The sequence below is a fragment of the Zingiber officinale genome, chromosome 2A (genome assembly GCF_018446385.1).
Source record: "Zingiber officinale cultivar Zhangliang chromosome 2A, Zo_v1.1, whole genome shotgun sequence".
In the NCBI taxonomy this organism is placed as follows: domain Eukaryota; kingdom Viridiplantae; phylum Streptophyta; class Magnoliopsida; order Zingiberales; family Zingiberaceae; genus Zingiber; species Zingiber officinale.
The window spans coordinates 147,920,951-147,993,039 of record NC_055988.1 but is presented as its reverse complement, the minus strand read 5'-3'; the positions used below and the strand labels follow the sequence as shown (position 1 = coordinate 147,993,039).

General features: G+C 39.1%; 2 protein-coding genes, 1 long non-coding RNA gene and 1 pseudogene across 3 annotated transcripts; 3 read left to right on the top strand and 1 right to left on the bottom strand.

Moving 5' to 3' along the window:
- The first annotated feature begins 8,235 nt into the window (after positions 1-8,235).
- Positions 8,236-9,153, top strand: LOC122042589 (histone H2A.6-like). Its single transcript, XM_042602767.1, has 2 exons — positions 8,236-8,491; positions 8,671-9,153. Exons 1-2 carry the CDS (start codon positions 8,303-8,305, stop codon positions 8,881-8,883), a joined length of 402 nt encoding a protein of 133 aa, XP_042458701.1. The 5' UTR covers positions 8,236-8,302; the 3' UTR covers positions 8,884-9,153.
- Positions 9,154-9,760: 607 nt separating this feature from the next.
- Positions 9,761-10,521, bottom strand: LOC122042590. Its single transcript, XM_042602768.1, has 2 exons — positions 10,244-10,521; positions 9,761-9,939 (listed from the first exon to the last, which is right to left on the bottom strand). The coding sequence occupies exons 1-2, from the start codon at positions 10,507-10,509 to the stop codon at positions 9,882-9,884; spliced, it is 324 nt and encodes a 107-aa protein (XP_042458702.1). The 5' UTR covers positions 10,510-10,521; the 3' UTR covers positions 9,761-9,881.
- A 36,971-nt stretch (positions 10,522-47,492) lies between these two features.
- LOC122044105 lies at positions 47,493-50,097 on the top strand (annotated as a pseudogene).
- A 7,888-nt stretch (positions 50,098-57,985) lies between these two features.
- Positions 57,986-59,265, top strand: LOC122042588. Its single transcript, XR_006129312.1, has 3 exons — positions 57,986-58,097; positions 58,230-59,063; positions 59,156-59,265. It is a non-coding gene; the product is annotated as an uncharacterized LOC122042588 (long non-coding RNA).
- Positions 59,266-72,089: the final 12,824 nt, after the last annotated feature.

Genomic DNA, 72,089 nt, shown 5'->3' with positions numbered 1-72,089 from the left:
TTTTAATGAAATCAATTTAAAATTTATTTGAAAAATCTTTCAAAATCATTTTTAAAATCTTTTCAAAATTATTTTAAAACTCTTTTTTCAAAATCATTTTCAAAATCTGTTCAAAATTATTTTAAAAAATCTTTTAAACTTAATTTCAAAATCATTTTCAAAATCTTTTCAAAATTAATTTCAAAATTATTTAACAATCATTTCAAAATCTTTTAAACTTAATTTCAAAATCATTTTCAAAATCTTTTCAAAATTATTTAACAATCATTTTCAAAGTCTTTTCAAAATTATTTAAAAATCTTTTCAAAATCACTTCAAAATCTTTAAAACTTAATTTCAAAATTCTTTTAAAATTTATTTGAAAATTCTTTTAAAAATCATTTCAAAATCCTTTAAAATTTATTTGTAAAATTCTTTTAAAATTATTTCAAAATCATTTTAAAATCTATTTCAAAAATCTTTCAAAATCATTTCAAAATCATTTTAAAATTATTTCAAAATCTTTTAAAATCTATTTCAAAAATCTTTCAAAATTATTTCAAAATCTTTTAAAATCTATTTCAAAAATCTTTCAAAATTATTTCAAAATCTTTCAAAATCTATTTCAAAAATCTTTCAAAATTATTTTAAAATCTTTCAAAATTATTTCAAAAATCTTTCAAAATTATTTCAAAAATCTTTCAAAATCTATTTCAAAAATCCTGAAATTACACTTAAGAGACTTAGGAAAAATAATATGTACTCAATTAATCTACCCACATCCCCAATAAAGTGTTTAATAACACAAGAAGAGGAGACTGACTTGTGGCACAGAAGACTGGGTCACACTCACACTAGACTCATTTCAAGAATGAGTCATAACGGTCTAGTTAGAGGTCTGCCCAAACTAAAATTCATTGAAACCTCAATCTGTAATGCTTGTCAACAAGGAAAACAAACTAAGTCAATACACAAACCAACAAATCTAGAAAGAACCAACTCATTACTTGAGCTCCTTCACCTTGACCTATTTGATTCACATGGAGCCAAGTCATTAAGCAAAAACCAGTATTGCTTAGTAATAATTGATGACTATTCTAGGTTTACATGGGTAAGATTCCTAAAAACAAAAGATGAAACCTATGAAACATTTAGTAATTTTTGCAAATTAATAGAAAATGAAAAAGATACTAAAATTAAAAGAATAAGAAGTGATCACGGGGGAGAATTTGAAAATCATAGATTTACTCAATTTTGTAAAATAAATGGATATCTACATGAATTTTCATGTCCTAGAACCCCTCAGCAAAATGGCCTGGTGGAACGTAAAAATAGAACACTACAAGAAGCCGCCAGAACTATGATTTACTCTGACCAGCAAGGTTATCAGCCGAGACAAGCTGACTGAGTCGCTACCCGACGATGTTTTAGATTGTCTTGAGTGATCCTGTTCGTGCGAGTTTTTCTTTATTCTGTACTTCCCTTGTTGAGTTTTGTAATTTTTAAAGTATCAATGAATTATCTTTAGTCTAGCGAACCTTTCTTGTTTGTTCGTCCCCTTCCTATCGTTCAACCTTTTCAGTTCGACTCGCATATAGCTCACGCGTTGTCGTGCAAACTCAAGTGAAATCACGAGTTGCTTATACACTCAAGTGTGGCTTTGTGACCTTTTGATTGACAACTGGCTATCCATTTCCATAGTTGATCGATCAATTCTGGGTTTAAAATCGCCGCTTTACGATTGATGACGACAGGAGTTTTAAGGTCGTCGTTTGGTGAAGACTGGGGTTTATTGTTGTCGCTCGACAGTTGATGAAGACACGGGTTTAAGTTCATTGCTCGACCATTGATGAAGACTAGGGTTTAAGGTCATCGCTTGACTGCTGATGGCAATATGAGTTTAAGGTCGTCGCTCGACCGTTGATGGCGACAAGGGTTTAAGGTCGCCACTCAACCACTGATGGCGACAAGGGTTTAAGGTCGCTGCTCGACCGTTGGTAAAGACTGGGGTTTAAGGTCGCCACTCGACCACTGATGACGACAAGGGTTTAAGGTCGCTGCTTGATCATTGGTGAAGACTGGGCTTTAAGGTCGCCGCTCGACCACTGATGACAACAATGGTTTAAGGTCGTTGCTCGATCATTGGTGAAGACTGGGATTTAAGGTCGTCGCTCAACCACTGATGACGACAAGAGTTTAAGGTCGTCACTCGACTTTTAACTTGACTAATCAGCTCAAGAGTTTAGAAAACTTTCATTGTTTCATGTCTGCCCTGCATCTCAAAGGCATATACACAAGTACATTTATATTTGCTCATGCACCTCTCACCCGACCCTGTAGGGTTGGAGATGATTCATGCTCCATGGCCACTCGAGCCATCTTCTGTCTTTGTCCTCCAAATACTAGGCCCCCGAACGGAGTTTCTGCATGATTTTATAGGGTCCTCCCCATGGTGCCTCGAGTTTGGTAATGTCGTCGACTGACTTAATTTTCTTCTATACCAGATCTCTGATCTGGAAAACCTCGGGATCACCCTTTGGTTGTAGCTCTGCCTTATCCATTGTCGGTATGCCATTAGCTAGACGGCGACTTTATCCCGCGATTCATCCACCAAGTCGAGCTCCATTAACCTCTGCTCGACATTTCTCTCGTTGTAGAGTTGCACTCGGTCGGACTCTACTCGATCCCCCACGATGACCACCGCTTCTCCTCCATACACCAGCTAGAATGGTGTTACGCCAGTCACCTCCTTTAGAGTCGTGTGAAGTGCCCATAAGACACTCAGGAGCTTGTTGACCCAACTGCCCCCAGCGTGGTCGAGACGAGCTCGTAAGCCTTTGAGGATCTCCCGGTTTATGACTTTCGCTTGGTCGTTGCTCTGGGGGGTAGGCCACTGAGGTGAAGACATGCTGGATGTCATAGCCTTCTTACCACTCCCTGAGCCACCGACCCGCGAACTGCCTCCTGTTATCTGAGACGAGACAGTGGGGGATGCTGAACCGACACAAGATATTCTACTAGATAAATTTGATGATCATCTGCTCACTTATCCTTGCCAATGGCTCGACATCCATCCACTTTGAGAAGTAATCCACCGTGACGAGCAGGAACCTTCGCTGACCAGTCGCCATGGGAAGCGGTCCTACAATGTCCATGCCCCATTGGTCGAACGGCAAGACACCGTGGATGCTTTCATCTCCTCAGGACAGACATATGGCTACTATCCGAGCGACATCCTCTTGGAGAGTTGACCAAAAATAGCCGGCTAGGAGAATCTTTCAAGCCAACGAACGGTCCGGGTGACTTCCACAAGAGCCAAGATGTACTTCTCGGAGTATATACTTTGTATCCTCTGGGCCCACACATTTGAGCAGCAGTCTTGAGAAAGATCTCTTATAAAGCTAGTCCTCGATCAGATTGAATCATCCGACCTTCTTCTTTAATAGTCATGCTGCCTCCTGGTCGACCGGAGTGCTACCTGATCGGAGGAATTCAATCAGCGGTGTTCTCCAGTCACTCAAGAAGACCACTCCCTCCATCTGATCGATGTGTACCACCAATGAAACCTGTTTGATCGGCTGGCTGGTCATGACTGGCGATAATGAACTAGCTAACTTAGCCAGTTCGTCCACTGCTTGATTGTCCGATAGAGGGATCTTCTGTACATTGACCTCTTGAAAATTTGTCTTCAGTTTCTCGAAAGCTTCTGCATATAACTTGAGTCGGGAGCTGTTAATCTCGAACGTCCCTGATAGCTATTGGGTAGCCAACTGAGAGTCCGAGTAAATGAGGACTTTTTATGGCTCTGACATGTCGCGCTGCCTATAAGCCGACTATCAAGGTTTGATACTCAGCTTCGTTATTGGTGGCCCTATAATCCAACCGGACGGAAAGTTGCATTCGGTCTTCCTGTTGTGAAATGAGCAGAATGACAATCTCACTGCCTTGTTGGGTGGACGAACTGTCAACATATATCCTCTAAGTTACTTCTGGCTTGGCGTTCTGGACTTTCGTGATGAAATCAGCCAAGGCCTGAGCATTGATCATCGCTCGGGGTTAATATTAAATATCAAATTCTCTTAGTTTGATTGCCCATTTGATCAGTTGCTCGGACGCCTCTGGATTGAGGAGGACTCTTCCCAGGGCGCTGTTGGTCATCACGATGATCGGGGGAGCCAAGAAGTATGGGCGAAGTTTCTGAGCGGCTAACACCAGTGCATAAGCCAACTTTTCAAGACAGGTATAGCGAGACTCTACATCTTTCAATATAAGGCTCAGAAAATATACGGGATGCTGTTTAGGGTCGTTCTGCTTTACTAATACCGAACCAACCACATACTCAGTGGTCGACAAATAGATCCAGAGTGGCTCTCCAGTGCTCGACTTAGCTACTACAGGCAATGAGTTTAGGTACTTTTTGAGCTCTTCTAATACCCGGTCGTACTCCGCATCCCATTGAAACTTTGTAGCTCGGCACAGACCTTGAAGAATGGATGACTTCGGTCGGATGACTTAGAGATGAACCCGGATAATGTCGTGATCTGTTCGGTCAGCCGTTGGACCTACTTCAAGTTGCAGGGCGGGGGTATGTCTTGTAGCGCCTTCAGTTTACTCGGATTCTCCTTCTTACCCTGTTCGGTGACGATATATCTGAGGAAACACCCTCTCTTAGTGTCGAACAGACACTTGCTCGGGTTGAGCTTCATCTAGTATGCCCTCAAGGTTCGATATGTTTCTTCGATATCTGCGCACAGATCAGCAGCTCAGATTGACTGTATTAATATGTTGTCGACGTATACTTCCAAATTGTGGCTAATCTGCTTCTGAAACACCTTGTTCATGAGCCTATGTAGGTGGTGCCGACGCTCTTCAATCCGAACGGTATGACATTGTAGTAGAACGTTCCGTCAGCCGTGATAAAACTAACATTTTCCTAATCTTCTTTGGCGAGCGGCACTTGGTGGTAACCTTGATATGCATCGAGCATGCAGATCAACTCGCAGCCTGCTGTAGAGTCCACCATCTGGTCTATCTGGGGCAGCGAATAGAAATCCTTCGGGCACGCCTTATTCAAGTCGCGAAAGTCGATGCACACTTGCCATTTGTTGCCCGGCTTGGAGACCAGCACAATATTAGCAAGCCAGCTCAGGAATTGGACTTCTTGGATGTGGTCGGCCTCCAGTAGTTTCTCTATTTCTACCTGGATGATCAAGTTTTGTTCTACGCTGAAGTCCCTTTTTCACTGCTTCATGGGTCGGGCATATGGTCGGATATGAAGTTCATGCTGGGCGACGTTCGATGAGATTCTGGGGAGCTCGTGGGTTGACCAGGAGAACACGTCATGGTTCCGCCTAAGGCAGGCAGACAACTCTGCCTTTTTCTCATCCTCTAGATCGGTGGCAATGAAGGTGATTGCTTCTAACTGACTTTGGTGGATCTGGACCTCCTCCTTTTATTCATAAACCAGTGTAAGAGGATTCTCAATAATAGCGTTCACCTCCAGGCGGGAATTTTTCCTAGCGGTCCTCGCTTCTGATCTGACCATTTCGACGTAGCATCGTCGAGTGGACAATTCACCTTTGGCTTCTCCCATCTTGTCATCCACTGGGAACTTAATCTTCTGACAGTAGGTGGGCACTATCACTCAGAATTCGTTGAGGGTCGGTCGGCCTAAGATAACGTCATAGGCTGACGGTGCATCTACCATAATAAAGTTTATGGTCCTTGTTTTCTTTAGGGGCTCCTCGCCGAGTGAGATGGACAGCTTAGTCTACCCGATTGGTAACACTTTATTGCCCGTGAAATCGTAGAGCAGGGTCGTCATGGGTAGTAGCTCACTCCGGTCGATTTGTAACTGATCAAACACCTTTTTGAATGTGATGTTAACCGAGCCCCCTGTATCAACAAAAGTTTAATGGATTGTATAATTGACGATTATCGCTCGGATAATCAATGCATCGTCATGAGGAGTTTCCACTCCCTCTAAATCTCTTGGGACGAAACTGATTTCGAGTCCTTTAGCTATCTCCTTGCTGCAGCCAATAACGTGGATCTCAAGTCACCGAGCATGCGACTTCTTTTCTCGGTTAGAATCTCCTCCGATCATTCCTATTTCTCCCCGAGCGACATTACTTCGGTTCTCTTCCTCCCGTGTCGACAATTTGTTCCGCTCGGCAGAGACTCGGGTGGGACTTCGATTGCTCCCATGCTGAGGTCGATGGTGGCATGGTTCGATTATTGTCCTTTCTTCTTCCCTTCGGATGGTTGATTGGTGCCTTTATCGCCGATCGGGTGATGAGGATCGACGATGATATCTCTACAAGGTCGGCCTGCTAGCTGCCAGGTCGTGGCAGTCCCGGGTGTTGTGCGTCGCTGACTGGTGAAAGGAGCAGAACATAGGCGTCCACATCTTACCTTTTGCAGCCTTTGGATGAGGGGCGGTCACATGCTGCACGACATGTGTCTTGGGCTCGTGTGGTGGGGCTCCTCCTGAGCGAGGCCCCTCAAGCGATTGATGACTGCTCGGCTGCCGCCGTTCAGACACTCCTGCAAGCTTGGTGGGTGTCTTCTTCTTCCTTGCTACCTGAGCTTCTTCCACGTTGATGTATTCATTAACCTTCTTTTGTAGGTGTCCAAAGTCCCTCGGTGGCCTCTGAATGAGCGACTGAAAGAATTCTTCTTCGGTGAGCCCTTGGGTGAAGGCGTTCATCAATACGTCCGAGGAGACTGCCAGGATGTCCATTGCTACTTGATTGAAGCACTAAATATAAGCCCTTAATACCTCTTGGGGCCCCTGCTTCAGTGAGAATAGATTTACACTCGTCTTTTGATGGCGACGACTGCTGGCGAAGTGATGCAGGGAAGCCGTTTGGAAGTCTTTGAAGTCGTGGATCGAGTTGCTCGGCAACCGCTTGAACTAACGTTGCGTCGATCCAGATAACCTGGTGAGGAAGACTTAGCATTTCACCCAATCCGTGTACTGGTGAAGTGTAACCACATTATCAAACTTGGTCAAGTGGTCGTTGGGGGGCAGCTGCTCCATTATATTCCCCGATCGTTAGTGAGGTGTAATTCTTCGGCAGAGGGTCAATTAGAATCCCCTCCGAAAATTATTGATTGACTCGCTCGGGCGAATCATCCTCTCTGGGTGCCTTTCTTTTCCTTATGTCTCGAGCGGGTGCCTCATCCGAGGAAGATCGCCGGTCTCTGTCTGCTTGGGCCCCTTGCTCATCCTGGCGACCTGCCATGGAGGCTGCAGGCTCCTGAGCTTGACATTCAACCAGTGCCTGTTAGCGCTCGGCCAACACCTGTTATTACTATTGTTCCACTATCTTCACAACTCGGGCATGTATCAGCGTGTCGAGCTCCTCTTGCGTCAGTGTCACTATTGTGAATCGTCCAACGTATTCCATCTTCTCGTCCGGATACAGGTTACGCTCCCACAGACAACGCTAAAATGATCCTGTCCGGAAGCGTGAAGCTGGAAAATCAAGGATGTGACGGTTCTGCTGACTAGATAAAGACCTTGCTCCTTTCTGTAAAACAAACCAAACTAGGAAAGGGGTATCTGGCGTTGACCCTTCGACACTCAAGTTAGTAATAGAAGTAGAGAAAGCAAAAATAATAGGGACAGAGATTAATATTACCTTTCTTCATACCTAACATGTTCTTTTATACCTTTCTCAGTGACCTTCAATTTTCTCCTGTTTAATTATATTAATTATCGATAGAAGAAATCTTTGTCTTGGTTTATTCGCATTTAATGATAGATAAAGTGTTCTCTTTTGTTTTATCTTCCCCTTATTAAATATCTTAATATTTTTCTCTTTTATTATTATTCTATCAATTTATTATTAATATGTACGATGCCAATACTACACCCGAGCCTGACGGGTGGTCCGCTCATCCCACTCTCCTGTCAACCAGACTAATCAGACACTGATTCATCTAGATGGTCGACTGGATAGTGATTCCTCCGATCAATCATGTAGCCACTTATCGTTGGGATCATGTAGATGAACCTTATTTAAATTGGTGTTAATCGTCTTGACTTTGATTTATGACTTGATAGATAGATAGATAGGCTCCTCTTTTATTGCAGCATCAGCCCATCCATCGTTTGATCCTGCCTGTCCATCGCCGAACCCATCTCACGGTCGTCACTGCCGATCCGTGTGTTCGTGATTCATTGGTTCCACTAGTTCATCAGCTGCGCTATTTAAACTGCTTCGACGTGTGTTTGTTCTACTTCTGCTGACCAGCACGCACTTTTGCCGGCTCGTCCGTCGCCATTTCCTTCTTTTTCTCTTTTGCTTGTTTGGCAATGGCGGGAAGAGGGAAGACGCTAGCATCAGGGGCCGCGAAGAAGGGGACTTCGCGGAGTAGTAAGGCCGGGCTCGAGTTCCCTGTCGGCCGGATCGCGCGGTTCTTAAAGACCGGCAAGTACGCCGAGCGAGTCGGCGCAGGCGCCCCCGTTTACCTCGCCTCCGTACTCGAGTACCTGGCAGCTGAGGTTTGCTCTTCTAGGTTTACCTTTTTGGGATGTCTGATTTTGTTCGGTTGCCTTGACGCTTTAGTTTAGGGTTCAAGAGGGGATTTTTTTTTTTTGAGTGATTTTGAATCGATTTAATGCTTCGAATCTCCGGTCAGCATTTTTAATCCCATCATTTCTCTTGTTGATGTTCTCTTCAGGTTCTGGAGTTGGCGGGCAATGCTGCGCGGGACAACAAGAAGACTCGCATCGTGCCGAGGCACATCCAGTTGGCGGTGAGGAACGACGACGAGCTAACGAAGCTGCTCGGATCCGTGACCATTGCCAGCGGCGGCGTGATGCCCAACATCCACAACCTTCTCCTCCCTAAGAAGCTGTCCAAGCCTTCTGGTGCCGGCGACGACGAAAGTTGAAACCTCAACAGCCATAAATACCCTTCCTTCAACTCATCAGTTCAACCAAGATGACGACGTGCTCTCTCTGATCAGGTGTCTTAGCCTCGTTGAAATTGTTGGTAGTTTGTTGAGTGGATGATCTTCTGTTGATACAGTTGTTGTACAAACTGATGCTTTAGGTTGCTCTATTATTATTATTATTATTATTTTACTTTTTATGGAAAATTATGTGGTTTTGTATATTGTAGAATGATCTATGGCAGGAAAAAGACACCGTTTTTTTTTTTTGGACAGAAACTTGTACAGCGTTTTGCCATGTGCTTAGGTATCTGCTTCTGGGAAAATTTTTAAAATAGATATAAACAGTAAAGTTATTACAAAAATAGATAAAATTAAAATTTTTTACAAATATAGGTGAGAGGTGGTCATATTCGGGATTTAAATCCCGGTTCTTTTTTTTTTAAATTTATTTTATTAAATTTCGGGATTTAAATCCCGGATATGATGAATATCTGGGATTTAAATCCCGGATATGATGAATTACTGGGATTTAAATCTTGGTAATTTTTTTTTAATATCATTTGCTTAAATTTTTTTACAAAATAAAACTTAAGCATGAAAAAAGTAATATGTTCAAAAAATTTTAAAAAAATTACCGGGATTTAAATTTTTTTTACAAAATAAAATTTAAACATGAAAAAAATAATATGTTCAAAAAATTAAAAAAAATTTACCGGGATTTAAATCCCGGATATGAGCACCTCTCACTTATATTTGTAAAAAGTTTTAATTTTACCTATTTTTTAATAACTTTTATACTTATTTTAAAAATTTTCCCTCTGCTTCTTGAATGCAATGTTCAATCAGTGATTATCAGATGATTGATCCAAACACATCAAGAACTACTTCCATGTTTCTAAACTGCAGATTTATGTACACAGCATAATCCAAACAGGAAAAAAAGGAGATACAAATCAGCTTCGTTGTTCATCTGGCTCCCATTGCATAAATAAGCTTTAGAATATGAAGGCGGCTGGAGCAAACGTGGGCACAACTTTAGCGACTCCATAGAGCCTGAAATCCATCAAATTGTGGCTTTATCATAAACAAAGTTGTATAACAAAATAATAATAAACGACACGGCAATAATTGCTTTGTGGCCTCATGCATGCCAACAATTCTTCCACTTAAAAAACGTATTTTAAAGAACAGACTTTTTTTTATTGCACGTCGTTAATATTATTGTTCTTATCAGGCTGCAATTATTGTCCACAGCGATCCCTTAACTAGGAGATCCAATCTACGAACGTCTAACAAAATCTACGACTAGATTGATTGTGCTTGAGAAAAATTTTTAGAAATGGAAAGAGAGACAGACCCGTAATCTTCCTTGAGGGAGCGCGGAACGACTCTGCTCGTGGATTTGGCCCTCGACTTGCGCGGCCCGTCGCCGCCGCCCCTTGCGGCCTTGGCGGCGCCATCCCCGGCGAACAGAGCGACGTCCTCCGAGATCGCGACCAGTGACGGCCGCCACGGAGCGGCCCTTCTCCGGCTCCTAGTCGACGCGGTTGGTCCTGACGCCCGATCCATCGTCGGCGACGGCGCGGCCTCCCGCCGGGCACAGGGGAACTCCAGCACCGTCATCTCTGCTTGGCAGACACAAATTGGCCCGTCTGTCACATTTTATATAGAGCGCGAGTGATGCATGTAAATGACCAAATTACCCTTCATGCGTGGATTTGGATAGCGTCGATCAGCTTTATCGCTTTGTGGGCTTTGCAGTCGTGATCAACGGATGGTATCGGTTTGTCGGCAGAATCACAGAATCTCCACCGTTTGATTACAATGGAACCTTGGAATGAGACGATAAATATTGGAATATATATATATATATATATATATATATATATATATATATATATATATATATATATATATATATATATATATATATATATATATAAATAAAAGTTCTCCATATGATAGAATTTTATAAAATCAGATATCAAATAATATAGAAATAAAATCTAGAATTTTGTAATTGCAATAAATGTAAATTTATATAAATAAGTTAGTAAATATAAAATCCATGATGAATTCATTGAACCTTGAAAGGTTCATCTTGTGCCTTTTTTCCCTTCACATTTCATTGTCCATTAAGAACACATTTATGTTGGTCGAAGCATGCAATATATGCAAATCGATCAACTTGCCGTTGCTATGCATGTCATATTCACAATCCATGTCAAGAAAAAAAATCCTAATAAGAATGAGAGATTCATAATTATTAAAGCCACACATCATTGCAATCAACATAAAGTTAATTGTGGTTCAAGATTCACTTAGTGCCCCATATCTTTGCCTTTTTTAGCACTCCACAAAAGCTAAATGAAAGAAAACTATAGTGACAAATATAATCCAACCACCGTAATATTAAAATGACACCCTATATTTTAAAAAATATCTTGTTTTGATATTCTAATTAGAGAACATTTAGCCAAAGCTATCTATTATAATAATATTGGATAAGGGTATTGTTGAAATATAATTGCACATGTTCCTTTGTCCAAACTTTATATGAAAAAAATGATTTGGGTTTATCAATAGCCTAATTAAAACTTAATCCTAAAAATCAATAACCAAATTAGTAAATTTAAAGACCTTTATGTTGTACATTTAGTTATTAAGGTGGCTGATGCAGTGGTAAAGGGGGACCCGTCCAATTTATATCAAAAGTAGGATTAGCTGTCAACGTAGAAGTCAATGTCAAGGTGATCAATGCCAAGGAGTCAACGGGCTCACCCCTGGTGGTCGAGCAGAGGGTGACTGCAATTGCCGACCGGGGGTTGGCAATGCTCGATCGACAAACGACTTGTCTGAGTAGAACGCTCGGCTGGCTAGGAGCACTACAGCAAGATTGTCAGACGCTAAATGCGGATCGACGAAACATTAAGCAGACCGGATCACTTGTTTGGTCGGGAGGAGACAAACCACTGTACCTAGTTATCGCAAGGAAGAGCAGTCGATGCCAACTGAGCAGAGGAGTCCCTAGCCGAGCGGCTATCCCGCTTGGCCGAGCAGTGAGATCATTGACATATCTCTCAAATATCCTTTTGGAAAATAGTGCCATCGACAGAAGATATGATTAACAGGTGGATCGTACGGCAGAATCTTCCACTGTTTTATCACAGATTTGCATGCATTGTTAAGGTATGATGTCAGAGACACTTTTCTCACATGTCCTTTCATATGATGGTTGGGGAAGTGTGCCCTCGTCTTAGGGAGCATACACGTCGCCCACCAGGGCACTATATAAATGGGGTCCATGCACCAACGGAGGTACGCGTTATTCATTATTCATGCTCGTGCTTACTGTTGCTCCATTTTCTTCCTTCTTTCCGATAACCGACTTGAGCGTCGGAGGACCAATGCTAGGGGCCCCTTCCTTGGCTTGGCATTGACATTTCTGTTAGTGCAATCGACCTCTAGGGTTTCGATGTTTGACAATATACCTAAGTTTGGTCAATTTGACCAAGGTTTGATCCAAACAGGACTTGATGGTTGGAAGAGAGAAGTCTAGTCAAAACTAGATAACTAGCAAAGGTAAATCCTACCAAAAGGATAGACAGATGAGAAGTCTACTGAGTGACTAGTCCTAACTAGAAGTTAGGCAAAGTGGAAGTCCTGGTGAGTGAAGTCCGACCCTAGTGAGTGAAGCTAGGTGGTGGAAGTCCTGGTAAGTGAAGCCAGACCCTAGTGAGTAAATCTAGGTGGTGGAATTCTTGGTGAGTGAAGCCAGGCCCTAGTGAGTGAAGCTAGGTAATGGAGAAGTCGGGCCCTAGTTGTTGGGATCGATGGTCCTCGGCTAGAGAGGGGGGTGTGAATAGCCGCCCCAAATCGTTCGCGTTTCTTTCTACAAACTAGGGTTAGCGCAGCGGAAATAAGAATAAGAAACGAAAACAAGAAGATCAAACCTCATAGCGTCGATGTAACGAGGTTCGGAGATAAACTCCTACTCCTCGGCGTGTCCGTAAGGTGGACGAGCCCTATCAATCCGTCGGTGGATGAGTCCCCGGAGAACCGGCTAATAATCACTCCTTCTGGGTGGAGAAATCTCGCCACAAAGTTTTGCAAAAGCAATACAAGAAGGAGTATACAGCAAGAAGCAAAATACAATACAACTGTAAAACCTTCACTTACTTGCCTTCTCTTATTGGATGAAGCCAAGCGACGCCTACAAATCGAGAAGCTCACGGCTTGAGAACTCAACAAAGCTCAAGAGCACAACTGTAGAAAGAAGAGGAAGAAGTTATCGCGCAGCAGCACCCTTTATACCTGCGAAGAAGACAATGAAGAAACTAGCCGTTGCGTCGCAACGAACCCCGATCGGTCTACGGACCGATCAGTTCAGGCCGATCGGGTCCCGAACCATCGGTTAGTGCACGTAACCTTCGCGTACTCGATCGATCCGTGGACCGATCAGCACCGATCGGTCCACGCACCGATCCCAACTCTGGCCGTGCTTCCGCGACATCGTCTCTGATCGGTCCCGCACCGATCAGACATGGTCTGATCGATGCCGTGGACCGATCACCGCTTCTTTCGCCTCTGTTTGGCGATCGGTCACCGATCGATAACAGAGAGTTTGACCGTATCGATCGGTCACCGCACCGATCGAGCAAACAGGATCACCGATCGGTCCGTGACCGATCCGAGCTATTTTGCCCAAACCAAGTCCCAAGACTTCAAACCAATATCCGGTCAACCTTGACCTATTGGTACTTCATCCCTAGCATCTGATCACTCCCTTGACTGCTAGAACTCGCCAAGTGTCCGGTCAATCCTTTGACCTACTTGGACTTTCCAACACCAGAAGTCCGATCATCCCTGATCCATCTGGATTTTCCCTTGCCCGGCTTTACTCACCAGGACTTTCCACCTGGCTTCACTCACCAGGATTTCCACACTGCCTAACATCCCAGTTAGGACTTTCCCACTACCTGGCTTCACTCACCAGGACTTTCCAACTGCCTAATATCCCAGTTAGGACTTTCCCACTGCCTGGCTTCACTCACCAGGACTTTCCCCGTGCCAAGTCTCCATACTTGGACTTTTCCAGTGCCAAGTCTCCATACTTGGACTTTTCCAGTGCCAAGTCTCCATACTTGGACTTTTCGTGTGCCAAGTCTCCATACTTGGACTTTTCCCGAATCAGGTCAACCAGGTCAACCCTGACCTACGGTTGCACCAATAATCTTCCAAACATCTATTCTTGTCCCACATCAAGAATAGAACTCTCTCACGAGTGTCAAACATCAACATGCAACACAACTAGGTCAACCTTGACCTAAGGTTGCACCGACAATCTCCCCAAGTCAAACATCAAAATACAACTCGAGTCACGTCAACTCGAGTCGGGTCAACCAGGTCAACCTTGACCTAAGGTTGCACCAACAATCTCCCCATTTTTGATGTTTGACAAAACAATAATCAAGTTAGGTTAACCCGATAACCTAACTTAGGTTTTCAATCATCTTCCAATGTCCAATGTTCTTTCCTTGAACATTCTCTGGACATTCTCCCCTTAGGTTAACCCAATAACCTAACTTGGGCTCTCCAATAATTCTCCCACTTTTTGACACACATCAAAAAGAATTCCAATGTTCTTCCTTGAACATTCCTTGACATTCTTTCCCTAGCTTAGGTTAACTCGATAACCTAACTTGGGTTCTCCAATAATTCTCCAATGAATACTCTCCCCTTTTTGACACACATCAAAAAGACAAAGGAGAGTATCAAGGTCAAGAGTTTCTTCCTAATGAAAGTCTCATACCTTTCATTGAAACTCTTAATTTCCCCCCTTGATACTAAACTCAACAATCAACTTAGTGATAATCCCATATCACTAATCCTCAAGAGTCTTAAGGAGTACAAACTCCCCCTAAAAGTCAACTCCTCTTGACAATTAGGTAAGACTCCCCCTAGAGGTCAACTCCCCCTTGACCATTGCACCAACAATGTCTTTGAGAGTTTCAAACCTTAGAAATCCACAAAACCCAACTTCCAGGTGAAATTTCAGACCAACAGCTGAAAAATCAGAAACTGGCACGCACTGATCGGTCCCCAGACCGATCAGAATCCCCCTGGATCGGTCCCCAGACCGATCCACGCTTCACTGATCGCACTGGATCGTCACTGATCGGTCACCAGACCGATCAGAACTTCCCTGGATCGGTCCGGTGACCGATCCACACTCTGAAATCAGAGATTTCTGATTTCCCTTCCCGGAAATTCAGAAACTCCTAAAAAATTCCAGAAAATTCGAAAAAATGTGAAATTTTGAGGATACATTCCTCATAACATATACTATCATGGAAAAATAGTTTTCTATGAGAATAACTTCCATTTTCAAATCTTGATACAAAATTCAAAAACTTTGAAATAATTCAAAGTTAAGTCAACTTTGTATCACAATGTTCAATGATGAATGCTATCACTAGGAAAGCTTCATCAAGGTTTTTCAAAACAATTTTGAAATGATTTCAAACCCTTTAATTTGGGACCACAATCTTAGGGCTATATGTACATGACTTGTACACAAGCTTTCCCTATGATCCTCCTTTTCTTGAATTAGGCTCATCTAGGTACAAAAACTATGCACCTTGATCCTAACTCATGATCCTAATATCTCACACACATCTAAGGTGTATCAAACCACATTCAAGTCAATTTGATGTGAGATATGGGTTAAGGTCAACTTAGGCTAAGTTCTCATGCATTTTCTAAACTACACTTTGATCTCAATATCAAAATGTGTTTTTATCCTTAAATCAATTTCATTGATTCTTAATGCAAGAGATGATGACATGACATAAATTAATAACATAAATGAAAACATGTGCCAATGTCATGATGTCATGGCATAAAGTTTGAAACGAAACTAACACATGACATATAGATAACCTAAGCATTATCATGACAGTTCAAATGATAATAAAATAAGTATGATGTCATGGCATGGCATATGGTAACCAATCATGGGAAGTTAGCACACATAAAATGCCTAAATTCCCTATCTAAGTATCCTTAGCCTTAGCTAACTTAGAATCTAACCCTAGATTGCCCATATATCCCTTAGAGAAAACCAAAATCCCAATTATGGTATTTCTCTAGGTTTTCTTAAATTGTGCCAAATAAGATTGAAATCGATATTTTTCAAATATGGCACAATTTACTCTTTAAGGAGTAAATAATAATTCTTTTTCATTTTCAAAGGTTATCAAAACCTTGAAAATGCTCCTTGAGTGTCAATTTCCTCAAAGTTGGGTTAACTACCCTTCTTATTGGAGTTGACACTCTCTAACCCATCTATGGGGTAGAGAAAATGCTCCTAGGAACCCAATACCTACTTGAGCTCATTGGGTTCACTAAATATTCACTAGGGATAACTTCCCTAGCAACCCTCCTAATGACCCTCTTAGGCTTTAAAGCCTTGGCCATTTGGGACTCATCAAGATCAACTCTAGGGGTGACTCCCCTTGTGACCTTGGTGTTGGTCTTCCTAGCCCTAGGTTTTGTTCCATAATCGAATGGAACACTATGATAAGTGGGCTTGACCACTTGGGACTTAGGTTTGTGACCCAAACCTTTCTTGTCCTTGGACATTGGTTTTTGACCCCTAGACTCTAGAGTCAAATCCTCAAGAGCCTTTTCTAAGGAGTCAAGTCTTGACCTCAAGACTTGATTCTCCTTTTCTAATACCTCAATTTTTGATTTATCACTCTTCCTTGAGGTATTCCTAGGCATATGTCTAGTTGATTTAGGGTTTCTACCTAGGTTTTCTTAACCTTAGAAGTGTTAATCCTAGGGTTAGCATTCCTAGTAGTACCCCTATCTAGGCTAACATGTTTAGCTCCTAAGCACATGTATTGGTTCCTAAAGTTAACATGCTTATCATTATTAACAATTGCAACAAAACTACTAGCATGAGTTTTATTAGAATTGCAATAATGAACCTTAGAGGTTACCTTAGGGTTTGCCTTAGCTCCCCCTATCGATGTGCATCCCTTGTCCTTGTGAGGTTTCCTCCTCTTCGGACATTGGCTCCTATAGTGTCCCCGTTGCTTGCATTGAAAGCACACCATGTGCTTCTTGCCTTTGCGTGTTGGGACTTTGGCTTCCTTGACCTTTGGTGCCGGTGGAGTCTTCCTAACTCTCTTTGGACATTTGCTCTTGTAATGTCCACACTCCCTACACTCAAAGCATATTATATGTAACTTATTTGAAATTGAGATGCTTGAGTTACCTAGGTTTGGGGATGGGTGTGAGCTTTCTTCTTCAACCCTTCCGGAGGTGGAAACTTCTTCTTCTTGCTCCGAACTTGAACAAGAGGAACTCTCCTCCTCTTCTTCCTTGGATATTGAGTATCCCTCAACTTCCAATTCGCTCCCTCCATGATATGAGCTACTTGGCTCACTAGGCTCCTCTTCATGGCTTGAGGTGGAGCTCTCCTCATGGTACTTGGCCAAGTTGTTCCACAACTCCTTGGCATTGTTGTATCCTATCTTACACAAAATGTTAGTAGGCAATGAAAGTTCAATTATTCTCGTTACCTCTTCGTTGATTTCGGATTTGTGAATTTGTTCTCTTGTCCACTCCTTCTTCTCAAGTGGTTTTCCTTCTTCATCCATCGGAGGAGTAAAACCTTCTTGTACACAAAACCAATTCATTATGTTAGTCATAAGAAAATACTTCATCCTTACCTTCCAATACGCGAAGTCGCCGCATTCGTAGAAAGGTGGAATGGTGACATCTTCTCCATAGAGATCCATTCTCTAGCTTTGCTCCCACGGGTGTTGATCCGTCGAAGAGCGGCCTCGCTCTGATACCACTTATTGGGATCGATGGTCCTCGGCTAGAGAGGGGGGTGTGAATAGCCGCCCCAAATCGTTCGCGTTTCTTTCTACAAACTAGGGTTAGCGCAGCGGAAATAAGAACAAGAAACGAAAACAAGAAGATCAAACCTCAACGCGTCGATGTAACGAGGTTCGGAGATAAACTCCTACTCCTCGGCGTGTCCGTAAGGTGGACGAGCCCTATCAATCCGTCGGTGGATGAGTCCCGGAGAACCGGCTAATAATCACTCCTTCTGGGTGGAGAAACCTCGCCACAAAGTTTTGCAAAAGCAATACAAGAAGGAGTATACAGCAAGAAGCAAAATACAATACAACTGTAAAACCTTCACTTACTTGCCTTCTCTTCGACTGGATGAAGCAGCAGCTTCAAGCGACGCCTACAACAGCAGGAAACCAGTCGTAGAAGCTCACACGAAGCTTCGGAACTCAACAAAGCTCAAGAGCACAACAGCAGCTCAGAGAAAGAAGAGGAAGAAGTTATCGCGCAGCAGCACCCCTTGAAGAAGGCGTGAAGAAACTAGCCGTTGCGTCGCAGCTGGAAACCTGATCGGTCTACGGACCGATCAGGCTTCCTGATCGGTCCCCGGACCGATCGGAGGTTCATAGAACCTGATATGATGCGCTCCGTGGACCGATCCTGGATCGGTCCACGGACCGATCCCAACTGTTGCTTTCCGCGACATCGTCTCTGATCGGTCCCGGACCGATCGGGATGATCGATGCGTGGACCGATCGGCACCGCCTTCTTTCGCCTCTGTTTGCGATCGGTCACGGGCCGTCGATCAACAGAAGTTTGATATCCGATCGGTCACCGCACCGATCGAGCAAAGTTCCGATCGGTCGTGACCGATCCAGAGCTTGGTTTTTGCCCAAACCAAGTCCCAAGACTTCCAAACCAATATCCGGTCAACCTTGACCTATTGGTACTTCATCCCTAGCATCTGGTCACTCCCTTGACCTGCTAGAACTCCCTGCCAAGTGTCCGGTCAATCCCTTTGACCTACTTGGACTTTCCAACACCAGAAGTCCGATCATCCCTGATCCATCTGGATTTTCCCTTGCCCGGCTTTACTCACCAGGACTTTCCACCTGGCTTCACTCACCAGGATTTCCACACTGCCTAACATCCCAGTTAGGACTTTCCCACTACCTGGCTTCACTCACCAGGACTTTCCAACTGCCTAATATCCCAGTTAGGACTTTCCCACTGCCTGGCTTCACTCACCAGGACTTTCCCCGTGCCAAGTCTCCATACTTGGACTTTTCCAGTGCCAAGTCTCCATACTTGGACTTTTCGCGTGCCAAGTCTCCATACTTGGACTTTTCCAGTGCCAAGTCTCCATACTTGGACTTTTCGCGTGCCAAGTCTCCATACTTGGACTTTTCCCGAATCAGGTCAACCAGGTCAACCCTGACCTACGGTTGCACCAATAATCTCCCAAACATCTATTCTTGTCCCACATCAAGAATAGAACTCTCTCACGAGTGTCAAACATCAACATGCAACACAACTAGGTCAACCTTGACCTAAGGTTGCACCGACAATCTCCCCAAGTCAAACATCAAAATACAACTCGAGTCACGTCAACTCGAGTCGGGTCAACCAGGTCAACCTTGACCTAAGGTTGCACCAACACTAGTGAGTGAAGCATGGTGGTGGAAGTCCTGATGAGTGAAGCCAGATAATGGAAGTTCTAGTGAGTGAAGCTAGACAGCCCTAGAGGAGGTAACCCTAGGTTATGTATGACCGACTGGTTTTCGGTTGATCGCGCGCAGTCAACGGGACCAGTGAATCTTGAAATCTGTTAAATGTTGGGACTGAAAAGTAGCTAGAAGGGGGGGGGTGAATAGCTCGTCGCGTGCTCGTGTGCTTCGTTGCTTGTTTCTTCAGAGATGTGCAGCGGAAATACAAAGAAACAACTACAACAATACTAACAAATGAATTTTACTTGGTATTCACCTCACAAGAGATGACTAATCCAAGGATCCACGCACACACACACACCTCCACTATGTAAACACTTCTTTTCGGTAACTACCGAAGGCGGAGAAGCCCTACAAGACTCTCAATACAGAAGGAAAGGAAAGGGAACAAAAGTATAAGCAAAGCTTACAATGGATGCAGTGAAAACCCTAACCCTAACTTCTTGTTGTAGATTTTGATCCACCTCTTGACTTGGAAGAGTCTCCAAGAATCTTCAAGAACTGGCGATCTGGAGCTTGGAGAGAGCTGTGGAGTTGCTGTCGAGGATCTGGAGTGAATCGTATGAGTTTTGCGAGCTCTCTGCCGAAGGAATCGAGCGCCTGCAGCTTAATATGACGCCAACGGTCGGATCCCGATCGATTGGATTGCTCCCAATCGATCGGGGAGGCTTTGGATCGATCCACTGATCGATCCAAAGCGCCTTTGTGCTCTCGAAAAATGCCTAGATCGATTAACGGATCGATCCAGGGCTTATCGCGACAAGTCGCAGCTTCCCAATCGATCCACTGATCGATTGGGACCTCTGGATCAATCGATTGATCGATCCAGCAGGCTACTGTGCGCTCGTGATTGCCTCCCAATCGATCCACTGATCGATCCAGCAGGCTACTGTGCGCTCGCGATTGCCTCCCAATCGATCCACTGATCGATCAGGACGAAAGCTTCTCGCGGGGACACCCCAATCAATCGGCCGATCGATTGGGCTCCAGCCAATCGATCAGCTGATTGATCCAGCTGCTGGTTTTTGTCCAAAACCAAGTCCCAAGCCCCCAAACCAACATCCGGTCAACCTTGACCTGTTGGTTCATCATGCCTAGCATCCGGTCACCCTTGACCTGCTAGGACTCCCTCACCAAGTGTTCGGTCAATTCCTTTGACCCACTTGGACTTTTCCTCATCATGCCAAGTATCCGGTCACTCCCTTAACCTACTTGGACTTTCACCAGATGTCTGGTCAACCTTGACCCATCTGGACTTTCCCCGTGCCTGGCTTTACTCACCAGGACTTCTCATCTACCTGGCTTCACTCACCAGGACTTCTAACTGCCTAGCTTCACTCACTAGGACTTTCACCTGGCTTCACTCACCAGGATTTTCTTCTGCCTGGCTTCACTCACTAGGACTTTCACCTAGCTTCACTCACTAGGATTTTCTTCCGCCTGTCTTCACTCACCAGGACTTTCACCTAGCTTCACTCACTAGGATTTTCTTCTGCCTGGCTTCACTCACCAGGACTTTCACCTAGCTTCACTCACTAGAATTTTCTCTCTGCCTAGCTTCACTCACTAGGTCTTTCACCTGACTTCACTCACCAGGATTTTCCTTCTGCCTGGCTTCACTCACCAGGACTTTCAACTGCCTAGCTTCACTCACTAGGACTTCCAAACTGCCTAACTTCACTCACTAGGTCTTTCACTTGGCTTCACTCACCAGGATTTCCACCTGTCTAACATCCCAGTTAGGACTTCCCAGTCAAGTATCTGGTTAACCTTGACCTACTTGACTCTTCTCCAACCAAACTGATCAGACCCTGATCAGAGGGGAATTGCACCAAACAATCTCCCCAAATGAACAACTGCACCTGCACTTGTCCATATCATCGAAGTCTTGTATTGTCAAACATCGAAACCCAAACCAAGACTCAAGCTTGGTCAACCATGTCAACCTTAACCTGAGGGATATTGCACCAACAATCTCCCCCTTTTTGATGTTTGACAATACCACATTTAAGTTAAGCTAATCTCATAGCCTCAACCTCCTTCATGCCACTAGATAATGAAGGCATAAGTTAAACCCTTCATTCTCCTCCTAAGAGGGCAAACTCCCTCTAGGTAATGAAGTCCTAACTTAACCCTTCATTCTTTCCCTATTGACACACATCAATAAATGCCCCATCTTTGGGCACACATCAACAAATATACTTGTTGAAAACTCTCCCCTTTGAGACTCTCCCCCTGAAGAGTTGCTCATCGTTGTTCACAACTTCACTCGTTGTGATCAACACGATAATGAAAATCCCATACCCTTCATTATCCTTAACCCTACATTCTCCCATTAATGTAGTCAAATGCCCATCCTTGAGCATTTTTAACTTAAACCACTTGAACAATGAGGATATCCACTCCCCATTAAAGTTCAAACGCTCAACCTTGAGCATGTTCTGAAAAGAAGGTTAACCACCTTCCAAGGTTCATGAAAAAATAGTTTTCATGTCTTTAAAGAGTCCCTCCCCCTAAAGACATGGTGGTAACTTCTGTCATTGCACCAACAATGACTTGGAATCCCTAAACTTTTAAGAAACCCAAATTTAGAAGTTTTGAGATTCAAATATTCAATATTTGAAGCAAACCTCAACCTAAACTTCTACTTAGTATCCCTTAACCAATCCATCCTTGTTTTCAACATGAAAATACCCTTTTTATGTATACAAATGTATTTTAAGACTTTGGAATGGTTACTTAGACTAACCATGGTTCAAAAATGCTGAAATCAGGCTTTACCAGCCAAAATCAGCAACTTCGATCGATTGGAGTTGGGTCCCAATCAATCGAACCATGTTGAATCAATCCACTGATCGATTTAGGAGGGCTGGATCGATCAGTGGATCGATCCAGACGGCTTCTGTTCACGAGAAGCCTATTCTCAATCGATCGCCCGATCGATTGAGACCCTTCAATCGATCGAGTGATCGATTGAGGTCTGATAGTTGCTGAAATTTCATTTCAGCCAACTTCAGAAACTCCTAGAAAATTCTACAAAATTCTAAAAATCATAAAAATTCGTGTAGACATTATTTAGGGTATATATTTTCAAGGAAAAGTAGTTTTCTAAGAAAATACATCATATTTTCAAAGATTGACACAAACTTGAAAACTTACAGAAACTTTAGTGTTTTCTTCAAGTTTGTGTATAACTATTCAATGGTGATTACTATCAAAAGATAACCTTCACCAAGGTTTCCCAAAAGTATTTTAAAATAATTTTTAAAAACCAATATCCCACCATGTTCTTTGGGCTTAATGCACATGACTTGTACATTAGCTTTCCCAATGATGGGAAAACACATAACTATGTGTTTTGATGAACTTAAAACTCAAAAGAATGTACTAAATCAACATCTTGAGCTTTGTCCATCATCCTAACATCTCACTTGTATCTAATGTGCACTAAAACACATACAAGTCACCTTATGGGTCTTTGTGAGATGTAAAATTTGGTTTTGCCATAATCTAGGGATCATGCATATTTATCTAGGCATTTTGTGGATATAAACATCCACCTGGGATGTCACTTGTTGATACACTTATACCACTTGTTACCACTTGTTGGTACTTGTTGATAAATGTCATTTGTCCTTAATTTCAAGGAAATAAACACAATGCATGATAATGTTATGTCATACATCAGAAAGAAATAATTTTCAAAAGAAAATTTCCTATAACTGCATGATGTATGTATGTCATGACATGGTATTTTTATGTTTTTCATAGTAAGTCATGAATGCAAAAATAATTATGATGTCATGGCATATAATGGGCAAGCAAATCATGGTAAGTTAGCATTAATAAACTACCTAGATTACCTATCTAAGTATCCTTAATCTTAGCTAACTTAAAATCTAACCTAGATTGCCCTCTAAACGTGTCAAGTAAATGTCAAAACCTAAATTGACATTTCTAATTCTCTTGATTAATTTATGCCAATTTAAATTAAACTTATTCCTCAAATGTTGACATATTTCATTTCTCCACAAGAGTAGCACTAAGAAAATACCAAAATCCCAACTTGGTATTTCCTTATGTTTTCCCAATATGTGTCATTTTAAAATAAGATCAATACTTCTCAAATTTGGCACATATTACTCTTTCAAAGAGTAACTCAAAAAATCTATTTCATTTTCAAAAGTTAATAATAACCTTGAAAATGCTTCTTGAGTGTCAATTTCTTCAAAGTTGGGTTAACTACCATTCTTCTTAGAGTTGACACTCTCTAACCCATCTATGGGGTAGAGAAAATGCTCCTAGGAACCCAAAACCTATTGGTGCTCCTTGGATGGTCTAGGTATTCACTAGGGATAACTGTAAGGGATCGGTGGCCGGCTAGAAGGGGGGTTGGATAGCTAGGTCACCCCCAACTTCTTTTCTTCTCTACAAAAGATTAGTGCACACACGGAAATACAACTAACTAATGAAAACAATAAAGAAAGAATACCAAATCGCTAACAAGTTCGATGTAATGTGGTTCGGAGATTGCTTGCTCCTACTCCACGGTGTGTCCTTGAGGTGGACGAGCCCTTGATCCTTCGATGGATCAATCCCCGGCAATCTCCGGCTAGAGCTTTCTCCTTCTCGGTGGAGCAAACCTCTCACAAAGGATCTCTTCCTCTTTACAATGATGAACTTAGGTTTAGGAGGAAGAGAGTAGGCTTGGAAGCTTTGGGCAATGACAAGGAGTTATTCAACAAGTATGAGTAACCTCCTTCAAGTCCCAAAGCTTCCTTTAAATAAGAGGAGAGAGTTGATCATCATATCAACTCATCTCGGCACCAGTTGACTGGCAAAACCATCAGTCGACTGGTGTTACCGTTAGAGGTAGCCAACGGCTACTTTCCACCACCAACGGTCATTTACCAGTCGACTGCTAAAACTAGCAGTCGACTGGTGCAATCGACTGCAAAAACTTGCAGTCGACTGATCCACACCGACCGAACGAACAGAATCATTCTGTTCGTGACCAGTCGACTGTGCAGTCGACTGCACAGTCGACTGCATGTTTTAGCAGTCGACTGCTACAGTACTGCTACAGTAAATCCTAAAACTTATGCTTTTGCTCCGAGTACAATCTCTCGTGCACTCGTACCCTCACCCTTACGACTCTTTTGATGCTTCCTTTGCAGCTTTAACAGAATCTTCAAGTATATTTTCTTTGGCTCTCGTCCCTCGGATGCATTCAAGCCTGCGGCTCGTCCCCAATGTCATCCTTCGCGTATGCCTCGAAATTGCTTCCCTCGGCCCTTGTCCTCGCTGCCTTGTCCACGGTCCCTCGGATGCTTCATCCTTCACCGGACCCGAAGCCATCAACCTGAATCGCATGTGTATCCTGCGAACCTACACAACTCAAATACACATATCAGATACAAGGGTGAACCTAACTTAAACTCTTTGACACACACATCAAAACTATGATCGTACCGATCAAAACCTAGGTCGATTGCACCAACAATCTCCCCCTTTTTGATGTGTGACAATATGTTTAAGTTAGACATAAATATCAACATGAAAATTAGAAGCAATATGTAAACATGAAGCATAATACCCAAGCTCCCCCTTAACATATGCTCTTAACCATAATTTTCAAGTTTTGCACATAGTTAGGTTTTTAACTTAAACCTTTGCATTTCTCGCCCTTTGACACCATCAAAAATTGTACCAAACATGTATACATACTATGGTATCAATATGGACTTAAAAATACCCAAAACCAGCTCTTGAAGGTGCTGGAAAACAGCTACCAGTCGACTGATATCTGTTGCAGTCGACTGGCACAAACCAACCCGAATTTCAGCATTTTACAGCCAACTTCAGAAATGCATAGAAAATTCTAGAAAATTCAAAAAATCATGAAATTTTGAACACATATTTCTTATAATGTTCTTTAACAAGGAAAAATATGTTTCCATGAAAATTCATCATATTTTTGATGTTTTAATAAAAACTCAAACACCTTGAAAAATACTCAAGTTTGTATCAACTTAAACCCTAGTTTTGAATTCATTTGTTTCAAAATAAGTATCCACTGTAAATAGAACATAGAATTGTTTTTCAAAACATTTGAAATGTCCAACTATGATCTATAGGCAAGATGTCCATTAATTAAACATTTGCTTTCCCCATAGTTGGCCTATGATCACTAAAAATTGATACATCTCATAACTCATCAAGATGCTATAAGCATAAGTGAATTATTTGTATCATCCTATCATCTCACATTTAAGGTTAGAAAATAATGCAAATCATTGTGAGATGAAGATAACTCCTACTTAGCCCCCTTGATCATGAATTTCTATCAAGACTAAGTGCTCCCCCTTAAGGTCTCAAGTCAACCATTTTTCAAGGATTTGAACTATGATTTTAATGGTTGACTAACCTAAAATCCTCTAACCCTTGAGGATTGATTTTGGCACCCAATAGAAATTCTTTCTAATTGGGTTAACCAAATATTCCTTGGGGATCCATTTTCTATCTATAGTCTTGGTTTTTGATTGGCCCCTAGCAAGTAGACAATGGTAAGTCTTTTCATTGTTGGGTTCCTTGTATACTAACCCATTTTTCTTAAAACTTGCCCTTTGGCTCCCAATAATCATGTTTAGGGTTTTAGAGCCAATTTCAAATTTTCTACGGGCATTGGTAAGATATTCTACCTTTTTCCTTAATTTCCTATTTTCCTCTTCTAAACATGAATCATATGAACTTGTAGAAGAAGCATGCATATCATCATCCCTAATAGACATGGATTCTAATTTTTCTTTAAGCATGCAAATGTCATTTTTCAAGGTTTTATTTTTCCTTTTTGCCTTGAACAAATCATCATTTGTACTTTTAATGATCTTAATTAAAACATGAGGAGGAAGATTGTATACCTCACTTACCGAGACGTCCGAATCCGATGTTTGACCTCCCCCTTCACTTGAGCTCCCTTCTTCATCTTCACTTGAGCTCTTTCCCTCTTCATTTTCGGATGAGGTGGAGGCTACATGATTAATTCCCATTAGAGCAAAATTGACTACATGGTGCTCCTCTTCCTCCGATGATGATGATGGATCATCCCATGTTGCTTTTAGGTTTTGAGCCTTCTTCCCTTTTTCTTTTGTCTTCTTCTCCTCCTTCTTCTTCCCTTCCTTCTTCTTCAAGAGAGGACAATCATCTCTTATGTGTCCTTCTCCTTGACAATTATAGCAAATGATCTTCCTTGTCCTACTTTTGCTTCTAGAACTTTTCCTAGCACGAGATTTGTTAGAAGAAAAAGATTTAAATGCCTTTCTCATCTTCCTTACCATATATGCCTCTTGATCGCTATCCATTGAGGCACTTGATTCTTCGGAGTCGGAAGATGGTGGTGATGAAGATTTCTTCTTCTTTCCCTTTCCCTTGTTTGCCACAAGGGCTACTCCTCTTGATCTATGAGCTTCTCCATCTAATCCTTCAACTCTTGTTTCGTGAAGCTCCATTGTTGAGAAGAGTTCATCTAGAGAGGATTTCTCTAGATCCTTTGATATGTAGTATGAATCTACAATGGAGCTCCAAGTTGTGGTTCTTGGGAAAGCATTTAGGGCTTTCATCATCATGTCTCGATTTGAAAGTGTCTCACCTACACTTGTTAGCCCATTAATAATTTCCTTAATTCTAGAATGTAACATTGATACCTTTTCTCCTTTCTTAAGCTTGATATTGTTGAGTTGAGTTCGAAGGAGGTCTCTTTTTGCTAATTTTGCTTCCGATGTCCCTTCATGAAGCTCCACTAGCTTTTCCCACAAGTCTTTGGCACTTGTATAGTTTCCAATTCTTGTTACTTCTTGTTGTGGAAGAACATGTAGTAGGTGATGCATTGCCTTGGAATTTGCTAGATGCTCTTCTTTTTGCCTTTTGGTCAATCTTGTTATGTCGATTGTCTCATTGCGTTCATCCTTGGGTTCTTCAAAATCACTTCTCATGATTAGCATAATGTTAAAATCGGTATTGAAAAATACCTCCATTTTCTTCTTCCACCATGAGAAGTCCCCTTCGAATTTCGGTGGATGAATGTTTGAGCCGGCCATTTTGATGAAGTGCTCTTCTCGGCGATTAGTCCGTTGAAGGGCAACCTGACTCTGATACCACTTGTCAGGGATCGGTGGCCGGCTAGAAGGGGGGTTGGATAGCTAGGTCACCCCCAACTTCTTTTCTTCTCTACAAAAGATTAGTGCACACACGGAAATACAACTAACTAATGAAAACAATAAAGAAAGAATACCAAATCGCTAACAAGCTCGATGTAACGTGGTTCGGAGATTGCTTGCTCCTACTCCACGGCATGCCCTTGAGGTGGACGAGCCCTTGATCCTTCGGTGGATCAATCCCCGACAATCTCCGGCTAGAGCTTTCTCCTTCTCGGTGGAGCAAACCTCTCACAAAGGATCTCTTCCTCTTTACAATGATGAACTTAAGTTTGGGAGGAAGAGAGTAGGCTTGGAAGCTTTGGGCAATGACAAGGAGTTATTCAACAAGTATGAGTAACCTCCTTCAAGCCCCAAAACTTTCTTTAAATAAGAGGAGAGAGTTGATCATCATATCAACTCATCTCGGCACCAGTCGACTGGCAAAACCATCAGTCGACTGGTGTTACCGTTAGAGGTAGCCAACGGCTACTTTCCACCACCAACGGTCATTTACCAGTCGACTGCTAAAACTAGCAGTCGACTGGTGCAGTCGACTGTAAAAACTTGCAGTCGACTGATCCACACCGACCGAACGAACAGAACCATTCTGTTTGCGACCAGTCGACTGCATGTTTTAGCAGTCGACTGCTACAGTGACTCTACAGTAAACCCTAAAACTTATGCTTTTGCTCCGAGTACAATCTCTCATGCACTCGTACCCTCACCCTTACGACTCTTTTGATGCTTCCTTTGCAGCTTTAACAGAACCTTCAAGTATACTTTCTTTGGCTCTCGTCCCTTGGATGCATTCAAGCCTGCGGCTTGTCCCCAATGCCATCCTTCGCGTATGCCTCAAAATTGCTTCCCTCGACCCTTGTCCTCGCTGCCTTGTCCATGGTCCCTCGAATGCTTCATCCTTCACCGGACCTGAAGCCATCAACCTGAGTCGCATGTGTATCCTGCAAACCTGCACAACTCAAATACACATATCAGATACAAGGGTGAACCTAACTTAAACTCTTTGACACACACATCAAAACTATGATCGTACCGATCAAAACCTAGGTCGATTGCACCAACAATAACTTCCCTAGATACCTTCCTAGTGACCTTGTTTGGCTTCTTAGAAGCCTTGGTCATATTTTCTAGGTCAACCCTAGGGATTGCTTCCCTTGTGACCTTCTTTGTGATTTTCTTGGACTTCTTAGAAGTCTTAGTCACATTTGTTGCAAAAATACTCTTAGGGATGACTTCCCTAGTATTTTTGTCTTGCCCACTAGGCCTAGGGTTGGTTCCATAGCTATATGGAACTCTATGGTAAGAAATTACATCCTTCTTGATTTTAGATTTGTATCCCAAACCCTTATGACCATTGGATGACTTTGATACTTCTAGACCTAGGTTTTGACTCTTGGACCCTTGTGTCATATTTGTGATTTTTCTAAGAGTCCTCTCTAATTTATCGAGTCTTGACCTCAAGACTTGATTTTCCTTCCATAATTCTTCAACCTTAGGTTTTTCACTAAAACCTTGACTTTTCTTCTTCTTAGGCATATACCTAAAATCCTTAGGGTTCTTGCCTAAGTCCCTATCTACCTTTCTAAACCTAGGTTGAGAGGTCTTAGCATGATAAGCTACATGATTTTCTTTAATTTTATCATGCCTCCTATTTTCATGGTAAATAGCATTAAAATGATATAAATTAGAGCTAGCATGCTTTTTACCATTATTCAAAGGAGTGAGCTCAATAAAAGTTACCTTTTTTTTTTACCTTGGAGGCTCCCCCTTGAATTGAGCTTCCTCCTTGAGCCTTGACCACCTTCTTCCCCTTAGGGCATTGACTTTGGTAATGCCCCTTTTGGTTGCACAAGAAGTACACAATGTGCTCCTTGCTCTTTTTTGTTCCGGGGAGGGTCTCCTTGCCCTTGGGTGCCACTTGGCCCTTCTTCTTGGCCAATTTAGGGCATTTACTTTTGTAATACCCTTTTCCCCTACATTCAAATCATATAATATGATTTTTATTATTAATTAAAATTGTTATTGTTGGGGTTGCAAGGTTACAAACATAGTCCCATATTGGAAACACCTGGGAAAGATCATGGGTTTATAAGAGAAAAGATATCTCCATTGGAATGAGGCCTTTTGGGGAGAGCCCAAGAGCAAAACCATGAGGGTCTAGGCCCAAAGTGGACAATATCATGCTATTGTGGAGATATCTAAATTCTTTTGGATCCTACAATTGGTATCAGAGCCCTGACTGCCAGAAGGTTTAACCGCCGACTGTGCACAAGAGCTATGGTCTGATTGAACCATGTGGGTACAATATTGACCTCAAACAAAGAAAGTGGAGGCTCCTATGTTCGGATCAAGAGGACCAGACACCAGGCAGGTCCTAGTAGGTCGGGTGGACCGAGGGGCAGGAAGACCTGGTGGGTCGAGGATCAGACGTGGGAAGCCTATGGTCCTTTGTTTGAGGGGGGGATTGTTGGGGTTGCAAGGTTGCAAACATAGTCCCATATTGGAAACACATGGGAAAGATCATGGGTTTATAAGAGAAAAGATATCTCCATTGGCGTGAGGCCTTTTGGGTAGAGCCCAAGAGCAAAACCATGAGGGCTTAGGCCTAAAGTGGACAATATCATGCTATTGTGGAGATATCTAAATTCTTTTGGATCCTACAGTTATACCTTTTTGTGTAGGGATGACATTTTCTCCTTTGGATTCGGAGGTAGAGGCTTCCTCTTGATCCGATAATGATGATACTCCTCCATTTGATTTAGCTTGACTTGTGGAGTTGGAAGCTTCTTCCTCCACTTCTTCTTTTGACCCGGATGTAGAAGATTCTTCTTGCTCTTGATCCGGTGTCAATGAAGATTTCTTCCCCTCAATCCTAGAGGTGGAGGCTTCTTCATCTTCATCTTGTACATGGAACAAGGAGTATGCTCCTTCCTTGCCCTCTTCATTGCATTCCGTTGAAGATGAGGCTTCTTGGACTTCTTCTTCGGAAGTTGAGCATCTCTCAACCTCGGAGTCCTCTTTCTCTTGATCTTGCTCCAATGAGTCGCCCTCTTTGGATTCCTCTTGATTTGGTACAGTGGAGGGTTCTTCATGGATTGTTGCCAATTTGCTCCAAAGCTCCTTGGCATCGTTGAATTCTCTGATTTGAGCCAAAATGTGGCTAGGCAATAAGTTGACCAAAAGCTTGGTCACTTTATCATTTGCCTCACATCTTTGGACTTGTTCTTGGCTCCATTTGCTTTTCTTGAGGACTTTGCCCTTGGAATTTGTTGGAGCCTCGAAACCTTCCATGAGAGCAAACTATTGCTCTATCTCCACCATTAGGAAATTCTCGATCCTTGATTTCCAAAGATCGAAGCTTGTTGAAGCATATGGTGGAGCCACCCTTGTGTCAAATCCAAGTCCATCTTGGAATTGCATCTTGAAGTTGAGCTTCTTGAAATCTTTGACTTTTGATGACTTTGCTCCAACTTCTTCACCCTCTAGCTTTGCTTGTTTTATTTGCCCCTTCCGGCGATGATTCCGGTGAAGAGCGACCTCGCTCTGATACCACTTGTTGGGATCGAAAAGTAGCTAGAGGGGGGGGGGGGGGGGGGAATAGCTCGTCGCGTGCTCGTGTGCTTCGTTTCTTGTTTCTTCAGAGATGTGCAACGAAAATACAAAGAAATAACTACAACAATGCTAACAAATGGATTTTACTTGGTATTCACCTCACAAGAGGTGACTAATCCTAGGATCCACGCACACACACACACATCTCCACTATGTAAACACTCCTTTTCGGTAACTACCGAAGGTGGAGAAGCTCTACAAGACTCTCAATACAGAAGGAAAGGAAAGGGAACAAAAGTATAAGCAAAGCTTACAATGGATGCAGTGAAAACCCTAACCCTAACTTCTTGTTGTAGCTTTTGATCCGCCTCTTGACTTGGAAGAGCCTCCAAGAATCTTCAAGAACTGGCGATCTGGAGCTTGGAGAGAGCTGTGGAGTTGCTGTCGAGGATCTGGAGTGAATCGTATGAGTTTTGCGAGCTCTCTGCCGAAGGAATCGAGCGCCTGCAGCTTAATATGACGCCAACGGTCGGATCCCGATCGATTGGATTGCTCCCAATCGATCGGGGAGGCTTTGGATCGATCCAGAGCGCCTTTGTGCTCTCGAAAAATGCCTGGATCGATTAACGGATCGATCCAGGGCTTATCGCGACAAGTCGCAGCTTCCCAATCGATCCACTGATCGATTGGGACCTCTGGATCGATCGACTGATCGATCCAGCAGGCTACTGTGCGCTCGCGATTGCCTCCCAATCGATCCACTGATCGATCCAGCAGGCTACTGTGCACTCGCGATTGCCTCCCAATCGATCCACTGATCGATCAGGACGAAAGCTTCTCGCGGGGACACCCCAATCAATCGGCCGATCGATTGGGCTCCAGCCAATCGATCAGCTGATTGATCCAGCTGCTGGTTTTTGTCCAAAACCAAGTCCCAAGCCCCCAAACCAACATCCGGTCAACCTTGACCTGTTGGTTCATCATGCCTAGCATCCGGTCACCCTTGACCTGCTAGGACTCCCTCACCAAGTGTTCGGTCAATTCCTTTGACCCACTTGGACTTTTCCTCATCATGCCAAGTATCCGGTCACTCCCTTGACCTACTTGGACTTTCACCAGATGTCTGGTCAACCTTGACCCATCTGGACTTTCCTCGTGCCTGGATTTACTCACCAGGACTTCTCATCTGCTTGGCTTCACTCACCAGGACTTTCACCTGGCTTCACTCACCAGGATTTTCTTCTGTCTGGCTTCACTCACCAGGACTTTCACCTAGCTTCACTCACTAGGATTTTCTTCTGCCTGTCTTCACTCACCAGGACTTTCACCTAGCTTTACTCACTAGGATTTTCTCTCTGCCTAGCTTCACTCACTAGGTCTTTCACCTGGCTTTACTCACCAGAATTTTCCTTCTGTCTGGCTTCACTCACCAGGACTTTCAATTGCCTAGCTTCACTCACTAGGACTTCCAAACTGTCTAGCTTCACTCACTAGGTCTTTCACCTGGCTTCACTCACCAGGATTTCCACCTGCCTAACATCCCAGTTAGGACTTCCCAGTCAAGTATCTGGTCAACCTTGACCTACTTGACTCTTCTCCAACCAAACTGATCAGACCCTAATCAGAGGGGAATTGTACCAAACAATCTTTCCAAATGAACAACTGCACCTGCACTTGTCCATATCATCAAAGTCTTGTATTGTCAAACATCAAAACCCAAACAAAGACTCAAGCTTGGTTAACCAGGTCAGCCTTGACTTGAGGGATATTGCACCAACATTAAACAACCTTACTTTACTGTTTTATCTATTGTGCTAACTCAGTATTGCAGGGAAATCTAGAGAGGTCGATGGGCAAACCAGATGTTTGGCAAAGCGGTAAGTTAAGGTAAGTCATTGGAAGGGAGTGACTTGGTGAGGGCGCATTTCCTGTTTGAGAGAATAGTAGGCGTCGATTCAACTTAGATCCATTTCGGAAATCTAAGTTGAGATCTTGACTAGATTTTGTTCTCGAGGAGACAAAATCTAATTACTACTTTGTTTTTATAATTGTGGTAACTTTTGTTTTGCAGGGTAGTATAATGTTTATTATCTTCGACTAATTTTTTTCTTGTAGGAAAAAACTTTGATGGAAAAAGTGGTCCGGGCGCTCGAAAAGGATCCGGGCGCCCGAAGCTGGTCCAGGCACCCTGAACGGGTTTGGGCGCCTGGAATGCAAAACTCTATCTTGTCGCAAACGTGGAGCGCGTTGATTGGCTGGGTCGACGTCACAGTCCGGGCGCTCGGAAGGGATCTAGGCGCTCGGAACTGCTTATATAAGCAATCTTCCACCAAGAGCCAAAGATAACTTCTTCTACGATTGCTCTCTTGCGCGTTGCTCCAAAGACACTCTTGCAATACTACGAAGCTCCTCCGACAACCTACGACTCAATTTTATTTTTCTTGTTGTCAGTATTTTTTATAATTCTTGTATTAAAATTGTGTAATATTTTTGTGAATTATTAGTGATTGCCCAACAAAAGTACTCTCACATACGGGCTTTGGAGTAGGAGTCGACGAAGGCTCCAAACCAAGTAAAATTGGTTTATTAGCGTTGCTTCAATTTTTCTGTTTCCGCTGCTTACTCGATTAAGTTTTAACGATCGCTATAAACCCCCTCTCTAGCGAACTTTACGATCCAACAATTTCTTGTGTTACAGAGCGGAGCGAGGTTTACATCCGGTCAATACAGCAGCCACATCCCTAGCTAACCATCTTCTTGATTTTCGGACAGGAACAGTGGCGTTTGGTTTAGGGGTTTAGGAATAAGGAAATAGATTTATTCCTAAACTTTGTGTTTAATTGATGGGAATGAAATTAAAATTTTGGAATGAAATTTAAAAATTTGGGTAATAATGAAACCTACTTCCTCCCTTGGGCTTCGATAGGAATGAGAATGAGAATTATGTTTTGAACAAAAATATCCTTAATATATTTTAAAATTTTCTTTCATATTACTTTCTCTTTCCTTATTCTCTCATCATATTTTCTTTCTCTTCATTCTATCATCACTCTTTTTCTCTTATCATATTTTATCTCTCCTCATTTTCCCCATCATACACTCTTTCTTCTCATTTTCTTTCATCACACTTTCTCTCTCTTTATTTTCTTCCATCACACTTTCTCTCTTCTTATCCTCTTTTTGTTGGGGCAATTTTCCTAGGTCAAGTTTGATCAGTTTGACTAAGTTTGAGTTGAGTCAAACTTGAGTCGGGATTTGAGTTTTGATGTTTGAAAATATAAGGAGATTACTAGAGCAATTGTCCGGTTATGGAGATGGTGAAAGGGTTGACTAGGTTGATAAGAATACAAGTCAAGTAGGTCAAGATTGACAGGAGACTTGACTGGGAAAGTCCTAACTGGAGGTTTGGCAAATTGGAAAGTCCAAGTGTGATCTTGGCAAAGGAGAAAGTCCTGGTGAGGAGCCAGACATTTGGGAAGTCCTGGTGAGGAGCCAGGCAACTGAAAGTCCAAGTGTGATCTTGGCAAAGGAGAAAGTCCTTGTGAGGAGCTAGGCAATTGGGAAGTCCTGGTGAGGAGCCAGGCAACAGAAAGTCCAAGTGTGATCTTGGCAAAGGTTGTAAGTCCAAGCTTGTGGTCTTAGCAAGGTAAGTCCTAGTGTGACTTGGCAAGGAGAATCCGACAACTAGGATGAGGCCGAAGGAAGCTCCTGAAGACAAAGCGTGAAGGATGGAGAGATATCTAAGGGACACAAGGCTGATGGAGGAGGCTAGAAGGCTAGTTCGAGGTTGGTCGGGTTTGGCCAAATGCTAGGCATAGAGACCCAACAGGTCATGGTTGACCGGGAGTTGGGTTGGAGACTTTGGACTTGAGATTGAGTCAAGTCCAGGATGGTCAATCGATTGGGAAATTGATTGAAATAGGTTCAAGTCGATTAGCCGATCGATTGGAGTGTGCTGCGAAGGAAGAAATAGCCCAATCGATTGGTCGATCGATTAGGAGCATGAGTCGTAAGCACAGAGGCCTTCCAAATCGATCGGGCAATCGATTGGGAATCTCTAATCGATCGGTCGATCGATTGGAGCTGGGAGTTCTCGCGCGATCGCGAGAACACAAAAAGCATCTGAATCGATCGGTGGATCGATTCAGACTGTCCCAATCGATTGACTGATCGATTGAGATTCGACTGTTGCGTAGGATGCAAGTGATGGACGGCTACGATGGAGCGGTGCTGACGTGCCAATCGATTGAGGATGATTTCAATCGATTAGGAGCACAGGATATAGCCGTTGCGGAGCGATTTCTCCGCAGATCTTTGCGATCTTTTCCTACGAGCTTACAGCGATCTTCACAGCGATTTCTTCAGCACTCACGCTAGTTCTTGAAGGCATTTGAGGAGCATCTTCAAGGTTCAAGAGGCAACAATAAGTAGCAAGAAGAAATGTGTATTCACTTGTATTCTTAGAGTTTCTTCTTGTATTTGTATTTGTGTTGTGTGTGAGTTTGTACGAGGCTTCTCCGCCTCCGACTGCGATCGAGAAGGAGTTGTTATTAGTGGAGATAGCGTGTCGTGTGTGGATCCTTGGATTAGTCACTTCTTCTTGAGGTGAATATCAAGTAAATCCTAGGTGTTAGCATTGTGAGTGTTTGTCTTCGAGTATTCCGCTGCACAACAACAAGACGAAGTAACCCGACGCAAGCGCGACGAAACGCTATTCACCCCCCTCCAGCGGGCACATCGGTCTCAACACTTTTATCATACTTTCTCTCTCATTACATTTTATTTCCTTATTTTTTTCATCACACTTTCTCTCTCATTATGCTTTCTCTCTTATCATACTTTCTCTTTTTTCATTTTCTCTCATCACACTTTCTCTCTCATTATGTTTTCTCTCTTATTATACTTTCTCTTTTTTCATTCTCTCCCATCACATACTCTCTTTTCATTTTCTCTCATCACACTTTCTCTCTCATTATGTTTTCTCTCTTATTATACTTTCTCTTTCTTCATTCTCTCCCATCACATACTATCTCTTTTCATTTTCTCTCATCATACTTTCTCTCTCTTAATTCTCCATCGTCACACTTTCTCTCTCTCACCATGCTTTCTCCCATCACGCTCTCTTTCCTTATTTTCTCTCATCACATATCCCCATCTTTATTTTTTATCATATTTTCTCTCTCATCAGTATCTCATCATATTTTTCTTTCACATTTAACTTTCTCTCATATATAATTTTTTCTCTTATTTTTTTTCTAAAAATAAATTTTTTAAATTTATTTCAATAAAAAATATTTAACTAATTAAATATTATTTTTTAAGGGTAATAATATCCATTCGTATTCTAAATACTATGATTCCTATTCTTTCCGATTTTTTTTTTTTTTTAAAACCAAAAGTCACATAAATTCCTTGTGCTTCCTATTAACAATAGCCGGCGGTTTGAGCAGTGAACTCAATGGAATTGGACCGGGCTTTGGCGGGCCGGCTGCTCAACTGGGTCTCCCTCGTCTTCGCGTCGAGCCGTCGATGCCGTAGCCGCCTTGTTCGCCACCCGCACTCTGCCCGTACCCTATCCAACGCCCTCTGCGTCTCCGCCGGGGCGAGCCACGAGGTTTCCGCCCCACAGGAGTCAACACCATCGACTTCCACCCTCTGTACACCTCGCCAATCCCCACAACCTCCCCATCTTAGACAATGTCTTTGATCTCGTCTTCAGCACTGGCGCAACAGAGGCGCTGTTCCTGGCTCGGTTCGTTTCTCAGATGGAGCACACCCGCGCACCGTACGCCGAGGTAGGACCATCGTCCTCGCCGTGGACCTTCCGTCCTAGAGATCAAGATCAAAGACCAATCCGTATTGAGGCGAGGAATACGACCATGTTTGAAATGACGCTGATCATGATGAAAAAACATGGGGAAAGGCCTCTTGACTTAACGAAGGTACGAACTACACAATTTTTTGATTGATCGGTGTTAATTTAGAGAAAAAGACTGGTTCGTAGTCTTCAAATATGTTCAATTGGTATAGATCTGTAGATGTTTCTGTATGTATCTTACAAAGAAAAGCCATCCATTAGTTTCAGTATGATGTCAAATTCGCTCAATTGTTTTGTCTGTTGATCTTTCTTGGTAATGCACCTTTGTTGGTGTGATGCCATACCCTACTATATATTGAGTTAGAAAAATATCTTTTGCTTTTTGCTTAGCAAGGATGCACAATTTAATTAATCAAAATAAAATAAAGAGAGGCACAAGAATTACTTGGTTACAACCTAGGTGGTTGTTAATCCAAGAAAGATGAAAGCATACTAAAATTCCCCTTCATTGAAGACGAAGAAGCCTCTTACACACTTTAAAAGCTCAGAAAAGAATAGAAAACGAATACAAGAGTTGTTATTCAAATTGTTTTTATTTCCTAGTACTAGGAAACTTTTTATAGCCTCCTAGGATCAGTTACCGTTGGTGGGAGGCACCTCTAAGTGGGTCCAGGGCGCCTTTAAGTGGATAAAGTTTTATCCCTTAACAACGGTCGCGCAAACGGTTGTTTTTCGAATCTAGAGGCACGAGGGCGCCTCCAGCTGCTGGAGGCGCCGTCCTTGAAGGTGCCTCTAAGAGAGGCACCTCCAAGGGAGGCGCCAGGGCACCTCCGACCCCTATGGAGGCGCCTTCAAGAGGGTTTTTCAGCCCTCTACTTACCCTCCATGGGTGTTACTCCGGCTTCCGAAATTGAGCTCACTCGAACACAATTTCGACCTTCTACTTGAGCAGGCTTCCTTCTCGATTTCTCGTCTCTCGAATTACGTCGCGCGCATCCTTCTTATTCGCTGGTGTACTCTTCCGCAGCTTCTCGCCCCTCGAATGCACTGAGTCCGTTAACTCCTTTCCTGTGCCATTCTTCTCGTCTGCTACATCTTTTGCTCTATTTCTTGTATTCCTAAGTTTCTACACACTTAGACACAAGGATCAAATACAATAAGACCTAACTTGACTTGGTTGATCACATCAAAACGCACCCGAGGTACTTACAATCTTCCACTTTTTGATGTGTATCAACCTAAGTTAAGTTAGGGTAAAACAAACAAATAATAATTAATTTTGACAATTTAAAATTGCAACTAAATAGATATGTCATTTATTTGCAAATATTACAAGTGAACAAATTTGAAATAAATGTACTTTGTAAAAATTATGCAATTATGTAATTACCTCTCCTTAACTTATCACTTCTCCCCCTTTGATCACGTCAAAGAAAAACCAGGGGTACTTAGTGAAAAAAATTGAAAAAATATTTGTAAACAAGTTAGAATATTTTTCAAAGATTTAGTTTTCAAATATTTGAATTTTGGGGATTTAAAAACCTCAGTTGACAAAAATAATTTGAAAATTATTTTTAAGTTTCTAGAAATACTGAAAATTTTTGTCATGGTCTGTCTAAAAATTTTCATAGCAAGAAAGCATTACTTTTGACTAGAATAATATTTTTGAGCAGAATATTCATTTGAAAAATTAAATACTTAAAAATAGAATCTTATGTTGAAATATCGTGATAATTTTTCTGAATATATAAAATTTAATGTTTATCCACAGAAAAATTAAAGTTTTTAAAAATAAATTCTCGATAATTTTTAATGATAAAATAATTTTTTTTGGCAAAAAATTCATAATAATTCAGATAATGGTTAAAAAATTTTGAAAAATTTTCTTGTGACAGAGAGCATCACATTTTATCACAGAAAAATAAAATTTTCAAAAATAAATCTGCAAAACATTTTTAATTTTAAAAATATAATTTTCGTTAAATAATTTATAAAAAAAAAATATATAATGGTCAAATAATTTCGATTTTTTTTTTGTTAGCAGATAATATTTCCATTTATCACAAAAAATTTGGACAAGAAAATGTGAGCAAAAAGTTGACGAAATAATCAATTTTACCAAAATACACATAAATCAAGCAAATTAATTTTCTAGCATATATATGAAATTAATTAAACTAAACATGATTTGGGCACCCAAAATAAGTCTCTACCTATTGGATTAATAAGATAATTTTTTAGAATAAATTTGTGAGTCATTGGATTTGACCCTTGTGAAATTTAAAGTACAAATTTAACCCTCTACAATTATTTCTAAATTTCGAAGTGGAAAAATTCGAGCATGCATCATTGTTTTTAAGTAATTCTATTTGCTCTCTTAGCTTATCATTTTCAATTTTCAGTTTATCAAAATTTTTTAGGGGACATGTATTTGCTAGGGTCAATTTTAACTTTATATTTTCTTTTTCTAATTTGTACATATTTCTAGAAAGCATTTTAATAAAATTGTATAATTATTTAGGAGATAGGGAACGTACCTCACTTACCTCGTGATCTGACTTTCCTTCATCGCTCCTTTCGTCCGTTGACGCTCCCCCTTCGTCGATGCTTATTTCTGAGATACTTTCTTCGCCTCTTTGATGATTCGCCATTAGTGCCACTCTGGCATATAGGCCTTGATCTCGGACTCAAAAGACGACGATTCATCCCACGTAGCTTTTAGATTTCTTTGCTTTGTTTGTCTTGGCACTTTTTCTTTCTCCGTCTTCTTTAGTTTAGGGCAGTCGTCCTTGATGTGTCATTCGTTCGGGCAGTTGTAGTATCGAACCTTCCTTTTCCTTTGAAGGTATTTCTTTGCATGCAACTTGTGAAATTTGTTAGATTTAAGAAATTTACTGAAGTTTCTTACCATTAAGGCTGCTTCGTTTTCGTCGATAGAAGCTTCAGAGTTTGATTCGTCCATTTTTGCCTTTAGGGCAATGTTTTGATTCGGCTCCTTTTTTAGTTCTGCACATCTAGATTCGTAAAGTTCTAAAGTAGAAAATAAACTTTCTAACGAACTTATCTCTTGATCCTTAGAGATATATAGGAGTCGATTGTGGAAGTCCATTCAGGTGTTTTTGGGAAAGCGTTTAGTGCATATCTTAGTGAATCTCGGTTTGCTATCTTTTCTCTAAGATTCATGAGTCCGGTGATCAGCCCCTTCAGTTTGGTGTACAGTTGAGTGACCGACCCTCCTTTCAGTCATAGGTTCGTTAGTTGATTTCGGAGAAAGTCCCGTTTCACGAGCTTGGCTTCGGAAGTCTCTTCGTGCAACTCCAGAAATTTCTTCCATAGATATTTTATGGATCCGTAGGCTCCAATTCTATTAACTTCCTGTGGCGGTAGCACACTTAGGAGGTGAAGTTCTGCTCGATTGTTTGCTACAAAGTCCGCTTGTTCCTTCTTGGTTCATAGATATTCTTCGTTTTCTTCTCATTGTTGATTTTTGGGAGCTACAAAATCGTATTTGATTATTAACATAATTTCAAAATTGATTTTGAAAAATACCTCCATTCGTTTTTTTCACATTTCGAACTCCCCCTCGAACTCAGGTGAGTAGATGCTTAGTTTGACCATTGTCTTGTTGCATCAGTCGATGGTTAGTCCTTCTAAGATGGTTGAGCTTTGATACCAATTGTAGGTCCCGATAGACTAGAGAGGGGTGAATAACCTGAAATCATAGTTAGAAAAATATCTCTTGCTTTTTGCTTAGCAAGGATGCACAATTTAATTAATCAAAATAAACTGCATCAAATAAAATAATAGGCACAAGAATTACTTGGTTACAATCTAGATAATTGTTAATCTAAGACAGATGAAAACGTACTAAAATTCTCCTTCGTTGAGGGCGGAGAAGTCTCTTACACACTTTGAAAGCTCAGAAAAGACTAGGAAATGAATACAAAAGTTGTTATTCAAGTTGTTACTTATTTTCTATTTCCAGGGGATTTTTTATAACCTCTTGGGATCAGTTATCGTTGGTGGGAGGCGATTACAAGTGGGTCTAGGGCACCTCCAAGTGGATAAGGTTTTATCCCTTCGCAACGGTCGCTCAAATAACTGTTTTTTGAATTTGAACGCGAGGCCGCCTCCAGGCCTCCTTGAGGCGCCTCCAAGGGAGGTGCCAGAGCACCTCCATCACGAGGCGCTAGGGCGCCTCCTGCCCTATGGAGGCGCCTCCAAGAGGATTTTTCAGCCCTCTGCATGCTTTCTGTGGATGATAGAATTGAGCCCACCCGAATCCAATTCCGACCTTCTCCTTGAGCAGACTTCCTCCCCGATTTCTCGTCCCTCAGATTACATCGCGCGCATCATTTTTGTCCGTCGGTGTACTTTTCCGCAGCTTCTCGTCCTTCGAATGCACCGAGCCTGTCGACTCCCTTCCCGTGCCATCTTTCTCGTCCGCTGCGTCTTCTACTTGACTTCCTATGCTCCTAAGCTCCTGCACACTTGTGTCATCAAACATAATATGTCCTAACTTGACTTGATTGACCACATCAAAACCAACCCGGGGTACTTACATAGATATCTATAAAAGTGCAAGAAAAAGTAATGTTAATTAAGGATAATTCATGTAATAATTTGATGGATTTCAGGCATTCAAATCCAACATTGCTATTTGATAATGTAACCTGTGTCATGGTGTCTTATCAGTTACCTCAAGTTCTCGTGGATATTTGGCCAGAATCGTTAGGAATCCCTTCTTCCTCTGTTTATATGTGGATGATCCTTCTTAGCATCTTTTCAGGGCTTCCTTCAGTACAACAAAGAGAATGCAGGTGCTAATGTGCATGCAATCAATTTAAATATCATCTAAGGTGTAACTATCAACAATCAATTTTGAATAGAATTTAATATTTAACAGATATCTCCATATAAAGTGCTTAGTGTCTACGTACGAACTTGATCTGATTTTAAGTGCCCGACAATCGTGAGAAAACATAATACACGATCAATATGGATGTCGAGTGTCTATAGTGTGCATGTGTCGATAACTGACACATGGACAAAGGGTACAGATGAAGGGTTCAACTTTCAGACCAAAACTGAATGACTAGTCTGGTTTAGTTAACTGATTGCTGCCTTAAAGAGTATGAAACCTATATGCATTACATGCATTATGAGAATTGATGTGTAAGGCTTCAATTCTCCGTAACACATTGAACCATATGAATTGGTTTGTGAAGTGACATTTAACCTTCAATCTCCAACCATTTGATTATTCATGTTGATTGTTTCAAAGAGCAGCTTTAGTAGCTAATCTTCTTGTGCATTCAGAATGCAATGATACTGCATGTTCATTTCCCCATATGTCCTCTTAGGGCTCATTACTTCAAATCACCACTTATTGAGCTAAAATTTATAGCAAAAGAAAAAAAAAAAATTCAAGTTGAACCTATTGTTGGTTGGTTTGAGAGACAAACTTTTGCCAAATAACAAGTCCTAATCCAATATAGGTTAATTAAGTTGGATTATTATATGTCATGCTTTATGAGTTTTTTAGTTTGATTATTTGGATGTATAACTGATATGTGTAAATTTATAATTTTTGGAATTATGAATTGCTTTGGTTGGCTTATTTAAATGTTATGTGACTAGTAAAACATTTTATATGGTTTCTTAGGGTGATAAAGTCGATAAATCATGCGGCACACATACTTCATCTGCATCCAACAGCAGCTCAATCTCATATAGCCTACACACGCTAAGACCTTGCTCACAAGGACAATCCTAAAAGCAAAACAAGAAAGTGATCATATGAGTTTCTGAGTTCACAGATTTTGTGATACAGCAGAAAACTATCGATTTCGTTGATTCGTGTATGAATACTGGAAGTGATTTTCTAAACCTTATTAATTCTTGAGAATGCCTAGAGATAGGGAACCAAACTTGACGTTTGGGAAGAAATGGCGCTGCCGCAAATTCTTATTAATCAAAACTTCTCCAAAAACAATTAAAAGGTGTTTAAATACTCAAACCCTAAATATGCAAAAGATTAAAATACCCTCAGAAACCTTACTCGGCAAAATAATAAAGATACTAAAATTACTCTTGCATTCCCTCATCATTCTCTCAAGAGCAGAAAAACTTCGTCCTCGAATTGTTGGTCATATTATCATTAGAAGAATCACCATGGAAAGGTGATTTGCCAACTAGGGAGGCAACCTAACAATGATGACAGTGAACAATGATGCTCCACTTGATTTGTTGGGACAAAAATCTTCGAAATTATCCTTGTCTTTGTAGTAGAACCCAATGGCCAATGATGGGTCGATCGCGTCTAGAGGCAGGCGTTGCATCGTGCTGGGGTTGATTTTTTTTGGGACCAAGGACCAAAGGAACTAAAAGTAGTATAGGTGCTGAATCTTGTCGCCCCTTGCTAAAATCATGATAAAATCTAGCAGCAACCTCAATGCAGACAACTGAAGCTCCACCTTGTTCTCCATCTTTATCACCTGAAACAATATATAGAACCACGGGAAACCTTTGTTTGTGTTTTTCATGATCACCTTGTTTGCTGCTAGTGTTGATAATTGATTCCCATGTTCGGCACATAGCATAAGGACCCAACCAAGACCCAGCATCCAAACCATAAGCCCTCCCAGCTTCAAGAAGACTGTGTATTGAAAAAGCGCACGAGGTAGAATCACCGAAAACATGTATAATCTCATACTAAAGATCATATGACTTTTGCAAGGGTTTTCTCCAATATCTCCTTTTCCGTGACACACTTCACAACTAACAGAGAAGCAACCTGTGCAACTTTACCGTCTGAATGTGAATCTGGAATGGATGACACTATGTCTTCTTTCTCCTCTAATATCACTTCACCCTCTGAGTGTAGCAGCTGGGTCGGTATTTTCTGCTTGGTCCTTGATTAATGTCTCATCAATATCCATCATGATACCATGGTCCTGTGTTTCAGATGCAAATAATTGTGTAGTCTTGGTAGTGCAAGAGTGATTCTGACCATCCATATCCGAACCTCGAGGCTCATTCATATCAGCATCTTCAGTTTGTTTTGCTTCTTTCTCAATTTGAGTAGCTATAGGATCTTCCAATGTTTGGTTTTTATCTGCAGCAAGAGCATTGTCATCGTTAGCCGTAAGCTCTCTACTACCTGAATCTTTTTCCATGACGACAGAAAAAACATCCTCATACCTCGCTGATGATGAGTTCTTCACGGATCTTTGAGATTCAAATCCATTATTGTCACGGCATCACTAAGATTTGGCTTCCCAAGGTTGCGGAGTTCATTTGAATAGCATGACAATGATTGTCTACACGGGATAAGAATAAATTAGCAGGGTCCATCTGTGGCTGCGAATCCCCATTGCATTGTACTTTGTTACGTTCAGGAATGCTGCTGCTTTGTTTAAATGCATCCGAGTTCTTGAAGCAAGAAAGCCCTTTGAAGTGCAACTGGATTTTGACCTACAATCTACCTTCTCTCTGTGCTAATCAAAGCTGGTGGAGATGCAACAACATGGTTTAAAGACGACAGATTCATCAATGTAGGAGTGAGCTGTGAAGCTTTAAATCGTGGATTATTCAAGTTACCTGCTAGACTAGCAGAATTTTCAAGAGGACATTTTTCTCTCCAAACCAAATCCCCGTTGTATCTTGCTCAAGCAAGGAACTTGATTTCTTAAATTTCAACTTTAGTTGCTCAAAGGAACTCAGGTATTCATTGCTAACAACTCTACTTTGCCCAGCACAATTGTCCTGCATTTGTTGTTCTTGTGTTATCCCAACTGAGCGTGCCAAGGTTGTTTGAGCTGTTACCATTGCATAGATAATCATGCAAAAACTTTGTTTTCCGTTTCTATGTAAGCGTCGGCAGGAAGATCGAGATCCAAAATTCTTCTACAGTTCTAGTAAACTTCTTTAGTTCAGTTTCTTCTCGTTTGCTACTTTAACACTCTTGCCATGTTTACTTGGACACGTCTTTCTCCAGAAAGTATAAAGAAGCTTTGTTGTTGTCAGTAACTTCTATTTCTATAGGTAGCTAAAGGTGAAACCGTCATTTCGGTGGCTCCTTCAGAATGACCTTTCACTATCTGGAAGGGAGGTAAATCACAGGCGACTTTGTCTAACAACAGCAGTACATGCAAGGAGGGATTGGGACAACCCGTGGGGCATTCCACACCCTCTGGGAATCGGTCCTAGATCTATTGACAACACCACCTTTGCATGAACCAATTGCGTTGGCCCGTGGGAGCATCTAACTTCTATGATGTTTGATGTAAGATTATGTTGGAAATTGTACGACAAAAAACGTTGCCAGCATGTGCCTTTTCATCTTCTCCCAAGTTGTAATTTTCATCTAATCCAATCTATTTCGAGTCAATTTCAGGTGTTGCCACCATGCAATCACTTTCTCATGCAATTTGGTTACAATCAAGGGCACGCGATTGTCTTTGAGCACCTCTTTAAAATTTGGGATTTCTTTTATAGAAGTTAGCCAATCCAGGAACTTCTCAGGTTCTAGGTTACAATGAAACTTGGGAATTTCAATTTTCATACCTATCTCCCAATGCCTAAGATCCTTTTCCACATCTGCTCTGCAATGACTACCGGGAACCTCCTTGTCATAACCGTCCTTAACATTCAAGGTTTCTTGGTGACAGTTATTACTTTGAACCCGATTTCTTCTATTCAAGGTCCTCAATATTATCAACATCCTTTCCATAAATCGGTCAAATCGATTATTATCCATCTCTTGAAATTACTGTTCCATATCATGAACAAAAGAGTAGTTAATGCGGTGCTGTCTTCTCAGATGATATGCTGTCACAAGATCAATTTAGCTTTGATATCAATTAATATAGTGAAAAACTATTGATTCATTCATGTACGAATATCGAAAGTAATTTTTTAAATTCTATTGATTCGGTAAAATATTAGGAGATAGATAATCAAAGTTGATATTAAAAAAATGATGTGACTAAATTCTTATTAATCAAAACTTCTCCGAACATTACTCTAAAATATTTAACCCACTAAGTCTAAAATAATAAAAAAGATTCCAGTCTCGCGTCATTTTGCTCTCGTAATTCTAAGCCATATTGGAAAAGAAAGCTTTGTAAGATTTCTTTATTGTGATATTCTGTAATGACTTCTGCTACTTAGACTATTTGTATTAAAATACTCGTTTTTTTTTTCATTTAATACGTTTTTGAAAGGGATATTCTATCTGCAGCCTTAAAGATGCACCCAAAGCCAAGGCATCATAAATGATGCGTAACGAATCTCTCTATTGATAGCTTATATAAAATTTAGATGGAATTTAGTTAAATGATGAGAATAATTATGAGTATGAGTTTGATAGTAAAATGTAATAAGAATGAGAATGGAAATGAAACCCACCTAATTATATGAGTTTGATTGATTTTCATAAATATAAAAATCATTCTCAAATTATCATTCCCAAACCTACAATTCAAACATTATCTTTTACTATCATTCCATTAACTCATTCCTAAACCCATCAATCAAACACCCCCTAAAGGATAGTATTAAATGATCAAATATATATATATATATATATATATATCTTACAATTCATTTCTAGTTGGTCAAATTCTATCCAATAAGATTTATTGAAATTTAAATAACGATTTCTTTCAGCACATGGCTATTAATAGGAAGATATTTATCTCATTTATATCGAGATTTGAACTTTAGATCATGATAATTCCTAGCAACAACACATGGTCTATCATTGATTAGAGCTGTAAATATGTCAAGCCCAATTAAATTATATATTTTTTAAGCTTAATAAGATAACTCAGCTAAGACAATGCAAGTTTAAAATGAATAAGTTATTGGAATGGCCATTTAAGTTTAAATTAGTTTTTTTTTCTTCCTGCTGGAGTTTAATTCAATTTGATTTGAACTTGTTGTAATTTTGATTATTTAATATTTTTATATTTTAAAACTTATTTAGTTGATTAATGAGTTTGATATGTCAATGTTATTTATTTGTTTTGAAAATTTCCTTATTTATTTATAAGTTTGATGAGAATTTTATTAATTAACATGTTAAGTGTTGTTTATGAGTATGTTATTAATAAATATTAATAAATTGAATGTTTATTTATTTAGTTAAGTTTATATATATTAAATGATCATAAAGTTTTATTGAGTCAAATATAAATTTATTCATGAATATTTAATTTATTTATAGTCCTATGAATATGAATGATTGAAGGCCATTAACTACTTGAATGGTTCCATTTTTCATAGTCAAACGTATAGAAGAATACTCTATGCAAAAGTCAATTTGGCTTATTATTGAATTTGATTGACTCATTCATTTATTGTTTGAATTGGCATTCCGTGCCACAATTCTCCATCCTCATTGATCGCCCATCATTCGCGATGGCGCGAATCATCTTCCTTGGTTTCAGTGCCATTCTCTTCTCTTTCTCCACTGCAGACGACACATTAACTCCAGGCCGGCCTCTCACCGACGACAGCGAAGCTAGCTTGATCTCCGTTGGCGGCAAGTTCCAGCTGGGCTTCTTCAGCCCTGTCGGATCGAGCAATCGCTACGTCGGCATATGGTTCCGTAACGTCTCCGTCGACTCCGTCGTGTGGATCGCCAACCGCCGGCGTCCCATCGCCAGCAAATCCGGCATCCTTTCTCTCACAGCAAACGGAACGCTTCTCATCGCCGACGGCAACGGCAACGGCAACGGCACCACCGTCTACTGGAGCTCCTCCACTGAGGTCTCCGTTGCTAACCCGGTTGCGCAGCTTCTGGACGACGCAAACTTGGTGGTCAGAGAGGCCGGCGGCGACCAGAACAGTTACCCCGCGTGGCAGAGCCACGACTTCCCGACCAACATCCACCTCCCGGGCATGAAGCTGGGGTGGAACCTCACGAGCGGGTTCAACCGCCAGCTCACGGCCTGGACAAGCGCCACCGATCCGGCGCCGGGGATCTACACCTTAGGCATCGAGAAACAGGGCAACGCGCAGGAGTTCGTGTGGCAGGGGACGCAGCCGCGGTGGCGGTCGGGGCCATGGAACGGCCTCTACTTCAGCGGCGTCCCGACGATCGAATTGGACAGCCTGCTGCGCCAGGAGTTTGTGGTGGACGAACAGGAAGTCGCCGCGTGGTTCACCGTCGGAAACCCGTCCGTGATCTTGAGGTCGGTGCTGATGCCTGATGGGCTGCTGCGAAGCGAGTCGTGGATCGAGGAGACGCAGAAATGGAATGTGCGGGCGTACGTTCCCATGGACCGCTGCGACAGCTTCTACCCCTGCGGCCCCAACGCGGTCTGCTACCCCAACGCGTGGCCGATGTGTCAGTGCCTGCCGGGGTTTCGGCCCCGGAATCCGCAGAACTGGGACGTGATCGGAAATCCCTCCGACGGCTGCGTGCGGACAACGGCGCTGGATTGCCAAAACGGCACCGACAGGTTCTTTCAGCAGAGCAGCGTGAAGTTGCCTGACACGACAGCGTCAGCAGTGAACCGGAGCATGAGCCTCGAAGATTGCCGGAGCTGGTGCTTGAGGAATTGTTCCTGCACGGCGTACGCGAGTGCCAATCTCAGTACTGGGAGCGAAAGTGGCTGCATGATTTGGACGTCCGGACTCGCCGATATCAAGTTCTTATATGGCAGTTCGTCAGCGCAGCCTCTCTATGTCAGACTCGCCGCCGCCGATCTTGTTACAGGTCAGTGGTCAAACTTCAAAAATCTACTTCTAGAATTAACAGTTAGAATAAAAAATTATGCCGGCGGTTAACTTGTCGACTCATTTCTGCGGCAGCCACGGAGCCGATGGAGTCTGGCCAACGTCGTATGCTCACGATCATCATCACCGTCTCCTGTGTAGCAGTTCTTTTCTTTGTTTGCGTCGCTTGCTGTGTTTGGGCAGCAAAGAAGAAGAAGAGTAAATGTCAACCAATCTCTACTCTTCTTAGATTTTGTGACTAGACATATCAATTGACTTCCGGTGTCTTATTCTTCCCAGAAAATCGTGCTGATGAAGAGTAGAAGAGGAAAACTTGAACCTGCCGTTATTTGATTTAGGCACAATTGCAGAGGCCACTGGAAACTTTTGCATGGACAACAAGCTTGGAGAGGGTGGATTCGGTCCTGTTTATAAGGTATTTGGGAGTGATTGTCACTGCAAGCATTCAAATTCAGTGAAGTAGAGAGTGAGTTTCCTGATATATGTGTAGGGAAAGTTGAAGGAGGGTCAAGAAATAGCTGTGAAGAGGTTATCGAAGACGTCAATGCAGGGAACGGATGAGTTCAAGAATGAGGTGATGGTGATCGCCAAGCTTCAACACCGGAACCTTGTTCGCCTTCTTGGCTGTTGTGTTCAAGGGGGAGAAAGAATGTTGATCTACGAGTACATGCTCAATGGAAGCTTGGACACCTTCTTATTTGGTTAGCTAAATCTCTCATGATTCATAAGACTCATAGTTAAGTTAATATGCAAGATCTTTGATTTTCTCTTGGCTTGTTATCGACCAGATAGGGACAGATGCCGATTGTTGGATTGGAGAATGCGATATAATATTATACTTGGTATTGCCCGAGGTCTCCTTTATCTTCACCATGATTCTAGATACAGAATCATACACAGGGATTTGAAAACTAGCAACATACTTCTTGACAAGGATATGAATCCTAAAATATCTGACTTTGGCATGGCAAAATTATTTGGAGGAGATGAAACAACAGGAAATACCAAGAGAGTTGTAGGAACATAGTAAGTCTTTCAAATGATTCTTTCATTATCTTGAGAAGTGAAAATTTTAAAGTGATTTTATAATTCATTAATATTTTGATGCAGTGGATATATGTCTTCAGAATATGTCATGAATGGAATATTTTCGATGAAATCTGATGTATTTAGTTTCGGAGTATTACTGCTTGAGATTGTAATCGGCAAAAAGAATAACGGAGTTTATCAATGCACTAATCATCAAAATCTTCTAGGAGAGGTAAGTGAAACAAATATTTAATATTTGATGAAAATTAAAGGCACATTTAAATTTACAAAATCATGAAATGTGAATGTGTGTTCATTTTTTATTTTTCATCAAAGGGTGCTCTTATTCTCAAATTATCCCTATCCTTTGTGTATATGCTCATATCCTCTACCCTTGAGGTCTACCACTTTGCCTCAACCTCACCCTCAACGCCTGCCATCTTTGTCTGTTGCGACCTTGGGCGCCTAATATTTCCTACGCTCATGGCATGCAACATCAATCTCGTCCATGCATCAACTACAATAATCTCACACGGTTGGCAACTTGGCCTGGCTACTTGGGCTATGTTGAGCCACTTTAAGCTAGCAAGATGGATTCACTAGACAACACCATTGCTTACAGTGACATTGTGTTCTCTTGGTTTGCTTAGTCCACAAACAATTGGTAGTGTGGAGAACCTCTTAGTCTCTCCTAAACTACGATGCCAATGAAGTCATTGCTATGGTCTTTGAAGAGCAGCGTAGGCCATGTCGTTAAAATGACGAGGATCAACTACATCTTGTCACCAAGTTTGCCATTAACGACATGACCAACTTCATCGACCAGGCAGTGACGTTGACCTTTGGCCAATGCTTAAATTTCAAGTAGGGCGGGTGTTAGCATATAGTTGAAAGATGGGATGACAAGGATAATTTCACAACAAAGGCACTTTTTATTTTTTTATTTACCTGTTATTATATCATTTTGGTAATTAAATATGACACACTCTATCTATATATTTTTTTTAGATATGGAGCTTATGGAAAGAAAATAGAACTTCAGAAATAGTCCATGACTCCATCTGTCATTCTCTTTCATTCGATGAAGTATTGACATGTATAAAAGTTGGACTTTTATGTGTTCAAGACACTACAAAAAAATACAACTTTGGGGACAAACATTTGGAACGAAAAAAATTCGTCCCAAAATTGGAACAAATTTAGGGTTGAAAATAAATTTTGACCCAAATAACCAACAAAACTTGCAACAAAAAAATTTCGTTTCAAGTTTGCAACATAAAAATAATTCGTTGCTAAATTCGTCCCCAAATCTGGAACGAAAAAATAATTTGTCCCAAATTTAGGGATAAATATTGGATTCGTCCCAAATTTAGGAACGAATCGAAGATTCATCCCAAATTCTGGGACGAATCTAGGATTTGTCCCAAAATTTGGGACGAATCCAGAATTCGTCCCAAACCTAAAATTATTTTTAAATAATTAAAATGAAACATGTAAGGCTTAAATATGGACCTAGAGACCTCGGAATTTGATGAAACAAGTTTCTATGCATTGGTATCATTGAGCTAATCGTAAATACGTCATCATCCATAATTTTTAATTATTATTTTCAGTGATTTGAATTTTTAACACCAAATAAGGTCAAATTGGGATTAAAAAATTCCAAATATATATATATATATTTGTTAAAAAATATTTTTATTGATATATTTATGATCATGACAATGAGACGAGCACATAGAAACTTGTTTCATCAAATTCCGATGTCTCTAGGTCCGTATTTAAGTCGTCCAATTGGGATGAATTCTGGATTCGTCCCAAATTTTGGGACGAATTCCTGGATTCGTCCCAAAATTTGGGACGAATCCAGAATTCGTCCCAAACCTAAAATTATTTTTAAATAATTAAAATGAAACATGTAAGGCTTAAATATGGACCTAGAGACCTCGGAATTTGATGAAACAAGTTTCTATGCATTCGTATCGTTGAGTTGATCGTAAATACGTCATCATCCATAATTTTTAATTATTATTTTCAGTAATTTGAATTTTTAACACCAAATTAGGTCAAATTGGGATTAAAAAAATTCCAAATATATATATATTTGGTAAAAAATATTTTTATTGATAGATTTATGATCATGACAATGAGATGAGCATATAGAAACTTATTTCATCAAATTCCGATGTCTCTAGGTCCGTATTTAACTCGTCCAAGTTTGTTTATTTTTTAAAAAAATGATTAAATTTTTGGGACGAATTCTGGATTCGTCCCAAATTTTGGGACGAATTCCTGGATTCGTCCCAAAATTTGGGACGAATCCAGAATTCGTCCCAAACCTAAAATTATTTTTAAATAATTAAAATGAAACATGTAAGGCTTAAATATGGACCTAGAGACCTCGAAATTTGATGAAACAAGTTTCTATGCATTCGTATCGTTGAGCTGATCGTAAATACGTCATCATCCATAATTTTTAATTATTATTTTCAGTAATTTGAATTTTTAACACCAAATTAGGTCAAATTAGGATTAAAAAATTCCAAATATATATATATTTGGTAAAAAATATTTTTATTGATAGATTTATGATCATGACAATGAGGCGAGCACATAGAAACTTGTTTCATCAAATTCCGATATCTCTATGTAGATATTTTTTAAAATATCTATAGATTGATACTAACTAAAAATGTGTTGTGTACTGAACGTTTGTAAATTAGTGTCCGAAAACTTAAATAAGGACCTAGAGACCTCGGAATTTGATGAAACAAGTTTCTATGCATCCGTATCGTTGAGCTATCGTAAATACATCATCATCCATAATTTTTAATTATTATTTTCAGTGATTTGAATTTTTAACACCAAATTAGGTCAAATTGGGATTAAAAAATTCCAAATATATATATATTTGGTAAAAAATATTTTTATTGATAGATTTATGATCATGACAATGAGGCGAGCACATAGAAACTTGTTTCATCAAATTCCGATATCTCTATGTAGATATTTTTAAAACATCTATAGATTGATACTAACTAAAAATGTGTTGTGTACTGAACGTTTGTAAATTAGTGTCCGAAAACTTAAATAAGGACCTAGAGACCTCGGAATTTGATGAAACAAGTTTCTATGCATCCGTATCGTTGAGCTGATCGTAAATACATCATCATCCATAATTTTTAATTATTATTTTCAGTGATTTGAATTTTTAACACCAAATTAGGTCAAATTGGGATTAAAAAATTCCAAATATATATATATTTGGTAAAAAATATTTTTATTGATAGATTTATGATCATGACAATGAGACGAGCACATAGAAACTTGTTTCATCAAATTCCGATGTCTCTAGGTCCGTATTTAAGCCGTCCAAGTTTGTTTATTTTTTAAAAAAATGATTAAATTTTTGGGACGAATCTCTGGATTCGTCCCAAAATTTGGGACGAATCCAGAGATTCGTCCCAAACTTTGGGACGAATTCCTGGATTCGTCCCAGAATTTGGGACGAATCCAGAATTCGTCCCAAACCTAAAATTATTTCTAAATAATTAAAATGAAACATGTAAGGCTTAAATATGGACCTAGAGACCTCGGAATTTGATGAAACAAGTTTCTATGCATTGGTATCGTTGAGCTAATCGTAAATACGTCATCATCCATAATTTTTAATTATTATTTTCAGTAATTTGAATTTTTAACACCAAATTAGGTCAAATTGGGATTAAAAAAAATCCAAATATATATATATTTGGTAAAAAAATATTTTTATTGATAGATTTATGATCATGACAATGAGATGAGCATATAAAAACTTATTTCATCAAATTCCGATGTCTCTAGGTCCGTATTTAACTCGTCCAAGTTTGTTTATTTTTTAAAAAAATGATTAAATTTTTGGGACGAATTCTGGATTCGTCCCAAAATTTGGGACGAATCCAGAATTCGTCCCAAACCTAAAATTATTTTTAAATAATTAAAATGAAACATGTAAGGCTTAAATATGGACCTAGAGACCTCGGAATTTGATGAAACAAGTTTCTATGCATTCGTATCGTTGAGCTGATCGTAAATACGTCATCATCCATAATTTTTAATTATAATTTTCAGTAATTTGAATTTTTAACACCAAATTAGGTCAAATTAGGATTAAAAAATTCCAAATATATATATATTTTGTAAAAAATATTTTTATTGATAGATTTATGATCATGACAATGAGGCGAGCACATAGAAACTTGTTTCATCAAATTCCAATATCTCTATGTAGATATTTTTTAAAACATCTATAGATTGATACTAACTAAAAATGTGTTGTGTACTGAACGTTTGTAAATTAGTGTCCGAAAACTTAAATAAGGACCTAGAGACCTCGGAATTTGATGAAACAAGTTTCTATGCATCCGTATCGTTGAGCTGATCGTAAATACATCATCATCCATAATTTTTAATTATTATTTTCAGTGATTTGAATTTTTAACACCAAATTAGGTCAAATTGGGATTAAAAAATTCCAAATATATATATATTTTGTAAAAAATATTTTTATTGATAGATTTATGATCATGACAATGAGACGAGCACATAGAAACTTGTTTCATCAAATTCCGATGTCTCTAGGTCCGTATTTAAGCCGTCCAAGTTTGTTTATTTTTTAAAAAATGATTAAATTTTTGGGACGAATCTATGGATTCGTCCCAAATTTTGGGATGAATCCAGAGATTCGTCCCAAACTTTGGGACGAATTCCTGGATTCGTCCCAGAATTTGGGACGAATCCAGAATTCGTCCCAAACCTAAAATTATTTTTAAATAATTAAAATGAAACATGTAAGGCTTAAATATGGACCTAGAGACCTCGGAATTTGATGAAACAAGTTTCTATGCATTGGTATCGTTGAGCTAATCGTAAATACGTCATCATCCATAATTTTTAATTATTATTTTCAGTAATTTGAATTTTTAACACCAAATAAGGTCAAATTGGGATTAAAAAATTCCAAATATATATATATTTGTTAAAAAATATTTTTATTGATAGATTTATGATCATGACAATGAGACGAGCACATAGAAACTTATTTCATCAAATTCCGATGTCTCTAGGTCCGTATTTAAGCCGTCCAAGTTTGTTTATTTTTTAATAAAATGATTAAATTTTTGGGACGAATTCTGGATTCGTCCCAAATTTTGGGACGAATTCCTGGATTCGTCCCAAACCTAAAATTATTTTTAAATAATTAAAATGAAACATGTAAGGCTTAAATATGGACCTAGAGACCTCGGAATTTGATGAAACAAGTTTCTATGCATTCGTATCGTTGAGCTGATCGTAAATACGTCATCATCCATAATTTTTAATTATTATTTTCAGTAATTTGAATTTTTAACACCAAATTAGGTCAAATTAGGATTAAAAAATTCCAAATATATATATATTTTGTAAAAAATATTTTTATTGATAGATTTATGATCATGACAATGAGGCGAGCACATAGAAACTTGTTTCATCAAATTCCAATATCTCTATGTAGATATTTTTTAAAACATCTATAGATTGATACTAACTAAAAATGTGTTGTGTACTGAACGTTTGTAAATTAGTGTCCGAAAACTTAAATAAGGACCTAGAGACCTCGGAATTTGATGAAACAAGTTTCTATGCATCCGTATCGTTGAGCTGATCGTAAATACATCATCATCCATAATTTTTAATTATTATTTTCAGTGATTTGAATTTTTAACACCAAATTAGGTCAAATTGGGATTAAAAAATTCCAAATATATATATATTTTGTAAAAAATATTTTTATTGATATATTTATGATCATGACAATGAGACGAGCACATAGAAACTTGTTTCATCAAATTCCGATGTCTCTAGGTCCGTATTTAAGCCGTCCAAGTTTGTTTATTTTTTAAAAAAATGATTAAATTTTTGGGACGAATCTCTGGATTCGTCCCAAATTTTGGGACGAATCCAGAGATTCGTCCCAAACTTTGGGACGAATTCCTGGATTCGTCCCAAAATTTGGGACGAATCCAGAATTCGTCCCAAACCTAAAATTATTTTTAAATAATTAAAATGAAACATGTAAGGCTTAAATATGGACCTAGAGACCTCGGAATTTGATGAAACAAGTTTCTATGCATTGGTATCGTTGAGCTAATCGTAAATACGTCATCATCCATAATTTTTAATTATTATTTTCAGTAATTTGAATTTTTAACACCAAATAAGGTCAAATTGGGATTAAAAAATTCTAAATATATATATATTTGTTAAAAAATATTTTTATTGATAGATTTATGATCATGACAATGAGACGAGCACATAGAAACTTGTTTCATTAAATTCCGATGTCTCTAGGTCCGTATTTAAGCCGTCCAAGTTTGTTTATTTTTTAATAAAATGATTAAATTTTTGGGACGAATCCTGGATTCGTCCCAAATTTTGGGACGAATTCCTGGATTCGTCCCAAAATTTGGGACGAATCCAGAATTCGTCCCAAACCTAAAATTATTTTTAAATAATTATAATGAAACATGTAAGGCTTAAATATGGACCTAGAGATCTCGGAATTTGATGAAACAAGTTTCTATGCATTCGTATCGTTGAGCTGATCGTAAATACGTCATCATCCATAATTTTTAATTATTATTTTCAGTAATTTGAATTTTTAACACCAAATTAGGTCAAATTAGGATTAAAAAATTTCAAATATATATATATTTGGTAAAAAATATTTTTATTGATAGATTTATGATCATGACAATGAGGCGAGCACATAGAAACTTGTTTCATCAAATTCCGATATCTCTATGTAGATATTTTTTAAAACATCTATAGATTGATACTAACTAAAAATGTGTTGTGTACTGAACGTTTGTAAATTAGTGTCCGAAAACTTAAATAAGGACCTAGAGACCTCGGAATTTGATGAAACAAGTTTCTATGCATCCGTATCGTTGAACTGATCGTAAATACATCATCATCCATAATTTTTAATTATTATTTTCAGTGATTTGAATTTTTAACACCAAATTAGGTCAAATTGGGATTAAAAAATTCCAAATATATATATATTTGGTAAAAAACTATTTTTATTGATAGATTTATGATCATGACAATGAGACGAGCACATAGAAACTTGTTTCATCAAATTCCGATGTCTCTAGGTCCGTATTTAAGCCGTCCAAGTTTGTTTATTTTTTAAAAAAATGATTAAATTTTTGGGACGAATCTCTGGATTCGTCCCAAATTTTGGGACGAATCCAGAGATTCGTCCCAAACTTTGGGACGAATTCCTGGATTCGTCCCAAAATTTTGGACGAATCCAAAATTCGTCCCAAACCTAAAATTATTTTTAAATAATTAAAATGAAACATGTAAGGCTTAAATATGGACCTAGAGACCTCGGAATTTGATGAAACAAGTTTCTATGCATTGGTATCGTTGAGCTAATCGTAAATACGTCATCATCCATAATTTTTAATTATTATTTTCAGTAATTTGAATTTTTAACACCAAATAAGGTCAAATTGGGATTAAAAAATTCCAAATATATATATATTTGGTAAAAAATATTTTTATTGATAGATTTACGATCAGGACAATGATACGAACGCATAGAAACTTGTTTCATTAAATTCCGATGTCTCTAGGTCTGTATTTATTCCTTTTGATTTTTCCTTTTTATTAAAAAAAAAAATAAATTCTGGGATTCGTCCCAGATTTTGGGACGAATCCAGGATTCGTCCCAAAATTAGGGTCAAAATTGGGAACAAAAATTTTTTGATGCTGATAACCCTATATCTATATCCCATCCCAATTCTTGTTTTCTTCCCCATTTCTTTCTCCCCCGTTCCCCTTCCAACCTGCGATTTCCAGGGTTTCGGCCACATCTCCAACCAATGACGGTGGCGTGATATGCGACGACCGCTTGATCTCCGGCGGTGGAAGGTTTTCGATTAGTAAGCCCACTGCTCTCGGATCTCCCTCTCTCCGGCGCGTGCTGGCCGCCGCCAGGCGCTGCCTTGCCGGCAGCGCTTCCTGTCCGCCGCCAGGCGCTGCCTGTCCGGCGCCAGGCCCTACCTGGCCACCGCCAAGCCGCTGCTTGGCCGGCGTGTGGCTGGCCACTGCCAGGCGCTGGCTGGCCGGCGTCTGGCCGCCGGCGTGGGCCTTGCCGTGGCTAACCGCCGTCTCCCTCTGCAGCTGAAGAAGAAGCCCAAGATCATGCAGCAGCATCTTGATGTAAGTTTCCTATAAAAACATGCTTGTTTTCCTAAATTTGGTTTGATTTCTCGCACTTGACTTAGGATTGATCGCTTTTCTGCTCTTTACCATTGATATGCGCCTTCTCTTATGCTTGATTTGCCTCTGCAGTATTGTTTCCCTGGTTTATGGCTATCCAAGATAACTCCTCGATCCTACAAAGCCAATGAATAAGGTTAGTTTTATTTGTCCTCGATTCTGCAAGGGTTAGAGATCGTTGATGAGGGTTTTAGTTCTAGAAACTAGTAAGAGCTCAGTTAAATGATTTTAGATTTGCCATTTATTTATTAAGAATCGTTTCAGATAACTCAGAGACTCTTTGACGAGATGACTAATCAAAATGGTATATCCAAATCTTTGCTAAGAAATCAACACCAAGTACATTGTTCAGGATTTCATTGTGATTTCTTCAATAATATGTTTTTAATTTTTAGTTTCTATTTTTTTTAATGAAATGAGAATTGAATTATTTGTAGAAAATATTGACTTTCATGCGTATTATACATTGTGAAGGTTGTAAGGATAGGTCAGGAAGAAGGTGCAGAAGGTTCAAGGTAAGTTGTGGGGTTCAGTTGTATTTTATTCGTTGTTTAATTGGTTTATTGTTTGGCTGGGTTCATGTGGTACATGGAAGCAATAAATAACATATTGTTGTAGGAGCTTTGTTGATTCTTTGAAAATGTGAACTCAATTTTACTCTGTTTCAATTATGTTTCATATTCTGTTATTTACTTGAGTTATGCTTGTATTGTAATTCAAAGAAGGAAAATGTTTGTCTGGCAAACTCTATATCTGAAATGCATAAATTTGGAGCAATCTATAATATCAAATGGTTCTCATACTTTGGCACATGAATCCAATGATTTGGGTAAAAAAGATAAAAAGAAGAAAGGAACAAAAAGAGGAAGGCACTTTGATAGAGATTCTCGAGCTACTAATCCAGAGGTTCGTTTGGAGTCTCTAACTAGGCAATATGAATGAAGTCTCTAATACTCTAACTTTATTTTTGTCCTGATTTGATAATGTTGTTTGTGCAGGTCTCAATTTGGGTGATCTCACTGTAGTTGAAGACAATTGTATTTGTTCACCTCTTTTCGGTATTCCTAAGTTCATTAATATGCATTTACTGATCTATATATATAGTTAGCTTTAAATAATTATGTTATAGTTGTTTAATTATATAAAGTTAACTTTAAATAATTATGTTAAAGTTAGCTTTAAATAGTTGTTTAATTGTGTTCCTTCTTTTGATAAGCTGCTCTTTCTTGTTTTGTCTTCAATGATAATGATGCATAAAAGTTCTGAATTTGATCTATGTACAGTCTCAAAACTATATAGATACATAAAAGTTCTATATTTCATCTAGAATTACATCACACTATTCTAAAATTCTTTACTAGATAACGATGCATCCTCCTACCTTAATATTTTGCAAAGAGTTGTTAAAAATGTGCTAAAGTTATTCATATGAAATTGTCAACTAGTTAACACAATGAAAGGAACAATTATTTTAAACATCCTTTAGTTTACATTAAATACCAACCAAAGACAAAACTATAAATTCAGCAAATTAAAATGAAAAATAAAGTTAACTAAGTGAGAAAATTTGAACCCTAATACCATACTTCACAAGATCTCTCTCTTTTTCTCTCTATATGATGTGCCAATTATATTAGGTTGTATCATAGTTACGATACATGTACTTAGCTTCAAAATAATGCTTATAATTTTATTTACCGTTGCTATGACATGGATGATTCATATCGTTGGTAAATATGACTTTTATTAGAATTAGGGCTTTTATTAGAATGTTTAAGGAATTTCACATTTATGTTTTGTTTCCAATTATTCTTTTTACATGGCCATATCGTATACTATTTACAATATTTCTTGTTACACATAATCTAGTTTATTTGTTTGTTGTTATGTAGGCAAAGGAGATTTGATGGGGATCAAAGATTTTGTGGCACACGAAGATGACTATATGTATTCTTAGTGTTGTTGGATGGATGATGGACTTATAAAACATTGGGTTGTTGAACTTGTAAACTTTGTTGAACAAGATGGATTTTATAAACTTTGTTGAAATCTTTATATTTTTTGAATTATGAGTTGATGTGTTGAATGTTAAATTAGGATGTGTTGAATGTTAAATTAGGATGTGTTGAATGCATATTATTTGTTATTTGAATTTGGTTTTTATGTATTTGGATTGTATTGCAGAAATAAATTGAAGCTGGAAAAAATATTTGATATAGGGACGAATTTGGCAACGAAAATGATTTGTCCCAATTCTATCGTAATTTGGGATAAAATTATTTTCGTCCCAGAATTCGTCCCAGATTCTGGGACGAATCCACAAAATTCGTCCCAAAATTTGTCCCAGAATCTGGGACGAATCTACAAAATTCGTCCCAAAATTTGTCCCAGAATCTGGGACGAAAATTGATCTTATGATTATCAAAGAATTTGGCAAGTTTTTGTTGCCAAATTCGTTGCCAGTTTTGCAACAAATTTATTATTCGTTGCAAACTTAGGAACAAAAATGGCAACAAAAAAAATTTTGTCACCGAATTTGTCCCCAAATTCGTTGCAATATTAGGGACAAATTTGGCAACAAAATATAATTTGTCACCGAATTCGTCCCCAAATTTGTTGCAAAAATAGAGACAAATTTGGCAGAAAATTTATGTGAATTCGTCCCCAAATTTGTTCCTAAGTTTGCAACAAAAATAATTTTCGTTGCAAATTTGTATACTTTTTTGCAACGAATTTGGGGACGAAAATTTTATTCGTCGCCAAATTCGTCCCCAAATTCGTTCCCAAATTTGCAACAATCCCTAATTCGTTCCAAAAGTTGGCATCAACCATTTTGGGACGAAAAAATTTTCGTCCCAAATTTTGTCCCTAAAATTTTTGCAACGAATTTTTTTTTAAAATTCGTCCCTAATTTTGTCCCAAAATGTCTTATTTTTTGTAGTGAGAACGACCAGAAGATAGACCGATAATGTGCTTCGTGCTACAAATGTTAGTAAGTAATAGTTCTCTATTACCTGAACCTAAACAACCAGGTTTTGTTGTTACAAGCAATCAAATTGGCAATGATTCATCAGGTGTTTTATTATCTATCAACCGCTTGTCTGTTACAATATTAGAAGGTCGATAATGGTAGCTATTAGAAATACCATGTAAATTTTGTAAAAACATATTTTTATTCATAAATAAATAAATAAATTTTTGTAATGCATTCTGAAGTTATTATCATCATCAAGCAACACAAATCACTCCTAGTTCATTCACAGGTCTTTAAGCTACATGTCAAAAAGCAGCTTGTCTTGCTGCTTTGAGAATATTTTAAAGCACAGTAAATAGATGGAAAAACTTAACTTATTTTCATTGTAAATTATTTTTTATAGCATGTAATCTTATATTCGAGAGGGTATAATATAAAATAATTAGTTTAGCATTAATTCTCATAGGTGTATTAGTGTATATTGCTTTAGATGATATGACACCAATTATCAAAATATATAAGGAGTGTCTTGATATATAAATACACACACTAATAATTTTCCACTTGCATTATTGCCAAACACTATAGACTCTCAGTCCTAGGCTCCTCACATGGGTCTCATGTTTCTATAGAGGTAAGATTTTTGTGAGTGGGTCTACAATGTTCGCGCTGGTATCTACTTTGCTAACCAACATGTCACCCCTATGAATAATTTCTTTGAGGAGGTGATACTTCCTTAGTACATCCTTGGATAGTTGGGGAGACCTTGGCTCCTTGCCTACGCTATGGCTGCATTATTGTCACAGTATAGCACAATTAGATCAACAATACTAGGAACCACTTCAAGCTCCGCTATGAAGTTCTTGATCCACACAGCGTCCTTTGCTGTCTTTGAAGATGCTATGTACTAGGACTCAACTATTGAGTTTGCAACTATCTCCTACTTGGAACTCCTCCAATAAACAGCTGCATCATTCAGACAAAACACGTAACCTTGGTGCGACTTCATATCATCTGTATCTGTCTGAACACTAGCGTTAGTATATACTCTAACGACCAATTCTTCGTCTCCTCCGAAAATTAAGAACATGTTCTTTGTTCTTTTAAGATACTTGAGCATAATCTTTATCGCAGTCCAATGACCCTCTCCAAGATCTGACTGATATCTACTCGTCATGACATCTAGTCGAGTGCATATCTTAGCATACATTATGAACCCTATAGCCAAAACATAAGGTATCTTGTCTATTCTACTTCTCTCCTCTTGTGTTTCTAGACACATAGCCTTGGAAAGATGTATACCATGTGACACTAGTAAATATCCTCTCTTGGAGTGATGCATACTGAATCTATTCAACAATTTTGTCAATTTATGTACCTTGACTCAACCCTAGTAACCTGCTTTGTCTATCTCAATATATTCTAATACCTAAGACATAGGTTGCATCCCCAAGATCTTTCATTGAGAAATACTCTCCCAACTAAGTCTTGGTAGATTCTAGGCTAGGGATGTCATTGCCTATAAGAAGTATATCATCCATATATAACACTAGGAACGTAATCTTGCTCCCACTAACCTTCTTGTAAACGCAAGATTCTTCTAGATTCTTGATAAAAGAAACATCTTTAATAGCTTAGTCAAATTACAAATTCCAACACCGAGATACTTGCTTTAGTCTATAAATGGATTTCTTGAGCTTACATAACTTATTAGCATTCTTGGATTTTATAAATTCAGGAGGTTGTACCATATATACTTCCTCCTATAATCTTTTATTTAGGAAAGCAATTTTAACATTCATTTTCCAAATCTTGTAATCCTTGTAAGCTGCTATAGCTAGCAAAACCCTAATGGACTTAAGCCTTGCAACGAGTGAAAATTTTACATCATAGTCAATTCCTTGATGCTGATTGAAACCTTTTGCCATAAGCCTAGCTTTGTATGTACTTATATTCCCATCCATGTCAATCTTTTTATTGAAGATCCATTTGCACCCTATGGGTTTTACCCCAACTGATAGATCAACCAACTCCTAAACTTGGTTAGTGTACATGGAGTCCATTTCAGATTTCATGGTTTCTAGCCATTTCTCAGAATCATTTGAACCAACTACTTTCCTCGTAAGTCGACAGTTCATCATCTTTGATGAGTAGCACTTCCTCATCACGGGTTACCAACCAACCATATATGTTTAACTCTCGGTGTACTCTTGTAAACTTATGTTGATCTCGCGTTTCTTGAGCAGTCTCGGATGAAGGAGACACTTGTACTTGTGGCACTGTCTCATTGTCCAACTGTTCATCTTCTAACATGTTTGCAGAGTCTATAAATTTTGTAAGACTTACTTTACACCCACTACTTTCTTTAGAAATAAACTCTCTTTCCAAGAAAGTATCATATCTAGCAACAATAACTTTGTACTCACTTGGGAGATAAAAATAATATCCCATTATAGCTTTGGGATAATCTACACACGTACATTTTATAGATCTTACTGCAAGCTTATTAGAATTTTTACTCTTCACATAAACATCACAACCACATATCTTAAGGTAAGACAAATAATGTTTTTCATCTATTCAGATGTTTAGTGCTAGTTAAGTATATCCTCTAATGACCAATTCTTCGTTACATCCAAAAACTAAGAACATGTTCTTTGTTTCTTTTAAGATACTTGAGGATAGTCTTTACCACAGTCCAATGACCCTCTCTAGGATTTGATTGATATCTACTCATCATTCTTAATGCATACGAGACATCTGGTCAAGTGCATATACATGGACCTTATATTCGAAGTATAAGGTATCTTGTCTATTCTACTTCTCTCCTCTAATGTTTCTGGACACATGGCCTTAGAAAGATGTACACCATGTGACACTGGTAAATATTCTCTCTTGGAGTCCTGCATACTGAATCTATTCAGCATTTTGTCAATATATGTACCTTGATTCAACCCTAGTAACCTGCTTTGTCTATCTCGGTATATTCTAATACCTAAGACATAGGTTGCATCCCCAAGATATTTCATTGAGAAATACTCTCCCAACCAAGTCTTGGTAGATTCTAGGCTAAAAATATCATTACCTATAAGAAGTATATCATCAACATACAACACTAGGAACGTAATCTTGCTCCCACTAACCTTCTTATAAATGCAAGGTTTATCTGGATTCTTGACCAAAGAAAAATCTTTAATGACTTTGTCAAATTACAGATTCCAACATCGAGATACTTGCTTTAGTTTATAAATGGATTTCTTGAGTTTACATAACTTATTAGAATTCTTGGATTTTATAAATTCGGGAGGTTGTACCATATATACTTCCTCCCATAACGTTCCATTTAGGAAAGCAATTTTAACATTCATTTGACAAATCTTGTAATCCTTGTAAGCTGCTATAGCTAGTAAAATCCTAATGCACTTAAGCCTTGCAACGGGTGAAAATGTTTCATCATAGTTAATTCCTTGATGCTGATTGAAACCTTTTGCCACAAGCCTAGTTTTATAGGTACTTATGTTTCCATCCATGTCAATCTTTTTCTTGAAGATCCATTGGCACCCTATGGGTTTTACCCCAACTGGCACATCAACCAACTCTCAAACTTGGTTGATGTACATAGTGTCCATTTTAGATTTCATAGCTTCTAGCCATTTCTTATAATCATTTGAAGCAACTGCTTCCTCATAAGTCAACAGTTCATCATCTTCGATGAGTAGAACTTTCTCATCTTGGGTTATTGACAAACCATATTTGTTTGAATCTCAGTGTACTATTTAGTCTTACGTTGATCTTGCGTTTCTTGAGCTGTCTCGGCTGAAGGAGACACTTGTACTTGTGGCACTGCCTCATTATCCAACTGTTCAACTTTCAGTCTGTTGGTAGAGTCTATAATTTCTTTAAGACTTACTTTACTCCCACTACTTTCTTTAGAAATAAACTCTCTTTCTAAGAAGTAGTATATCAAGCAATAATAACTTTGTGCTCACTTGGGACATAACAATAATATCCCATTGTAGCTTTGGGATAAACTATAGATGTACATTTTATGGATCTTGCTGCAAGTTTATTAGAATTTTAATTCTTCACATAAGCATCACAACCCCATATCTTAAGGTAAGACAAATTTGATCTTCCAAATCATAATTTATAAGGAGTCTTATCTACTGTCTTGGTTGGAATTTGGCTAAGTGTGTATGCTGCTATTTCTAAGGCATAGCCCCAAAATAACATTGGAAGACTTGCATAACTCATTATTGATTTAACTATATACACGAGTGTGCGATTTCTCCTTTCCTAAACATCGTTTCACTCTGGCGTTCTAGGAGGTGTAAGTTAAAAAATTATCCTACACTCTTTTAGATAATCAATGAACTCTTGGCTTAGATACTCGCCACCTCAATTACTCTAAAGGGCCTTAATCTTCTTGTCACGTTGATTTTCTACCTCATTTTTGAACTCCTTAAACTTGTCTAGAGTTTTAACTTATGTCTCATTAAGTAGATATATCCATATCTACTTAAATCGTTAGTTAAAGTTACGAAGTAGGTATACACTGCTCTAGCCTGAACTTGCAATGACCCACAAACATCACTATGTATGAGTTCTAGTGATTTCTTTGCCCATTCACCTATCTTGACGAAAGACTTCTTGGTCATTTACCTTGTAAACATGCTTATCATATATCTATGGGCTCTAATTCAAAAGAGTCCAAATACCCATTACTGAGTAATCTAGCGATGCATTTTTGGGTTATATAACCAAATCTATAATGCCAGATATATGTCAATTTTGAGTCATACAATATCTATTTCTTACTTTCAATACAATAAATTGGTGCATTTAAGTTAAGAACATAAAGACCATTATTCAATGAACCATTCCCATAAAATATATTGTTTAAATAAAAAGAACATAACTTGTCCATGAATTGAAATACAAATCCCTTGGCGTCCAAACTCGACACTGAAATAATATTCTTTGAGAAACTAGGAACAAAATAATAGTTTCTAAATTCAAAATAAGTCCACTAGGGAAATTTATTGAATATGTTCTTACAACTAACGCAACAACTCTAGCTCTATTAGTTACTAATAGGTCCATTTCGCCCTTAAACAACAGTATGTAGTCACTTAGACCCTGTATATTCGCAAAAATGTGAGAACTATTTTCAGAATCTATGACCTACGATGAAGAAATAGATAGATTGCACTCTATCATAAAGATACCTGAAGCATCCACTCCACTGGCATTCTTCTTCATGAAAATATAGAAAATTTTATTCCAGTGACCTTTCTTGCCACAATAGAAGCACATGACCTCCTTCTCATCAGATTAGGGTACCTGCATCCCTTTCTTAAGCTTCTTTTGAGCTTGATATCTAGGATTTTTTTACTGAATTAGCCTTAGGATTAAACTTTCGGGTGCAAGGGCACTTGTTGGTCTTTCTAACCATCATTGCATGCAGTGAAGGATTTACCTTCATATCCTTCTTAGCAGTTTCAGTATTACAATCAGATCAGTCAAGCTCTTGTGCATACTGTTCATATTGAAATTCAACACGAACTGAGAAAATGATGGAGGTAGTGATGATAAGACTAGGTCAACAATCAAGTCCTGGTCTAACTTGGAACCTAAGCTCTCGAGCCTCTCTATGTACCCAATCATCTTGAGTACATGAGACCCAACTTGGTTTCCTTCCTCCAGCATAATACAAAATAGTGCTCGAGAGGTTTCATATGCCTTTACTCTCGCACTTTCTTGGAAGAGCTCACGCAAGTGCCGATCAATCTCCCTAGCACTCTTGTTCTCATGTTGTCTCTGCAACTCGAGAGACATAGAAGACAACATAATACATTACACATCCAGTGCATCTTCCATGTACTGAGAATAATATGACTGATCTTCATCTGAAGTATCGGGTGTAGGCTCTTTCAGTGGTTCATCTTTGAGCACATAAATATTTCTTTCATGTCTTAAGATAATTTTCAGTTTTTTATACCAATCTAGGTAGTTGTATATTCTCTTTCTTAAGAATGCTTCGTAGTGATAAGGTACTTGTGTTTGCCATCTAAAATATAATAATTTAAAGCAGAGCTTTAATATTTGTGGAATATATTTAATAAAGGACTTTTATAACTTCTATTATTTTATTCAAGTCCAATAGCCCCTACTGTTAGAATCAGGAATTGGTTGGTAATAATTCCTAATACGATCGAAACCCTGAATCATATAGAATGCACACAGCTGAGCTATAGCTACATTCATCAAGTAGGTGTTAACTTACCAATCACAAATCTATGTGACTTTCAGTATATTCTTATCGAGTCTTATATTCTCAACACTTACCACTCAAATCAATTGACCTTAGCTGAGATAAATAAGTCAACGAATTCGAGTTAAGTCGACCCACTAATAATTATGATAAATTATAAATATTTTGACACAAGCCCATGACTGAGCTGTATCGACTTATGTAAAAACTCTAACTATTATCATAGTTATTAGTGGAGGGCTTTTAACAAATCTTGACTTTAATATATTTAAAGGATTTTATAATTATTAAAATATCTCACCATAATTAACTTCTTGTGTATTTGCATAATCTCATTACGAGATTTATCTCCATTAATTCTTATAGTCTTTTAAGACAAATAGGGGCCTCAAAGATTTTAACATGTTAATTTACTTATGCCATAAAAACTTTATATCTAAATTACAACATGTATTACTTTATAGCTTTTTAGACAAAATTCATTGCTATCATGAAATGTTACGATATATAACTTGAAATAAAGAAAATTAGATTTCTTTGAAATCTCTCGAAACACGGATTCCTCAAATAAATTTTGAAGAAGAGGTTTCATACTATATGATCCAATCACGAATAGGCTATGATACTACTGTTGGAATCGAAGTGCAGTGGAAGACATATACTAAATCATGAATCTCTTTGTGGTACATAAAATTTTATACAAAATAACATAAAACATACCTTGAGTCCATGATAGGTGTGATTGATATCACAAACAGATAAGCGTCTCACGAGTGACTGTTGGACCGCTAGCGGCTGGCTAGAGGAGAGTAAATAGCCCTACAAAATTAAAATGAACCTTTCTCGATCTTTATAGCTTAAAAACAATCAACACTTGCATAAAAATAAATGACTAAAAAATAAGAGGCACGTAAGGATTACTTGATTATAACCGGGGAGGTTGTTAATCCAAGGAAATTAGAACTCAGTAAAAAATCTCCTTCAAGCGGAGAAGCCTCTTATAGCAGTGGAAGGATTCCAAGCGCCTAGAGGGGGATAAAACTTTATCCTCGTCGCAATGGATCGTGTTTGACGCATTTTGGATAAACATCCTGGTCCGGGCACCAGGAAGGGTTCTTAGCGCCCGGAGTCCGACGAGTCCGGGCACTCGGATTGGATCTAGGCACCTGGACCAAAAAAGTCAACATCCTGTTGACTTTTGGTCTCGATCTTTTGCTCGAGTTCCGCTCGCTTTGGTCTGGGCCTTTCACTCCGGCTCCGCTCGCTTGGGTGATCTCGGCCATCCGAAATAGGGCTCACCTAAACCTAACTTCTGGCCTTTGAGCAATCTTCCGCTCCGGCTTTTCGCCCCTCAAAAATGTCACGCGCCTCCTTCTCGTCTGTCCGCATTCTCTTCCGTAGCACCTCGTCCCTCAGACGCACCAAGCTCATCGCTCTCTTCCGTGTCGTCCTTCTCTCTAGCTGCGTCTTTTGCACAACTTCTTATGCTCCCAAGTTTCTGCACACTTAGATACAAGAGTTAAAAACCAACAGGATCTAACCTGACTTGGTTGATCACATTAAAACTACCACAAGGTAATTATAATCTCCCCTTTTTTGATGTGGTCAAGCCCAAGTTAAGTTAGGGTAAACAAATAAATACCAGTTATAAAAAAATTTTGCAAGTAAAAATAAAATTTTTACAGATACAAAAAAAATTGTTGTACTATCCTTCCCCTAGACTTAATCTCTACTACTCCCATTTTTAATCACATTAGAAATGGGGTACCTTAAAAATAACTTTGAAAAGAATTTAAATTTAAAGTCTAAGGGAAAATTCACAAAAAGATGAAAGTTCTGGATTAAGTTTTAAAAACTTTGAAAAATTTGCTTATAAAAAAAATCTCATTGTTCAAGAAAAATTCGTTAAGATAAAACTTAATTTTATGAGATAAATAAAAAATTATTCTACAAATAAGTGATGAAATTATTATTTATTTATGTTTTTTTAAAAATAACAATTTCTAATTAGTTTTTAACATAATTTTGACAAACATTGAAAGCATTTGTTAATTCTAATTAAATGGTTAATAGATAGTCAATTAAATATTTATTTTCGTAATTGGCTTCTAGGCTGTGGCGAGGTACTAGGCTTTCTTGGTTATTGGAATAATAACCGCTTTCTAGACAAAACCTCTTAAATAAAGTTTAATTTTTTCTCTGAAAGCCCCTAAGTTAAACTTTCAAAAACTTAGTTTATGCATGATTTTGGAACCCAATATAAGTTCCTTCCAACTGGATTAACTAAGAATGTCTTAGGAATATATTTCTTTGACAATTTTCTAATTTGACCCTTGTGATATCTAAGGTACCAATTTAAACTATTATATCTTTTAATATGTGGGCATGCATGATTTTTCAAATCTTCTATTTCTATTTTCAATTTTTCATTTTCTAATTTCATTTTATCAAAATTTTCTAATCGACAAGAAACAGCTAATGTTGATTTTAACTCCTTATTTTCTATTTCTAATTTATAAGATGTTTTAGTCAGAAACATTATAAATTTAAATAGCTTATCAGGTGATAAGGATTATACTTGACTTACCTTATTGATTTCATCATTTGAGACTTCCCCTGTAGAGCTGGTCTCTTCTGATGTTGCTCCCCATTTATTAATGCTCTCGATGCTCATTACGAAAGAGCTTGCTTCGTCCTCTTTTTCTTGGTGACATGCCATTAACGCGATTTCAGCATAGGCCTCGATTTCTGATTCTGATGAGGTTTCATCCCATATCAGTTTTAGATTTTTGTGCCTTTTCTGGGTTGATCTCTTGTTTGTGCTTATGTCTATATTCTTGTCCTTGTTTTTTTATGTTGGGCAGTTGTCTTTTACGTTCTCTTCTTCATTGCAGTGGTAGCATTTTATCTTTCTTTTTTGTCTCTTACCCTACACTTGATTAAACTTATTGGATTTAAATAATTTTTTAAATCTCCTTACCATTAAAGTCATTTCATCATCGTTAAGTGATGTCTCAGAATCTGGTTCGTCCACTTTTGTTTTTTAAGGTAATATTTTGCCTTGATTCCTTCTTTAGACCTGCACATCTTGACTCATGAATTTCAAAAGTTGAAAAAGTTCTTCTAAAGTACTTACTTCTAAATCCTTAGAGATGAAATACGCATCTACTAAGGTTGATCATTCTGGAGTCCTAGGAAATGTGTATAGCGCGTACCTTAGCGAATCTCGGTTGGTTACCTTTTCTCCAAGATTCATGAGTCCGGTGATTAGTGTTGTGACCGTTGGCCAGCTAGAAGGGGGGGTTGAATAACCCTGCAAAAATAAAGACAAATCCTTCTCAGATTTAAAAGAACACTTGCATAAAGATAGAATAGAAAATGAACTAAAAAGAAAGAGACACCTGAATTTACTTGGTTATAACCAGGAGGTTTTTAATCCAAGGAAGTGAAATGCATTAACTCTCCTTCAGGTGAAAAAGCCTCTTTACAGCAGTGTAAGCACAAAAAATTAGAAGCTAAATGAAAACTAGAGCGTGTATAAATGTTGTTGCAAGAATGCTTATTGATGTTGAAGCTTCTGGACAAATGTTGTATTTATAACCTTGGTTGGGGGGTATATCTGGAAGCGTTCCAAGAGCTGGAAGGGGATAAAATTTTATCCCTTTTGCAATGGATTATGGTCAAACATGATCTGGATAATATCATATTCCGGGTGCTTGGACTGATTCCGAGCTCCCAGACCCTTAAAGTCAACACTGTTGACTTTTTCCGATCCGAGCCCTCTGCTCCGGTGCTGGTTGCCTCAGTTCGGGTCTTTCGCTCCGGCTCCACTCACTTGGGTGATTTTGGTCAACTGAAATAAGGCTCACTCGAACCCAATTTCGACATTCTCCTTGAGCAGGCTTCCGCTCCGGCTTCTCATCCCTTGAATGTCGTGCACATTCTTCTCATCCCTCGAACGTCGCACACGTTCTTCTCATCCTCCGGTGTACTCTTTTGCGGCACCTCGTCCCTCAGACGCACCGAGCCTGTCGGCTCTCTCCCTTGTCGTCCTTCTCACTACCCGCATCTTTCACTCGACTTCCTGTTCTCTTAAACTCCTGCAAACTTAGACACAGGGATAAAAAACCAACAGGACCTAACTTAACTTGTTTGATCACATCAAAACAACCTTGGAGTTTCAACAATCTCCCCCTTTTTAATGTGAGCAACTCAAGTTAAGGTAGGGTAAACAAATAAAATTAAAGCAAAAATAAATTTTGCAATAAAGCACAAAAAGTAGGAAATTTAATTTTAAGCTACCTCCCCGTAGACTTAATCTTTTCCTTCTCTCTTTTTGATCACATAAAAAAAGGGGTATAAAGAAAAAAAATCTAAGGGTAATTTTGATAAATAATTTTGAAAAAACTTATCAATTTTTAAAAATTTTGAAAACAATTTTAAAAAATTATTTTGATTAAAAAACTTTCAAGTAAAAAAAGTCTAAGTAAACTCTGATTTTGGAAATATTGATAACAATTTTGATAGGGCTAACAATGCAATAATTTTAGAAACATTTTCTAATGAAAAATTTCATCAGTTTAAAGAAAATTTTTAAGAATTAATTTTTGTAGAAATTTTGGTAAAGAAAAAAAAATTTTAAGAAAAAAATTTCTAAGTAAAATACATTTTTAAAAAATGAATT

Bases quoted from the DNA above. Each gene is read 5' to 3' on its own strand.
- LOC122042590 (XM_042602768.1), bottom strand. From the start codon at position 10,509: ATGACGGTGCTGGAGTTCCCCTGTGCCCGGCGGGAGGCCGCGCCGTCG. The intron at 9,940-10,243 runs GTCTGTCTCTCT...GATGGATTTCAG, and splicing joins TCCCTCAAGGAAGATTACGG to GCTCTATGGAGTCGCTAAAG.
- LOC122042589 (XM_042602767.1), top strand. From the start codon at position 8,303: ATGGCGGGAAGAGGGAAGACGCTAGCATCAGGGGCCGCGAAGAAGGGG. The intron at 8,492-8,670 runs GTTTGCTCTTCT...TGTTCTCTTCAG, and splicing joins TCGAGTACCTGGCAGCTGAG to GTTCTGGAGTTGGCGGGCAA.